Raw genomic sequence first — 72,089 nt, 5'->3', positions numbered from 1 at the left:
GGAAGAACTAAGGCGACTCAATTTGTGGAGGCGAAGTTGGGTTCAGAAGGCCTTAGCACGGGGCTAGAGGATGCAGAGGCGGGTACTCTTGAAGAATATGCCACAGTGTTGCCATTCAAGTTGGCATGAAGGAAGCGGTGCGCAGCGGAGATTGTGCTGGTAGGGGCAGAGGCCCAAGATCCAGACAATGTTGCACAAATTACAGTGAAGTCAGTGGACTTCGGGAGCTACTAGGCAATGGACTATCCTAGAGTGGTGCTTCATCTAGGTGTGACCCAAGAGTGGGTGGATGAAGGTCGATTGCCAAAGGAGCGAACAAAATCGAAGGTGGAAGAGACCCTACGATGTATTGGCAGAGGCCACACATGGAGGGTTCACAATTCGAGTTTATTCCACAAGGATCAGAATGCAATGGAGATGTCACCAGGAGGCGACATGGTGCAGCGGATCATGGTGGAACAGTTCGTGGCAATGCGATACACACGACTTAGTCTCGTGAGGGACTAGATCATATGGAGGTATGATCGGGAGCTACTGGAAGCTCCACTTCGGTGAACAACACGACGACAAGAAGGGCTATGGATTCAAGGAGTGAAGGCCATGGTACCGCAGAGGCGGGTCTTCCGTGTGTGCATCGAATTTTGCATCGGATGAAAATCTTGGTCATCAGCATATGGGGGCTGAGTTCCACCAAAGGGAAAAGTTCGAATGCAAGTACCAGTGAGTTCCATGGGAGGGACTTGATCATGCAGAGGTATGATCGAAGCAGCTGGATAGTTGGACTGCTCCAGAGCTCATATTCGCTTAAGGGAGCCCGGCAAGTCAGAGGACAAGGCTGAGTAAGCGAACGTTGCTACCAAGGAAGCTAAGGAGAAAGAATCGGTGCAAACCCTACAACATGATGGCAGAGGCCATGCATGGGAGTTGCAGTCTATCTTTCTATCGACCAAACGGACTGCTTGGAGAACACAGAGATGTTGAAACAGGGGGTCGAAAGGGGCGAGGAAGCGACGACGAGTCCAGAGGGACTTAGCTACCCAAAATCAAGCAATCAGTTAGAATGGAGGTGGACTCGAAGGAGTGTCACGGAGGCATATCTACTGATTGTGAAGAAAAGGGATGTAGATGTGAGGCGACGGATAGTAGAGCCATGGGCATGGCAGCGCCATGGTACCGTAGAGGCGGGACTTCCGTGAAAGTCATTGATCCCTTGCTCTCATGGAGGGAGAGCGCTTGGTCGTGAAAGGAGCCGAGGAGGTAGAGAATGTAGAGGCAATCTCCAAGTACCGAGACAAGGCTGAAGGGCAGAGGCCGAAGAACTTCGTAAGACCGGTGTAAATGTGCTTCTCATCAAGATAGCCGAAAGTGAAGGACTTCGGGTCATGCAAGAGTGCATAACCAAGGAACGAAGCAGGCAGTACGCGGTATTGTACCTTTGCTACTCAGAGGAGTAGGCGGCAGGGTTGATGGAGAAGACGGTACAATCCCAGAGGCGACCAAACCTATGAGAGAATTACTCCAAGTTGGGGTGAAAACTTCCTGCATTCCAGAAGTTCGATGGCATTGAGAAGGTGAATCACAGTAACTAACTCAACGCAAGGAGTGCAAACACTTCAAGTGCTTCAGAAGTGTGAGCAAAGAGCAGGCGAAGGCCAGTAACCAGCTCGATGCATGGAGTACAACCTCAGGGAGGCGGGCGAAGTCAAGTAACCTTTGCCTTCTCAACTCTTAAGAGAATGGGCGAAACCGAGTACCCCAATTCTCTTATCTATCCAGCAGAGGAGCTCTGCATAAGTTCAAAGACCCTTCGAAGATAATGGAAGACAATAGTTGTCAAATCCTCACCAACGGTGATCAGTGCTACTGAGAGTAGATTGTCCACTTCATTTCCCAACAAAATGCCAATCGAAAGCGGAAGTGATGCGAACCTACTTGGATGTGACAACTAAGTGAAAGAAGAGTCAATGAGCAAATTTTATGGAGAAAATACCCAAAACTTCAGAAGTTTACAAGACGATGCTCGTTAAAGCTCCAACAAGCATCCACCCAGTTCAGGCAGCATGAGAAATTTGAGAGACTGGCGTAGTAAGGATGGTCTTTTCCTTCATCTAGGGGATCCGCAGGAATCAACAAGGATCAACACAACTCAGCCAACCCCACACCAGAGTCAGAGTCATTGGTGAGTTAAAGTAGCATGGCGGATCAAAGGTTCGACTACTCAAAAATAGCAACGGAGAGCAACTAGGAGCCAAGAGGCGCATTGTAGCTGGAGCAGAAGATTGAAGACTCAACAAAGGCGAGGAGTTGCAGTGTCGACAAAGGCTTCAACGAGGACGTCGAAGGAATAAGTGGGGGAGAATGTCACGGACAAACTTTTAAACAAGGTGTTTGATGTAATGCTTATGTATGTCCATGTCTTTTGGCATGTTCATGCCTTGTACAGCATGTAGAGGGGCGACCGAAGGCTTAATAGTCCCATTTTAGTTAGGTTGGTGGCCTCTTTAGGCTTGTAAATAAAGGTTGTGTCACGTGGACACGTGTGAGAGATTTTTGGTCTATAATAGACCATTTTACCCTTTGTTGTGCAACTGTTCAGAACTTGTAAAGTTTGTTTGTAATTTGCATTGTCTATGAAGTGTTTTTCGGAGATGTTTGCTTATGGATCCTAATTGAAGCGTTCTCTCTAACCCGTTCTCTCTTTTGTTGGTCCTAAGGGACAATGGGAGGCTTCGGGGAGGCTGACCTTTGCGGATGGACACACAAGGGTGCCGCACGACTTAGGCAAAACTAGCTAAGTCCGTGACAGAACGTCCAGACTTCTGACGAACTCTCAAACTCCCAACATAATCACGTCCTTGACTCTGGGATTTCATTTTGCTTCATGCCTTGCTATCGTAGTTAATCTTGCATATGTAAAACATACTTCGATCTAGACAATTAATACTAAGCATTAATCAAGTTGTCTGGCATGTCATTGGTCCCTCGACGCTTCGTCCGATTCTTCAGCGCATCGTTTGACTCCGCAACTTCGATGTCCTTGGTGCAATATCTGCTCTTCTTGGCCCGATGCCCAAATCTACGGCCCGAAGCCTTATGTCGATACGTCAACCGATCCACCGGCCCGACGTCTAATCTTCTTACATGTTCCTCCAGCACAACATGATTTTTTCTGCTTTAATTGTCTCATTCTGATCGAAGCATCTTGCATCACTCAAAACATAGATTAAAACATAAACAAATATCGATTGGTTTCATCATCAAAATTCGAGATTCAACACTTTTTCTATCTATTTTACATTTAATAAAGTCAACATCAACATAAGTAACCAAATTAAAGTTTTTAGATTTTGGATACTATAATTCTATATTAGAAGTTCCTTTTAAGTATCTAAAAATCCTTTTAACTGCTTTATATTGAGATTGTTGAGGATTGGATTGAAATTTAGTACAAAGCCCAACACCAAACATTATATCAGATCTAGTTATTATGAGGTATAGTAAACTATCTATCATACCCCTGTAAGTCTTTTGATCAAAGCATTCTCCTTCATTCTCCATATCTAATTTTATAGAAGTGCACATTAGTGTGTTAATGGGCTTAGCACTATCCATATAAAATCATTTTAATAGATCCAAAGCATACTTAATTTGATTAACAAAAGTTCCATCACTTAGTTGTTTAATTTGCAATCCTAGGAAAAATATCAATTCACTCATTAAATTTATTTCGAATTCTTGGCTCATACTTTTGGAAAAAGATTCACACAGATTTATTTGTAGAACTAAAAATAATATTATTAATATAAATTTAAATAATAATTTTTTTAAAAAAAATTTAATAAATAATATGGTATCGACCTTACCTTTTAAAAATTTATTCTTAATAAAAAATAAGCTAAGTCTCTCAGACCAATTCCTTGGGGCTCGCTTCAATCCATAGAGAGCCTTAGATAGCTTAAAAAACATGGTTTGAAAAAAAAACATTCTCAAATCTCGGTGGTTTTTCAACATAAACTTGTTCATAAATAAAACCATTAAGAAAAACACTTTTGATATTCATTTGAAATAACTTAAAATTATTACAACATGTATAGATAAGGAGTATCCTTATGGCTTCAAGTCTTGTCATAAGAGCGAAGGTTTCCTTATAGTCGATACCTTCTTCTTCGTTGAAACCTTTAGTAACTAAGATAGCCCTATTTTGAACCATGATACCAAGTTTATCTTGCTTATTCATAAAAATTAATTTAGAGTTAATTACAAGATGATTACTAGGTCTAAGAACAAGTGTCCACACCTCATTTCTCTCAAATTGATTTAATTCTTTATGAATTGTAAAAATCTATGAGTCATCTTTTAGAGCATCATTAATACATTTAGGTTCAATTTGAGACAAAAAAGATAATATTTGCATAAAAATTCTTAAATGAAGAATGAGTTTGAACACCTTTTGATGTATCTCTAATGATTACTCCTTAGGATGTGTATCTACATACTTCCATTCCATGGGTAAGGATTCTTTGGAAGTAGATGCACCCAAGTTGCTTAGGAGAGGAGAATTATCATTCAAATTCAAAGTATCAAACTCAAAATCGTCATCAAAATTATTTTTCTTAAATTCAGGAGATTCATTAAAAATAATATGAATAGATTCCTCAATAACTAAAGTTTTTTTATTGAAAACTCGATAAGCTTTAGAAGTAGAGGAATATAAAAAAAAATGCCTTCATCGGATTTTGCATCAAATTTACCTAAGGAATCCTTTTCATTTAAAATAAAATATTTATACCCAAAAATTTTAAAATATAAAATGTTTGATCTTTTATTATTCCATAATTCATAAGGAGTTATAGATAGTAGTGGTCTTATAAGAACCCTGCTTAGGCCCAAAAATATTTGAGTAGGCTATGTTCATTAAGCATGGTTCTTGCCATCTCTTGTAAACTCATAGTTTTTATCTTAATAACTCCATTTTTTTATAGATTTCTTGGAGTAGAGAAATTATGATGGTACCCATTTAAATCATAAATATCTTGAAAATTATATTTTTTTAAGTTCACCACCATAATTACCATGAATAGAAGAAATCATAAAAGCTTTTTTATTTTGAACTTGTTTGTAAAATTTCATAAAATATTTAAAATAATCACTTTTATATGCCAAGAAGTATGTCCAAGTATATCAATTATAATAATCAATAATCATAAAAGTATATTTACTATCTCTTAGACTTGTGATATCAATTTGTCCAAATAAATCCATATGAGTTAATTGTATTGGTCTAGAGGTACTTATTTGATTTTTAGATTTAAAGCCACTCTTCGTTTGTTTACCTAGTTGGCATACATTATAAACTCTATCTTTGACAAATTTAATTTCATACATGCACGACCAAATCTCCTATGCCAAAGCCATGCATGCATCATCATTTAAAACTAAAAAATAAGTTTCATCTCAAAATCATTATGATCAATAGTATACACATTATTAGCCCTTAAGGCAATCATAGATATATTTTTATGTGGTATCTCTATAATGCAAGCATTAGATTCAAATTTAATATTATATTCCTTATCACACAATTGACAATACTTAACAAGTTGTGTTTTAAACCATCTACTAATAAAACGTCTTCAATCAAGAGGTTTGATTTGTAACTTATATTTCTTTTGCCAATAATTTTTCTTTTATTGTTGTCTCCGAATGTGACATATTTTTCATCTTGGCTAGTGAGCTTAGAGAAATGGGTTAGATCTCTGGTCATATGCCTGGAGTATCAACTATAAAGATATCATCTCTGTAAGGACTGAAATCGACACTAAGAGAGGGGGGGGGGGAGTATGAATTAATGCTTTCGTAAAACTTCTAACGATTCAAAATTTTTATTTGTTAAAACTTATATCGAAAATATGTTTAACTTAAAAATATTTGTAAGAGTAATAAGCATAGTAAGCAAGTAAATTAGTTAGCAATATGAATGAAAAACATAATAGAAATACAAACTGAGGTTTTTAGTGGTTCGAGACGTCACGACCTACATCCACTCCCGATTCCTCTTCTATCGAGGTCATTGGTGTTCACTAATGATCTTCTTTCAATTGGCGAAGATCAACTACTCTCTTATAACTCTTCCTCCTTTTCATAGGTTTAGGAGACAACCTTTACAAGCCTCACAACTCTCTTAGACTAAGCCCAAAACTTAAAGAGGAAGATACTTAGCATTTTTTCAACTCAGAATAACAACCCCTTTCTACTCTTTTTTCTTGTTAACCCAAGCAAGAAAGAATGGGGTATTTATAGACCCCAAACGGATTCAAATTTGGAGCCAAAAAGGGTCTCATCCAGAGTTTTCGGGGTACTGGCGGTACCACCGTAGTACTGGGTGGTACCACAACTTGACATAGTTTGGGAGATCATCACCCAATCTGGTGGTGCCATCGCATGACATTGGGCGATAGCATCGCCTAGTCTGGCGGTACCACCGCATGACAAAGAAGAGAAGGATACCATATATTCATGGTGTTGTTTCTCTTTATTTACATCAATGTGTCAATCATAATATGAAAGATATTAATATTAAAGATTATGAGAGATCAATTTGATGATAAAGTATACAAGTCATTAATACAAAAGAGTCATATGAAATAAATCTTAAGTCGTGAATACATAAACAACAAGAAATCAAGATAACAATCCATTTGAATGAATATCCAAAAAAAAAAATCATACAAGAAGAATTCATATAAAATCAAATTGTTTCTCATTCAATGATTTAGTAAAAATATCTGCTAATTGATATTTTGTATCAATCAAATCTAAAGATATATCATGATTATTAACATGATTTTTAATAAAATAATGTCTAATATCAATGTGTTTAGTCCTAGAGTATTGAATAGTATTCTTTGTTAAACAAATTACACTAGTATTATCATATTTTATAGGAATATTTTTAAATAAAGTCCATAATCTTTCAAGGTATTTTTCATCTAAATTACTTGTGCACAACATGCACCTACCGCTACATATTCAGCCTTGGTTATAGATAATGCAATAAAATTTTGTTTCTTGAAAGATCAAGAAACAAGTGCATGATCTAGAAGTTGACATGTTTCAAAGGTACTTTTTTCTATCTATTCTATATCCTGCAGAGACAGCATCAGCATAAGCAATCAAATTAAAGTTATTAGATTTAGGATACTATAATCCTAGAGATGATGTTCATTTTAAGTACCTAAAACTTCTTTTTACTATTTTAAAGTAAGATTATTTGGGATTAGATTGAAATGTTACACAAAGCCAAATACTAAACATTATATTAGGTCTAGTTGCTATGAGGTATAGTAAACTATCTATCATATCTCTATAAGTCTTTTAATCAAAGCAATCTATTTCATTGTTCATATCTAATTTGGTAGAAATGCTCATCGATGTGTTAATAGCCTTAGCACTATCCATGTGAAACCATTTTAATAGATCCAAAGTATATTTCATTTGATTAATAAAAATTCCATCATTTAGTTTCTTAATTTGTAATCCTAAGAAAAATATCAATTCACCCATTAAACTTATTTCAAATTCTTAGCTCATATTTTGACAAATGATTCATATAAATATTTATTTATAGAACCAAAAATAATATCATCAATATAAATTTAAATAATAAAAAAAAATTATTTTAAAATATTTAATAAATAATGTGGTATCGACCTTACCTTCTGAAAAATTATTTTAAATAATAAAAAAACTATGTCTCTCATACCAAGCCCTAAGGGTTTGCTTCAATCTATTGAAAGCCTTAGATAACTTATAAACATGGTTTGAAAAATGAATATTTTCAAATTCGGGTGGTTGCTCAACATAAACTTGTTCAAAAATAAAATCATTAAAAATAATACTTTTGACATCCATTTGAAATAACTTAAAATTTTTAAAATATGCATAGGTAAGGAATAACCTTTTGACTTCAAGTCTTGTCATAGGAGTGGAGGTTTCTTTATAGTCTATACCTTCTTTTTGATTGAAATATTTGGCCACTAATCTAGACTTGTTTCAAACCATGATACCTTGTTCATCTTGCTTATTTCTGAAGACTCATTTAGTGCCAATCATAAAATGATTACTAGGTCTAGGAACAAGCATCCAAACCTTATTTCTTTCAAATTAATTTAATTTTTCGTACATTGTCAAAACACATGAGTCATCATTGATAGCATCGTCAATGCATTTATGTTCAATTTGAGAAAAAAATAGTATTTATATTAAAAAAAATTAAATGAAGAATAAGTTTGAATATCTTTTGATGTATCTTCAATGATTAGCTCCTTAGGATGTGCATCTACATACTTTTATTCCTTGGATAAAGATTCTTTGCAAGTAGATGTATCTAAATTATTTTGGTGAGGAGAATTCTCATTCAAATTCAATATATTAAATTTAAAATTATTATTAAAATTATTTTTTAATTCAGGAGACTCATTAAAAATAACATGGATAGATTCTTCAATAATTAAAGTTCTTTTTATTGAAAACTTGATAAGCTTTAGAAATAAAGGAATATCAAAGAAAAATGCCTTCATTGAATTTTGTATCAAAATTTTTTAAGGCATCCTTTTCCTTTAAAATAAAATATTTATAATCAAAAACTTTAAAATATAAAATGTTGGGTCTTTTATTGTTCCACAATTCATAAGGAGTTTTAGATAGTAGTAGTCTTATGAGAACCTTGTTTATGACATAGCATACCATGTTAACAACTTTGACTCAAAAATATTTGGATAGAATATGTTCATTAAGCATGATTGTTGCTATCTCTTATAAACCTCTATTTTTTCTTTCAACAATTCTATTTTATTGTGGATTTTTTGGATTAAAGAAATTATGATCATACTTATTTGAATAATAAAATTCTTAAAAATCATGATTTTTAAATTCACTTTCACGATCACTACGAATAGAAGAAATCATAAAACCTTTTTTATTTTGAACTTGTTTGAAAGCCTTTATAAAATATTTAAAACAATCACTTTCATGTACTAAGAAGTATGTCCAAATATATCTACTATAATCATCAACAATTACAAAAACACATTTACTACCTCCTAAACTTGTGATATCAATTGGTCCAAATAAATTCATATGAATTAATCGTAACAATCTAGAAGTACTTATTTTATTTTTAGGTTTAAAGTCATTCTTTATTTGTTTACCTACCTGGCATACATCATAAACTTTATCTTTAATAAATTTAATTATAGGCATTCCTTTAACAAGTTCTTTAGTTGTAATTTATGATGTCATTCATACTTGCATGACCTAATCTCCAATGTCAAAGTCATGCATTATCGTTTAAAACTGAAATATATGTTTAATCATGAAAATTATTAAGATCAATAATATATACATTATTGCTTCTTAAGGCAATCATAGATTTATTTTTATGTGGTATCTCTATAATGCAAGCATTAGATTCAAATTTAATGTTATACCCCTTATCACACAATTGACTAATACTTAGCAAGTTATATTTTAAGCCATATACTAATAGAACATCTTCAATCAAAATATTTGATTTGTTACATATATTTCCTTTATTGATAATTTTTCCTTTGTTGTTGTCTCTGAATGTGATATATCCTCCGTCCTAACTAGTAAGTTTTAAGAAATATGTTGGATCTCTGGTCATATGCATTGAGTATTCATTATCAAGATACCATCTTCTGCTCCTAGTTTTCAATTGAAGACATATCTACAAGAAAAAAGAGTTTACTTTATGTACCTATTTAATTTCGGGCCCTTTATGGTTAGATCTACTTTTCTTGACTTTTAGCATTAAATCATTTATGGTTCCTTTAGGAACCCAAACTAATTTATGAGAGCTATATTTTTTAAATGAACATATATAAGTATATATGACCACATCTTCCATAAAAATTATATTTAACATTAGGGGGAATATGTAATGTGGGTCCTCTTATAAACGTGATTGGTATTTGTTGAGTCTTACTACTCACGAAATCGATTTCTTCCTTTCTATATAGATAACATTTGTTAGCAAGAATTATATTTAATTATTTATTTTTTATTTTAATTTTTTTAATATTTATTGTAATAATATATTTTTGTTTTTGAATGAGTCTAACTATTCAGATTTAGTACAAGATTTTAACAAGCAATTGTCATACTCATTTTTCAATTTATCAAATTCACTAGAGACAGATACATGATTCTTTTTTAGCAATTTATATTTCTTACCAATTATTTTAAGTTCATTATATAAATCATGAAATGCATTAAGTAATTCATCATAAGATAAGGATATTTCAGGTAAGTCATATACCTCATTGTTGAAAGCCATCAATGTATTGTTTTCTACTTCATCTTTATTGGTTTGCTCTTCGTCTTATGATACACTTGATTTATCTCATGTTGCCTTGAATGATTTCTTTTTCTTTGTTAGCTTCTTCTTTATGGACACTCATTTTTAAAGTACCTTGGCCTTTTTGTATTCATAACAAATTATTATATCATTTTTAAGTTTATTTTTATTCTTAGATTCTCGTTTTGTAGAATTAGTCTTGTTCTTTTTCATAAACTTTTTAAATCTTCTTGTAGAGAATACTATGTCATCATCGTCACTTGATTTTTTGCTCGAGTGGTCTTATTTGGTTCTAAGTGTAATATCTTTCATGTTCTTTGAAAGGTTATCCTCGTGTTTATCATATGTCTTGTAAGTCATTTTATAAGTCATTAATGATCCTATGAGTTCTTTAAGAAGAAAGTTGTTCAAGCCCTTTGCTTCTTGAATTGCAATGACCTTTGGATCCCTATTTTTTGGAAGAGATCGTAAAATTTTAATAATCAATTCAAGATTAGTATAATATTTACCAAGAGCTTTCAAGCCATTGATAATATCCATAAAATGGGTGTACATATCACAAATGGTTTTGCTTGACTTTATTCTAAATAATTCATAACTTTATACCAAAAGATTAATCTTAGATTCTTTCACTCTATTTATGCCTTCATGAGTAACTTCAAGTGTATGACAAATATCATGTGCAGTTTCTGCTGGTCATAAGTGCCTTGCAAATCAATCACATGAGTAATGACACGTGTGACATGATATGCATTCTTTCTTCTTATTATATTATTTGATATTTTATCATTTTATATTACTTGTTGCATGAATATATTGTGATGTCTATGGATTTGTGCAATGGAAATCGGATCATGATGAGATCATGATAATGAGACCGATTCGCCTTTAAATACAAACCATAAATAATCTCGGTTATAGGTTACTCGAGAGAGACATTGCGATAACAGAATAGACTAGTGTATTGTATACCTGTACATATGATGGAGGTGGCTAGTCTTATAGCTACTCATTGTTAGGATCAAGAGCACTAAGAGGGGGGGGTGAATTAGTGCAGCGGAAAACTTTCAACGATCAAAAAGGTGTTCGTACGATAAAAGCGATTTCGGTAGAAAAGCAGATTCGTAAATCTCTTTAACTTGTAATCAAGCAAGATTTAGTTAAAGGAAATCTATGAAGGCAGTTTGCAGTTATGATAAAAGTTAAAATGTAAGCGCAAACTGAAATAAGATGTTCGTACGATAAAACTGATTTACGTCTAAACGCCGATTCGGAAAATACTGAACTTTAAAACACAATCGTAAATGTGCAGAAGGCAGTAAGCTATTGAGGAGGTTTGCAGTAAGGATAAGATGCTCAAAGTAAATGCAAACCGAGATTTAGAGTGGTTCGGTCAATCTTGACCTACATCCACTTTTGGCTTCCTCCACCGATGAGGTCACTGACGTCTACTAGAGGCCTTCCTTCAATAGGCGAAGGCCAACCACCCTTTTACAGTTTTACTCCTTTTGACGGGCTTAGGAGACAACCCTTACAGAATTTTCTCTCCTCTCTTTAAAGATCAGAACTTGGAAGAAAAGAGGGAGAAGAACTTTTGGCCTTTACAACAATTTTGAGCTCTAAAAATCATAGAATAAGATCAGGATTTCGATGCGTTTTTGGTGCTCTTTCAGTGCTGAAAGGGTGAGGTATTTATAGGCCCCAACCTAGTTTGAATTTCGAGCTCAAAATTGTCAATTCCCGGAATTCCGGGATCTGGCGGTTGCACCTCCTAACTGAGGCGGTTGCATTGCCTGGCAGAGCTCGAAGACTGAGCCTCTGGGCAGTGCCACCTCCTGTCAGGGGCGGTTGCACCTCCTGCCAGAGCTCGAAGACCGAGCTCAGGCGGTGCCACCGCCTGACTGAGGCGGTTGCACCTCCTACCAAAGCTTGAAGACCGAGCTCAAGCGGTGCCACCGCCTGACTGAGGCGATTGCACCTCCTGCCAGAGCTCGAAGACCAAGCTCAGGTGGTGCCACCTCTTAGCTGGGGCGGTTCAACCGCTTGGCAGAAATCAGGGTCCGAATGGGTTGATCCATTCGGCCCAATTTGGGTTTTTCAGGGGCCCAATTACCCCAAGATTAAGTTAATGGGATCACCTCCCATTTCCAACTTAATCATTGTGCTAACTACGATATTTCCTAAGACATTTACTGCAGCTTGCTCCGGTGGGTCAATCGCTTCTTCCTGCGAGCTTCCGGCGAACTTCCGTCGATCATCCGATGAACCCTCGGTGATGCTCCTACGGACTTTCGGCAAACTCCTGGACTTGCGACGATCCACTTGGTGAGTTCCGACGAGCTTCTTTGGCAAGCTCATGGACTTCTCGGATTTGTTCCCGCAGAACCTCCAACGACTGTCCGAACTTCCGTCGAACTTTCGAACTCCCAACGTGATCATTGTCTTGATTTCGGCGCAACTCCTACTGCATATTGTACTTTCATCATAGTTAATCCTGCACACTTATCTCAACATATAGATTAGATAACAAATGACAATTGACTTCATCATCAAAATCTGAGATTCAACAATCTCCCCCTTTTTGATGATGATAATCAATTGATAATGGAGTTAACCTTAACTCCCCCTATCTATATGCCATACTTGAGATAAGTCATTCTTGAATTCAAAACCTTTGAATTCAAGAGACATATTGATAAGTTAAAATCATTTAAACTTATCAATACTCCCATTATGATTCCCATCATGATGTTTCTCTCTGAAGATGATGTCAAGGCTTGACATTCATTTTCAAATTTTACATTACAAGTTTGAATGATGGTAATAGTAGCAATTCATCATATTGTAAGATGTCAACATGTAAAACTGTGAAGTAAGATTTTGATATCATTACATGATGCACACATTTCAAATGTTTTAGCAATTATTGCATTTCATCACATGGTAAGATATCAATACGTAAAATTACGATGCAAGTTTTTTGTTTGATATCTTGACACGATACAAACAAGGCATACCATAGCATTAATACTCATATATTTCTCCCCCTTTGTCATCCACAAAAAGTGTGGTAATTGTGATACCAAGAGAATAAGCAAATTTTGAGCATAAGTGTGATAATTGTTCATGCCTTTACTAGGTTCATGTTATTTTCCAATAGTGAGTGATAGGAAATCAATTATACAAGCATATAAAGGAAAGCATGATATGTAGATTGCTTTGAGCACTTCTTCCTTTTTATTTGTTATAATCTTTTTGCATGAAGGAGGAAGGCTATTTGTGAGTTTACTTTGAGTGAAGTTAAAATCGATGAGAGATTAAATCATGCTTCATTTTTACAAGGATCAAGATTTGTATGTGAAACAAATCTTTGCAAGTAAAAACACTATCATCCATATTTCAAGATGGAATTTATAAGCAGGAATCATTTCATCAAATCCATTTCAGAAAAATATTTTTCATATAATAAGTGTTTGAGAAAATCCGATTGTTAGGATACCAATTATTAAGCGAATCCGAAAATGAAATTAACACTTTCATGCAGTCGGACAAGATTATGCTATAGATTTTCAAATACAATCATGAAGACAAAACACATAATTTTTGTTATGGAAATTTTTGTATTCAACACATAATTTCCAACATGTTATTTAGGCATGTAATGGCAATCAAGTGATTTGATCATTCAATAAAGTCCGAAAAATAATTTTAACTAGTTTATGTATTCGGATACATCAACATTCCTAATTCTCTTCTTATGAAATCAAATTGTTCTTCACTTAGAGGTTTTGTAAAAATATCAGCTAGTTGATGTTTAGTATCAATGAACTCTATGATTATATCATGATTAGTAACATGATCTCATATAAAGTGATGTCTAATATCAATATGTTTTGTTCTTGAATGTTGTATAGGATTCTTTGTTAAGCATATTGCACTTGTGTTATCACATTTAATGGGAATATGAACTTTATAATCTTCTAAGGTGTTTTTCATCCATACAACTTGTGCACAGCATGCACTTGCTGCAATATATTCAACTTCGGTTGTTGATAATGCAATCGAGTTTTGTTTATTAGATGACCAGGAAACAAGGGCATGTCCTAAAAATTGACATGTTCCTGATGTGCTTTTTCTATCTAGTCTACAGCCAGCAAAGTCCGCATCAGCATAAGCAATTAACTCAAGATTCTCTAATTTTGGGTACCATAATCCTAGATTTGTGGTACCATTAAGATATCTAAGTATTCTTTTAACTGCTTTGAGATGAGATATCTTAGGGTTTGATTGAAATCTAGCACAAAGTCCTACACTGAACATGATATCTGTTGAATCTCGGATTTTGATGATGAAGTCAATTGTCATTTGTTATCTAATCTATATGTTGAGATAAGTGTGCAGGATTAATTACGATGAAAGTGAGACATGCAGCAGGAGTTGCGCCAGAGTCAAGACAATGATCACATTGGGAGTTCGAGAGTTCGACAGAAGTTCAGACAATCGTCGGAGGTTCTACGGGAACAAATCCGAGAAGTCCATAAGCTTGCCAAAGAAGCTCGTCGGAACTCGCAAGTGAATTGTCGCAAGTCCAGGAGTTTGCCGGAAGTCCGCAGGAGCATCACCGAGGGTTCATCGGATGATCGACGGAAGTTCGTCGGAAGCTCGCTGGAAGAAGCGATTGACGCACCAGAGCAAGTTGCAGTAAATGTCTTAGGAAAAATCGTAGTTAGCACAATGATTAAGTTGGAAATGGGAGGTGATCCCATTAACTTAATCTTGGGGCAATTTGGTCCCCTGAAAAACCCAAATTGGGCCGAATGGTTCAACCCATGCGGACCCTGATTTCTACTGGGAGGTGCAACCGCCCCAGCCAGGAGGTGGCACCGCCTGGGCTAAGTCTCCGAGTGAGACTGGGCGGTGCAATCGCTCCAGCCAGGCGGTGGCACCGCTTGGGCTCAGTCTCCGAGCGAGACTGGGCGATGCAACCTCCCCTGACAGGAGGTGGCACCGCCTGGGCTCGGTCCCCAAGCACTGGCTGAGCAGTGCAACCGCCTCAGTCAGGAGGTTGCACCGCCTGAGCTCGGTCTTCGAGCTCTGGCAAGAGGTGCAACCGCCCCTGACAGGAGGTGGCACCACCCAAAGGCTCAGTCTTCGAGCTCTGCCAGGCGGTGCAACCGCTCCAGTCAGGAGGTGCAACCGCTTGATCCCGGAATTTCAGGAATTGACAGTTTTGAGCTCCAAATTTGAACTGGGTTGGGGCCTATAAATACCCCACCCATTCAGCACTGAAAGGGTATGAACTTACACCGAAATCTTGATCTTTTTCTGTGATTCCTAGAGCTCAAAATTGTTGTAAAGGCCAAAAGTTCTTCTCCCTCTGTTCTTCCAAGTTCTGAGTTGTAAAGAGAGGAGAGAAAATTCTGTAAGGGTTGTCTCCTAAGCCCGTCAAAAGAAGTGAATCTGTAAAAGGGTGGTTGGCCTTCGCCTATTGAAGGAAGGCCTCTAGTTGACGTCGGTGACCTCGTCGGTGGAGGAAGCCAAAAGTGGAGTAGGTCAAGATTGACCGAACCACTCTAAATCTCGGTTTGCATTTACTTTGAGCATATTATCTTTACTGCAAATCTCCTCTAAAGCTTACTGCTTTCTGCACATATACAATCGGGTTTCAAGCTTTGCACTTTCTGAATCAGCGTTTAGACGTAAATCTATTTTTTCGTACGATCATCATATTTCAGTTTGCGTTTATGTTTTGATTTCAATTATAACTGCAAACTACCTTTATATCCTTGCTTAAACTGCATCTCGCCTAATCAAGTGATTTACGAATCAGTATTTTGACGTAAATCAGCTTCTTCGTACGAACGTCGTATTTCAGTTTGCGCTTATATTATGGTTTTCATCATAACTGCAAACTGCCTTCATAGATTGATTTTAACGTCATCTCGTTTGATCTTAAGTTAAAGTAATCTTAGAATCGGCATTCACTCCGAAATCGCTTTTATCATTCGAACGTGTTTTATCATTGAATGATTTCCACTGCACTAATTCACCCCCCCCCCTCTTAGTGCTCTTGATCCTAACAATTGGTATCAGAGCGGGGTTAACTCTCTAACAGATTAAAACCCAAGAGAGATGGCATACGCCGGAAACCAAGAGGGCCATTCTATTACACGTCCACCCATGTTCAATGGGACGAACTACACCTATTGGAAGACCCGAATACGGATCTTTCTTATTTCTATGGATTTTAAACTTTGGAATCTTATCGAAAACGGATTTTCGAAGCCTTCTCTTCCAATGATCGATTGGAATGAATTGGAGAAGAAGGCTTTCGCTCTTAATGCAAAGGCTATGAATGCCTGATTTTGTACACTTGATAAAAACGAGTTTAACCGTGTTTCGACTTATGAAACCGTATTTGATATTTGGCACACATCGAAGTGACTCACAAAGGCACAAGTAGAGTGAAAGAGTCAAAAATCAATCTTCTGTTACATTCTTTCGAACTTTTCCGGATGAAACCGAGTGAAACCATTGGCGACATGTTTACCCGTTTCACGGATGTCGTCAATGGTCTAAAAGGACTCGGAAAAAGTTTTTCAGATTTTGAGCTCGTAAATAAGATTCTGAGATCTCTACCTAAGAGTTGGGATCCTAAAGTCACTGCTATTCAAGAGGCAAAAGATCTAAGCAACTTCCCTCTTGAAGAACTAATCGGGTCATTAATGACCTACGAGATGACTTACAAAGCTCATGAAGAGCAAGAAGACATCCTTCCAAAGAACAGGAAGGATATGACACTTAAAACTTCAAAAGACCACTTGAGAGAAAACTCAAGTGATGAGGACTGTGATGATGACTTGGCACTTCTAACAAAAAAATTTAAAAAATTCATTAAAAGAAACAAGTTTAAGAATGACGCAAAAAATAAACTTGAACCCAAGAAGGACCAAGTTATTTGCTATGAGTGCAAAAAGCCGGGACACTACAAGAGTGATTGTCCCCAAGCCAAAAAGAGAACATCAAAGAAGAAGACGCTCAAAGCAACGTGGGATGACTCGAGCGCGTCCGAAGAAGAGGAGTCCAACACCAAGCAAGTTGCTCACTACGCCTTAATGGCCATCGGAGAGGAGGTAACGAATTTAATAGATGCAGAGTTAATATTTGATGAATTATTAAATGCCTTCCATGACTTATTTAATGAATGCAAGATTATTAGTAGAAAATACAAATTGCTAAAAAAGGAGCATGACAGTCTTACTTGTAATTTTGATAAGTTAAAAGCTGAATATCGTGATAGTTTAGGCTCATGTATAAATTGTCATGATCTAAAAACTCTCCAAAAGGAAAACTTGCTACTTAAGGACACCTTGAAGAAATTCGAGATTGGTAGCAAGTCATTGAACATGATCCTTGCAAACAAGGGTCACGTTCCTAAAAGAAGTGGAATTGGATTTGTGAGAAGTCCTCACCAAAATCCAACCACCTTCATAAAAGGCCCCATCTTACATGTTCGACACCAAAGCAAATGTAACTTTTGTTACAAACTTGGACACAAAATGCATTATTGTCCATTCAAGAAAATTAGTCCGAATAAATTAATTTGGGTTCCTAAAGGAACCATGACAAATTCTATGCAACATGATAAACAACGTAGATCTATTTTTGAGGCACCCAAAAGCAAATGGGTACCTAAAAATCATCCTTTCCTGTAAAGACATAAAAAATAATAAGCTGGAGCAAGAAATAATATTCTGCTCCTTGGATTCTCGATATTCATGACCCAAGATCCAAAAAGAACTCGCAATGCTCTCTAGCCTAAATAACAGATGGAGATTAGAAATTTAAAATCACAAATGCGATTTAGATACAATCCTATTTGATTTTTCAGAATTAGAAACGCATGATTCTCAATTCACAAATCCTCTGGATTTTCGAACTCATCAATTTCATCCGTTCATAACTTTCGAATCCAACTCTACATCATGAACTGACTAAGTTTGTCATGAACTTGCAAGGCTTACCAACTTGAACAAACTGTCACAAACATGTGTACGATATTGAGAGTATGCATGTCAAAAGATCTATCTTGGTCGTGCAAAAGTTCTTATCTTAAAATGAAAACTCTTACGTAATTACGTAAGTAAAGCTGATTACTCTGAATGAAAATTCTTCTCAAGACAAAAACTCTCAAATCAGATCACATTGTGATCAGAACAAGTGCTCACTACCTGCAGGCGGTGGCACCACCCCAGCTGGAGGTAGCACCTCCGGCTGTCACGTGTTGCAAGCGGTTGCACCGCCCCAGCCAGAGGTGCAACCGCCCGCAACTCTGCCCTTTTTAACCCAAGCTAGGGCTGGCGGTGAAACCGACCCCAACTCACTCCCTTCCCTTCTTTACTCTTCCAAAGCTCCTCCATCCCCATTTCTCCCCTCATAGCATCCCAAATATCCCTCATTTCGGAGCAAAACATCAACAATCCTTCCCTCTCTTGAAGATCTTACTAAGGTATTCTCTAAGAAGCCCTTAAATTCTGTTTTTGATTCATTTACTCTTGCTCATCACTATTCTTCTAAACAGCAGTAGTTATGGGATCTAGAAGATCCTCAAGGGATAAAGGAAAGAGGAGATTAGTGGAAGATTTTGATGTCACCCTTTTCGATTCAAAATACCATGCTGAAAAGTTTTCCTCTTTCGAACTTAGGAGTGTCAATAAGGGAAAATATATAGATTTAAATGAACTAAGAGACTTAGAGACAATCCAATGATTTGCAAACTTAGATCTACTCCCTATTTTGCAAATTAATGAACCCATCTATCCAAGACTTGTTAGATTGTTTTACAATGAAAGTGATTTTGATGATGAAGTCAATTGTCATTTGTTATCTAATCTATATGTTGAGATAAGTGTGCAGGATTAACTACGATGAAAGTGAGACATGCAGCAAGAGTTGCGCCGGAGTCAAGACAATGATCACGTTGGGAGTTCGAGAGTTCGATGGAAGTTCGGACAGTCGTCGGAGGTTCTACGGGAACAAATCCGAGAAGTCCATAAGCTTGCCAAAGAAGCTCGTCGGAACTCGCCAAGTGAATCGTTGCAAGTCTAGGAGTTTGCCGGAAGTCCGCAGGAGCATCACCGAGGGTTCATTGGATGATCGACGGAAGTTCGCCGGAAGCTCGCTGGAAGAAGCGATTGACGCACCGGAGCAAGTTGCAGTAAATGTCTTAGGAAAAATCGTAGTTAGCATAATGATGAAGTTGGAAATGGGAGGTGATCCCATTAACTTAATCTTGGGGCAATTGGGCCCCTGAAAAACCCAAATTGGGCCGAATGGATCAACCCATTCGGACCCTGATTTCTGCTAGGCGATTGAACCGCCCAAAGCAGGAGGTAGCACTGCCTGGGCTTAGTCTCCAAGTGAAACTGGGAGGTGCAACTGCTCCAGCCAGGTGGTGGCACCGCCTGGGGCTCAGTCTCCGAGCAAGACTGGGCGGTGCAACCTCCCATGACAGGATGTGGCACCGCCTGAGCTCGGTCTTCGAGCTCTGCCAGGCAGTGCAACCGCCTCAGTCAGGAGGTGCAACCGCCCCTGACAGGAGGTAGCACCGCCCAGAGGCTCAGTCTTCGAGCTCTGCCAGGCGGTGCAACCACTCCAGTCAGGAGGTGCAACCGCCTGATCCCGGAATTCCGGGAATTGATAGTTTTGAGCTCCAAATTTGAACTGGGTTGGGGCCTATAAATACCCCACCCATTCAGCACTGAAAGGGTATGAACTTACACCGAAATCTTGATCTTTTTTCTGTGATTCCTGGAGCTCAAAATTGTTGTAAAGGCCAAAAGTTCTTCTCCCTCTGTTCTTCCAAGTTCTGAGTTGTAAAGAGAGGAGAGAAAATTTTGTAAGGGTTGTCTCCTAAGCCCGTCAAAAGGAGTGAATCTATAAAAGGGTGGTTGGCTTTCGCCTATTGAAGGAAGGCCTCTAGTTGATGTCGGTGACCTCGTCGGTGGAGGAAGCCAAAAGTGGAGTAGGTCAAGATTGACCGAACCACTCTAAATCTCGGTTTGCATTTACTTTGAGCATATTATCTTTACTGCAAACCTCCTCTAAAGCTTACTGTTTTCTGTGCATATACAATCGGGTTTCAAGCTTTGCACTTTCCGAATCAGCGTTTAGACGTAAATCTATTTTTTCGTACGATCATCATATTTCAATTTGCGTTTACGTTTTGATTTCAATTATAACTGCAAACTGCCTTTATATCCTTGCTTAAATTGCATCTTGCCTAATCAAGTGATTTACGAATCAGCATTTAGACGTAAATCAGCTTCTTCGTACGAACGTCGTATTTCTGTTTGCGCTTATATTATGGTTTTCATCATAACTGCAAACTGCCTTCATAGATTGATTTTAATGTCATCTCGCTTGATCTTAAGTTAAAGTAATCTTAGAATTGGCATTTACTCCGAAATCGCTTTTATCATTCGAATGTGTTTTATCATTGAAAGATTTCCGCTGCACTAATTCACCCCCCCCCCCCCCCCCTCTTAGTGCTCTTGATCCTAACAATATCTAGTCTAGTTGTAGTGAGGTAAAGTAAACTTCCTATCATGCCCCTAAAAGTTTTTTGATCGAAGCTTTCTCCACTTTCATCAATTTCTAACTTAGTGGAGGTGCTCATAGGAGTGTTAATAGCTTTTGAGCTATTCATATTAAACCTTTTTAGTAAATTCATAGCATATTTAATTTTGACTAATAAAGATGTCATTGCTTAGTTGTTTGATTTGTAAGCCTAAGAAGAATGTTAATTCTCCCATTAAACTCATTTCGAATTCAAGACTCATAGTTTTAGCAAAAGATTCACAAAGAGATTCATTCGTAGAACCAAAGATAATATCATCAATATAAATCTGAACAATGAGAAAATTATTTTCAAAATTCTTGATGAACAATGTAGTATCAACCTTGCCTTTTGTGAAATTATTTTCAATAAGAAAAGAACTAAGTCTCTCATACCAAGCCCTCGGAGCTTGTTTTAAACCATAGAGAGCTTTAGTTAATCTAAACACATGATTAGGGAGGCTATTATTTTCAAATCTAGGAGGTTGTCCAACATAGACTTCTTCGGAAATAAAGCCATTAAGAAAAGCACTTTTAACATCTATTTGAAACAACTTAAAATTATTACTACTAGCGTAGGCAAGGAGCATCCTTATGGCTTCTAATCGAGCCACAGGAGCGAAGGTTTCTTCGTAATCGATACCTTCTTCTTGGTTGAAACCTTTGGCCACTAATCTAGCCTTATTTCTAACCACGATACCATATTCATCTTGCTTGTTTCTAAAAACCCAGTTAGTACCAATAACTAAATGGTCAGTTGGCCTAGGAACAAGCTTCCACACCTCATTTCTCTCAAATTTATTTAATTCATCTTGCATTGCGATAATCCATGAATCATCTTTCATGGCTTCGTCAACACATTTGGGTTCAATTTGGGAGAGAAAAGCGGTGTTGGCACCAAAATTTTTAAGAGAAGAACGTGTTTGAACCCCCGTTGATGTGTCTCCTAAGATTAGCTCCTTAGGATGAGCATCTACATACTTCCAATCCTTGGGTAAGGATGTTTCGGAAGTGGATGCATCCAAGTTGCTAGTTGGAGATGGGGTTTTATTTAAATTCAAGGAATCAAAATTAATATCATCATCAAAATCGGTTTTCCTGATTTCGGAAATCTCATTGAAAACAACATGAATGGATTCTTCAATAATTAAAGTTCTTTTATTGAAGATACGAAAAGCTTTAAAAATCAAAGAATAACCAAGAAAGATTCCTTCATCGGATTTAGCATCAAATTTTCTTAAGTTATCTTTTTCATTCAAGATAAAACACTTACACCCAAAGACTTTAAATATGAAACATTGGGATTTTTGTTGTTCCATAACTTATAGGGAGTTTTGGTGAGTAAGGGTCTTACTAGAACTCTATTCAAAATATAGCATGTAGTGTTTACGTCTTCGGCCCAAAAATATTTGGTAGGCTATGTTCATTCAACATGGTTCTTGCCATTTCTTGTAAATTTTGATTTTTTCTTTCTACAACTCCATTTTGTTTAGGATTTCTAGGAGTAGAGAAATTATGGTTGTATCCAATGAGTTCATAAAATTCTTGAAAATCATGGTTTTGAAATTCACCACCGTGATCACTTCTAATTGACGAAATCATAGAACCCTTCTCATTTTGAACAAGTTTACAAAACTTGGTAAAATATCTAAAGCATTCATTTTTCTGTTTTAAGAAGTAAGTCCATGTGTATCTGCTATAGTCATCCACAATGACGAAGGCGTATTTGCTACCTCCTAGGCTTGATGTAGAGATTGGTCCGAACAAGTCCATATGGATCAATTGTAAGGGCCTAGAGGTGCTTATTTGATTCTTAGATTTGAAACTACCCTTAATTTGTTTACCTAATTGGCAAGCATCACATACATTATCTTTGATGAACTTGATATGAGGAATTCCTCTTACAAGTTCTTTAGATGATATTTGAGTGATTAGTTTCATGCTAGCATGACCTAATCTTCTATGCCATAGCCAAGCATCCTCATTCAAAACCGAAAAACACATTTTATTACACAAATCATTGATGTCAATAGTGTATATGTTATTTTGTTTTAATGCAATCATAGACGTGTTTTTGTGTGGATTTTCAATGATGCAAGCATTAGATTCGAATCTGACAATATATCCTTTATCACATAATTGACTAATGCTCAAGAGGTTATGTTTTAAACCATCAACTAACAAAACATCTTCAATAAAGAAGTTGGATTTGTTACCTATGGTTCCTTTGCCAATGATTTTACCCTTGTTGTTATCTACGAAGGTGACATAGCCTTCGTCTATGCTAGTGAGCTTAGAGAATTGAGATGGATCTTCGGTCATATGCCTTGAGCATCCACTATCAAGGTACCATCTCTTGCTCCTAGCTTGCGATGGTATAGGTTTCTCCTCCCCGATGACTATTAAGGCATAATGAGCAACTTGCTCGGTATTGGACTCCTCTTCTTTGGACGCGCTCGAGTCATCCCACGTTGCTTTGAGCGCCTTCTTCTTTGATGTTCTATTTTTGACTTGGGGACAATCACTCTTGTAGTGTCCCAACTTTTTGCACTCATAGCAAATAACTTGGTCATTCTTGGGTTTAAATTTATTTTTTGTTTCATTCTTAAACTTGTTTCTTTTAATAAATTTTTTAAATTTTCTTGTTAGAAGTGCCAAGTCATCGTCACAGTCCTCATCACTTGAGTTTTCTCTCAAGTGGTCTTCTGAAGTTCTAAGTGTCATATCCTTCCTGTTCTTTGGAAGGATGTCTTCTTGCTCTTCATGAGCTTTGCAAGTCATCTCGTAGGTCATTAACGACCCGATTAGTTCTTCAAGAGGGAAGTTGTTTAGATCTTTCGCCTCTTGAATAGCAGTGACTTTAGGATCCCAACTCTTAGGAATGGATCTTAGAATCTTATTTACGAGCTCAAAATCCGAAAAACTTTTTCCGAGTCCTTTTAGACCGTTGACGATATCCGTGAAATGGGTAAACATGTCGCCAATAGTCTCACTCGATTTCATCCGGAAAAGTTCGAAAGAATGTATCAAAAGATTGATTTTTGACTCTTTCACTCTACTTGTGCCTTCATGAGTTACTTCGAGTGTGTGCCAAATATCAAATGCGGTTTCACAAACCGAAACACGGTTGAACTCGTTTTTATCAAGCGCATAAAATAAGGCATTCATAGCCTTTGCATTAAGAGCGAAAGCCTTCTTCTCCAATTCATTCCAATCGATCATTGGAAGAGAAGACTTCGAAAATCCATTTTCGACAAGATTCCAAAGTTCAAAATCCATAGAAATAAGAAAGATCCTCATTCGGGTCTTCCAATAGGTGTAGTCCGTCCCATTGAACAAAGGTGGACGTGTAATAGAATGACCCTCTTGGTTTCCGACGTATGTCATTTCTCTTGGGTTTTAATCCGTTTGAGAGTTAACCTCGCTCTGATATCAATTGTTAGGATCAAGAGCACTAAGAGGGGGGGATGAATTAGTGCAGCGAAAAATTTTCAACGATTAAAAAGGTGTTCGTACGATAAAAGCGACTTCGGTAGAAAAGCCAATTCGTAAATTTCTTTAACTTGTAATCAAGCGAGATGTAGTTAAAGGAAATCTATGAAGGCAGTTTGCAGTTATGATGAAAGTTAAAATGTAAGCGCAAACTGAAATATGATGTTCGTACGGTAAAACTGATTTACGTCTAAACGCCGATTTGGAAAATACTGAACTTTAAAACACGACCATAAATGTGCAGAAGGCAGTAAGCTATTGAGGAGGTTTGCAGTAAGGATAAGATGCTCAAAGTAAATGCAAACCGAGATTTAGAGTGGTTCGGTCAATCATGACCTACATCCACTTTTGGCTTCCTCCACCGACGAGGTCACCAACGTCTACTAGAGGCCTTCGTTCAATAGGCGAAGGCCAACCACCCTTTTACAGTTTCACTCCTTTTGACGGGCTTAGGAGACAACCCTTACAGAATTTTCTCTCCTCTCTTTAAAGATCAGAACTTGGAAGAAAAGAGCGAGAAGAACTTTTGGCCTTTACAATAATTTTGAGCTCTAAAAATCACAAAATAAGATCAGGATTTCGTTGTGTTTTTGGTGCTCTTTCAGTGCTGAAAGGGTGGGGTATTTATAGGCCCCAACCCAGTTTGAATTTCGAGCTCAAAACTGTCAATTCTCAGAATTCCGGGATATGGCAGTTGCACCTCCTGATTGAGGCAGTTGCACTGCTTGGCAGAGCTCGAAGACTGAGCCTCTGGGCAGTGCCACCTCTTGTCAAGGGCGGTTGCACCTCCTGCCAGAGCTAGAAGACCGAGCTCAGGCAGTTCCACCGCCTGACAGAGGCGGTTGCACCTCCTGCCAGAGCTCGAAGACCGAGCTCAGGCGGTGCCACCGCCTAACTGAGGCGGTTGCACCTCCTGCCAGAGCTCGAAGACCGAGCTCAGGCGGTGCCACCGCCTAACTAAGGCGGTTGCACCTCCTGCCAGAGCTCGAAGACCGAGCTCAGGCGGTGCCACCTCCTGGCTGGGGCGGTTCAACCGCCTGGCAGAAATCAGGGTCCGAATGGGTTGATCCATTCGGCCCAATTTGGGTTTTTCAGGGGCTCAATTGCCCCAAGATTAAGTTAATGGGATCACCTCCCATTTCCAACTTAATCATTATGCTAACTATGATATTTCCTAAGACATTTAGTACAACTTGCTCCGGTGCGTCAATCGCTTCTACCGCGAGCTTCTGGCGAACTTCCATCGATCATCCGATGAACCCTCGACGATGCTCCTACGGACTTCCGGCAAACTCCTGGACTTGCGACGATCCACTTGGCGAGTTCCGATGAGCTTCTTTGGCAAGCTCATGGACTTCTCGGATTTGTTCCCATAGAACCTCCGACGACTGTCCAAACTTCCGTCGAACTCTCGAACTCCCAACGTGATCATTGTCTTGATTTCGGCGCAACTCCTGCTGCATATCTTACTTTCATCGTAGTTAATCCTGCACACTTATCTCAACATATAGATTAGATAACAAATGACAATTGACTTCATCATCAAAATCTGAGATTCAACACTCATGTGGGGGAGACTAGGGGATATAGTGCAGGTGCTTATTGGAGAATCAGTTCACTGATTGATCCGCACATGGAATGTTGGATGGTTGATGATGCCTGATTATCAAACAACGATTCCGTAGTTCCAATAGTGTATCTGGTCCTTAGATTTGAGACACCAAGGTTGTCCTGTATGAGTACTCCACTCTTTGATACCAGACTTATAGGTTTGGAAGTTCCAAATATAGCACAACTGGTCATCGGGAGTGGTAGCCAACCTTACGAGGGCTATTGAGTATCGATAAAGGATCATCCGCTCTTGGTATCATGAGAGGAATATCCCATGTGTTCTTGCTTAAACAAATCCCTAACCATAGTCGTTTGGATTAAGAGAGAAAGAGTTCTCTGGGAGAATCCGATTAGAGCGAGACTCGAGTAGAAACCATATGGGTCTGATAGCACCACGTCCGGTATACAATATCTGAGATATTAGATGGATGAGGGACTATAGATGCACAGTAACTAATGATAGACAGGTCCAATGGATTGGATTCCCCTATATCGTTTGGGAACTACGACGTAGTGGCATAATACATCCGTAGTCGATGAGTCGAGTGAATTATTATGGAGATAATAATTCACCGAGCTAGAAAGAGTTCTGATAGGTATGACTCATGGCTAGCTCGATATTAGGCCTAGAGGGTTACACATATATGATAGACATTACGATGAGTAAAGGTTCGGAATGAGATATATGTTGGAGCCCCTAACTTATTGGATATCCAATAAGCCCCTGAATTATTGGATCCTATGAATGAGATCCAATAAGAGCCAATAAGAGATTATTGGATAGCGATCCACTAATCTAAGAGACTTTGGTAGTTGGATGAAGATTTAATACCCAATAGGGCAAGATCTATATTAGAACCCTTGTAGATTCTAAGCTTGGGGTTGATCTCTTTAGGAGATCGAACTCCTTGGAACTCTATAGGAGTTCCTTCCTCTAAATTGCTGCTCAAAGGCTATAGAAAAGATTCATCTATTGCTTTTTAAAAGAGGATGAATAGATAGCTATTTATAGGGCTTCTAAACCCTAACTCCTAATATGACTCATACTCAAGGCTTCTATTCCTTTACAACTCCTAATGCTTCTCTAAGAATAACTCATAATATGACTCCTACTTAAGACTCATATTCCTTTACAACTCCTAATGCTTCTCTAAGAAATAACCTCTTAACCCTAGCTGACTTCTTCACCTCTTTAATAGGAGTCGGCTAGGTAGGTTAACATGAATGTCCCTCTCAATTAGGACTCTCCTAGCTAGAGTCCTAACAGTCGATTAGGGTTAAGTTGATAGGGGGCCTCTATAAATAAGAGGGAACCAAAAACCCATAGCTAAAGATTTCTTGGTTGCCATCTCCTAATCTCCTCCCCCTTCTCCTACTCAAATAATAGGTGTAGAGTTTTGGGTAGCAATTGGAGGAGCATCTTTGTAGCCCTGCTGTGTGGATCACCACTAGAGAGAAGGGTGCTTTACCTCCTTCATCATCTCCTATAGTTATGTAAGGATTTAGGAATATATGATCTCCCTAGGTAAAACACAATCTTTCATATATGCAGTTTTCGATTTTACGAATTTTGCGCACCAATCTTCGCACGACGATGAACATATCATTGGAAAATTTGAGATTTTTTGTTTTTTTGTTCTTCCGCTATGCATATGATGTCACCCCTAAATTTCCCCACAATGGTATCATAGCTAGGTTGTTCGTGTGAAAGATTGATTTTAAATTGCGTGTGTTGTATTTTAGAAAAGCTTTGGATATCAAAATTATTGACATAAAAGTGAGAAAGGGTAGCAACTATTATTGCCCTTGCTACCCTCGCAAATGATAATGCTGCCATCTACATGTCGGCGCTTGCGGCCTGCTTATAGTAGGCTTGCAACCGGCGGTCGGCAACCTACGAGGGCCGATAGCCCGTGGGTGTTGCCTGTGGGCAACCAGCCTACAAGGGCACCCACCTGCAATGGCCTCCAGCTCGTAGGGGTGCCCACCTACAGTGGCGCTCGTGAGCTGTCCGCAAGCACGGGCGGTGCCCCCTCCCCTGTTGAATCTCGGATTTTGATGATGAAACTAATTGATTGTGTTTAAATGTTTGACTACATTTTGAGTGATACAGGTCTACTCGATCAGGATTAGACAATTAACGCAGGAGGAATTGACGTTGCGTCGGAGGAGATCACGTCAGGATATTGGATGGCAGAAGGCTTCGGGCGTCGGGCATCGGGCCAAGAGCGGAATTGCGCCAAGGATATCGGCATTGTGGAGTTCAACCGCCGATTGGGCAACAAGCCGCAAGAGAGGACGATGCGCCGAAGAATCGGACGAAACGCCAACCAATGACGTGCCGAGCAACAGAATGTCAATTCGCTTTATAATAATTGTCTAGATCGGAGTAGAGTTTTGGTTTGTGTGTGCAGGATTAACTACGATAACCAAAAAAACACAAAGCGAGAATACCGGAGTCAAGCTCGATGGACGTTTAAGAGACCGAAGAATCATCGGAGATGCTGCCGGAACCATCCGAGAAGAAATCGGGAACGTGTTGGAAGTTCGCCGAAGAAATCGTCGGAGGCTCGCGGAGATCACCAAGAAGGCTCGGCTACTCGTTAAAGTCATCATAAAGATTGGGAGCTTGCAGGGAGTCCGTCGGAAGAGTTCGTCGGAAAAGCTCGCCGGAACAAGACTCGACGTTCGCGGTTAAAAAACTTGCTTAGGATGTTTTTTTTATGTAGTTCACCTGTAATTAGGATTAGGATTAAGAGATAATCCTATATCCTGGTTAGGGGCCAACTGGGGCCAAAATCAGATTTGGTTTGGGCGAAAAATAAGCCAAACCAATGAATCGGAAAGTCAGGCGGTGGAACCGCCTGGCTGGGCGGTGGCACCGCCCAGCACCCGAGTGCTGGGCGGTGACACCTCCTTGGCTGGGCGGTGGCACCGCCCAGCACCCGAACGCTGGGCGGTGGCACCGCCTGGCTGGGCGGTGGAACCGCCAGCACCGGGAACCCTAAGAGAATTCAAATTTTGGAGCCCAAAATTTGAATCCTCTTGAGGCCTATAAATACCCCTCAAATCTCAGCTGAGGTTACAACTTTTGAGAAGCATTTTGATTGAGAGAAAAGTCTTAGAAAGTCTTAGCAAGCCTTGTTTTCAATTTGCTAGAGAGTTCTCCTCCTTCTTTCTTATTGAAAATTTGTAAGAGGTTGAGCTGCTTGTAAAAGGTTGTAAGAGGGGTGTTTACCCTTCCATTTCAAGAGACTTGCTAGTGGAAGGTGGGAGCCTCATCGAAGAGGGGCCTCGCAAGTGGAGTAGGTCATTTGACCGAACCACTCTAAAAATCGGCGTAATCTCTGGTTTGCTTTTTATTATTGTCATTTACATTACTGCAAATCTTCTTACTGCTTTAGTTCCTTATTACTCTTGCTGCGCAACTTTAAGAATACGCCTTCAAGTTAAATTTCTCAAGTTTCATTCTTAACGTACGAAAGATTTTGTTAAAATCGAAGTTTTAATCCGCTGCACTAATTCACCCCCCCCTCTTAGTGCCGCTCCGATCCTAACAAGTGGTATCAGAGCCACGTTTTTCTACCTTGGTTTAACACCCAAATAGAAATGGCTCTTTACGGCTTTCAAGAGGGTCACTCTCTCATTTGTCCTCCCTTTTTCAATGGGACGGACTACACTTGTTGGAAAACTCGAATGAGAGTTTTCTTACTTTCTTTGGATTTGAATTTATGGGACATAGTCGAAAATGGATTTGAAATGTCTTTTCTCCCAATGAACCATTGGAATGATTTGGAGAAGAAGATGTTTTCTTTAAATGCAAAGGCTATGAATGCCTTATATTGTGCACTTGACAAAAGTGAATTTAATCGCGTTTCGATGTGTGACTCGGCTTTTGATATTTGGAGAACTCTAGAGGTCACTCATGAAGGCACTAGCCGAGTGAAAGAGTCCAAAATCAATATTCTTGTGCATTCTTACGAACTTTTCCGGATGAAACCAAGTGAGTCCATCGGAGACATGTACACCCGGTTCACGGATGTCATCAATGGACTCAAAGCTCTTGGTAAAAGTTTTTCTAATTTTGAACTAGTCACTAAAATCTTAAGATCCCTTCCAAAAAGTTGGGATCCAAAAGTTACGGCCATTCAAGAGGCCAAGGACCTTAAAACATTCCCTCTCGAAGAACTTATTGGGTCTCTAATGACCTACGAAATGAACAATGTGACAAAAAAGAAACTCGAGAACAACCTTCCAAATGATAGGAAGGATTTGGGACATAGAACACATGAATACCACTCGAGCATAAGCTCAAGTGATGATGAACTTAAACTACAAATGAAACAAAAATTAAAAAGCAAAAAGAATGGAACTACTTGCTTTGAACGCAAGAAGAACAAAAGTTGGGATGAATTGAGCTCTTCCGAAGACGAGGAGAAAATCAAGAAAGGCGAGGTGGCAAACTATGCCTCACCCTCTTACAACAATGAGGTAATCAAAATCCCACTAATTTATTTTGATATTACATAATACTTTCTTGAGTTATTTTTAATTTTGTTTAGGATTAATTTTCTTGAAAATTGCATGTGTTATGTTAATGCAGTAAAATGTTAGATATAAATCTAATTCTTATACACCTAGTAAGATTAATCTTATATATGTGCTTGAGAAGCAAGAATTTGTACTTTGACGATTTCCATATTGATTTTCAATGACGATGCATGACTTTTGAATGGAAGGTTTTATGATTTTTTTTATGAACCTTATCTTTGGTTTTCAAACATGATGTATAGTTTTGACATATGAACAAAATTTGAGCATGCTAAGATAAAGTTAATCATATAAATTAAAACTAAAGAAGTTTTAGTTATCTATAAGAATCATTCAAAATTATGTTCAATAAAAATGCAAAATGATGGAATGAAAATATTAAATGTTTTAATACCATTTTATGCATGAGATTTTAAAAGTTATACATAATGATCTTGATGGTTGTTATGAAGAAATTTGTTTTTCGATCCTAAATGATTGATGATATATATATATTTTTTGGCACAAAAAGGACAAAGGCATACTTATATGAAACAACTAAATAGATAAAAGTATTTTTCTTGAAAATTCTTGGTTTGATGAATCTATTTTATCATCTTTTTATGAATATCTTGAAAATGATTTTGATTTGATGATTTGAATTTGAATGAGCTTTATCTTGATTTTTCGAGATTTATAACTTGAGATTTACTCTATAAAAATCAAGATCTTGTATCCTCAATGTTCCTTTTTAGCATCTATTATCCAAATGAATTATGATTGGTATCATTGCTATATTTCTTCTTATCGTGCACTAAAGAGAAAATTTTTCTAAATGAATCGTGATATTTCGGAACCACAATTCTTTTTATGATTCATAATGAATTGAGAAATTTTATATGCTTGAATTAATATCTTATTCTAAGATTGAATGAATTTTATCTATATCATGATCTCCTAAGATTTTTTCTTGATTATTTAAGAGGAGATTTTTCAAAACAAAACGTGTCTTCTATTATTATCTTTTCATGATATGATTTTCATGCAATTCCTTGTACTCATGAAATATTTATCTCATCACCCAATAACTCTTCTTGATATTCCTTATGTGATGAAACAAAATAATGCATGAAATTCAAATAAGAAGTTAATGATCATGCATGATAGGATGTAATGAATTTTGACATTTAGATACTATCATTTGAATAGCTATGATCATGTTGCCAAAATGATTTATCATGAATGCTTGAATATCATGTATGATATGCCGATATTGATGATTGATTTATTTGTATCATGCATGAAAAATAAAAGATATAGTTTTGAAATTGTGCATGTTCGAATTTGAAAATATGATGATGCATAATGATTAAATTGTGCAATGAAAATATTAAACATTTTGAAACCATGTTTTAGTGTCATGCATAATGATCATGCTTAATAAATTTCGAAATTATGGATGATGAATCTTTTACGATTTATGGATCATTGATTTTTACCATAATCAAAGTACCTTATTGATTTTTGTTGTAATAAATCTTACTCTTTCGGTTTTAAACATGATAAATGTTTTTATTTGGTATAAATGAAACAAAATCATATGTTTTGAAATAATCGAAAAGAGGATAACATTCTTGAAAATTATTTTGCTCAATCTTATTGATTTTGATGAATCCATTTGTATCATCTTTGTGAATCTCTTGGATTTTGATAATGATTTTGATGATTTAAATTTGAATAATTTTTTATTGAAATCATGATCTTGATCTCTTGAAATTCATAACATGAAATCCTGCATGAAATACAAATGGGGATAAGTTTTTGGTAGGATATAATTTGACAAATTGATACCATCATGATATGAAACATTTATGATTTGCAATGATATATGCAATACTTGTGCTTTCTAATTATGATGTGATGTATTACATATGATGTAAATCATGATTTAAAATACTATGAGTTGTTGCTAAAATGATGTATTATAAATATTGATTTAATGTTTTGTATCATGAATACTCTAAATGATGAATATTTGATATCATGATCAAAATGTTGACAAATAGTTAAAAATTTTAGTATCATGTATGATATCCTTATAATGGTGATCGATTTATTCAATATCATGCATAAATGAATATAAGGTTTTTGAAAATGTGCATATTCTAATTTGAAAATATGATGATGCACAATTAAGATTGATACTTACCTTTGTCATAATTGATGTAATGGGTCTTCCCTTCTTTTTGACAATGACAAAGGGGGAGATAGCTTGCTTGCACAAGTCAAGAAGATACAAAAACTTGATTACTTGCTTGCCTATCTTAAGTAGCAAAGATTGCTAACTTGCTTATTTCAAGAAGCAAAAGTTGTCTTCTTGAACATCATTATCTTGCCCATCTCAAGAAGCAAGTGTTGAATTGCCATGATTGAACTTAAGAATCTTGCTATACTTTTGTGCTTATATGTTGTGATGAAAATCTAGCTTTATGTTGCAAAAACTTGCATATCTTTTAAAATAGCTAGAGCTACTTCTCCTTTTTGTTGATGACATAGGGGGAGAAGTATATTGATGACTTCATGCATTGAATTAAATATTATATATTTGCATGATAGTTTAAATGTTTTTCATAACATGTGATGAATGTTACTTGGATTTGGGATAATCCAAGTGTTCTATCAATGGCATATTGATAGGGGGAGTTTAGTTAAACTCCGGGGAGTTAAGGTTAACTCCGTTAGTCATCAATTAGTTGTCATCATCAAAAAGGGGGAGATTGTTGAATCTCGGATTTTGATGATGAAACTAATTGATTGTGTTTAAATGTTTGACTACATTTTGAGTGATACAGGTCTACTCGATCAGGATTAGACAATTAACGCAGGAGGAATTGACGTTGCGTCGGAGGAGATCACGTCAGGATATTGGATGGCAGAAGGCTTCGGGCGTCGGGCATCGGGCCAAGAGCGGAATTGCGCCAAGGATATCGGCATTGTGGAGTTCAACCGCCGATTGGGCAACAAGCCGCAAGAGAGGACGATGCGCCGAAGAATCGGACGAAGCGCCAACCAATGACGTGCCGAGCAACAGAATGTCAATTCGCTTTATAATAATTGTCTAGATCGGAGTAGAGTTTTGGTTTGTGTGTGCAGGATTAACTACGATAACCAAAAAAACACAAAGCGAGAATACCGGAGTCAAGCTCGATGGACGTTTAAGAGACCGAAGAATCATCGGAGATGCTGCCGGAACCATCCGAGAAGAAATCGGGAACGTGTTGGAAGTTCGCCGAAGAAATCGTCGGAGGCTCGCGGAGATCACCAAGAAGGCTCGGCTACTCGTTAAAGTCATCATAAAGATTGGGAGCTTGCAGGGAGTCCGTCGGAAGAGTTCGTCGGAAAAGCTCGCCGGAACAAGACTCGACGTTCGCGGTTAAAAAACTTGCTTAGGATGTTTTTTTTATGTAGTTCACCTGTAATTAGGATTAGGATTAAGAGATAATCCTATATCCTGGTTAGGGGCCAACTGGGGCCAAAATCAGATTTGGTTTGGGCGAAAAATAAGCCAAACCAATGAATCGGAAAGTCAGGCGGTGGAACCGCCTGGCTGGGCGGTGGCACCGCCCAGCACCCGAGTGCTGGGCGGTGACACCTCCTTGGCTGGGCGGTGGCACCGCCCAGCACCCGAACGCTGGGCGGTGGCACCGCCTGGCTGGGCGGTGGAACCGCCAGCACCGGGAACCCTAAGAGAATTCAAATTTTGGAGCCCAAAATTTGAATCCTCTTGAGGCCTATAAATACCCCTCAAATCTCAGCTGAGGTTACAACTTTTGAGAAGCATTTTGATTGAGAGAAAAGTCTTAGAAAGTCTTAGCAAGCCTTGTTTTCAATTTGCTAGAGAGTTCTCCTCCTTCTTTCTTATTGAAAATTTGTAAGAGGTTGAGCTGCTTGTAAAAGGTTGTAAGAGGGGTGTTTACCCTTCCATTTCAAGAGACTTGCTAGTGGAAGGTGGGAGCCTCATCGAAGAGGGGCCTCGCAAGTGGAGTAGGTCATTTGACCGAACCACTCTAAAAATCGGCGTAATCTCTGGTTTGCTTTTTATTATTGTCATTTACATTACTGCAAATCTTCTTACTGCTTTAGTTCCTTATTACTCTTGCTGCGCAACTTTAAGAATACGCCTTCAAGTTAAATTTCTCAAGTTTCATTCTTAACGTACGAAAGATTTTGTTAAAATCGAAGTTTTAATCCGCTGCACTAATTCACCCCCCCCTCTTAGTGCCGCTCCGATCCTAACATCCCCATGCAATGGCGATTGCCGATGGTGTGGCGACGGCCACAACGCAACAACAAGGAAAGAGGGTTAGGGTTTTCTGAGCAAAAGATAGTTTTGCCCCTTATAATTTCAAAAATTTAGAGTTTTGTCTTTTCTATCCAAATTACCAAAATACCCCTCATAATTTAAAATTTTTTTTCATGTCTCAAATTTAAAAAATATTAATTAATTAAAAAATTTAATTAATTATTATTATTATTAACTAGTAGTCTTACATGATAATGATGTGTACATGTGATGTATGATGTAGACGGATGATCGTGAACTATGTGATGTGTGTACATATAATGTGATTAATATTATTATTGAGACTTGCGAGTCTCTATTTTTCTCGTTTATTATCAGGCCTATACTTAAGTTGGAATCACACGAGGAGACGCAACGAGATCGTGGAAGCGATAATGAGACCCACGAGACGGACGATCGCGATGCATGGAGATGCATCGAGATGCTGACGGAACAGACAAGGACGAGATGGACAATCACATGGTATGGAGATTCACTACTGCATATATATATCTTGACGTGAGTGATTAGGCCCATTGGCTCGGGCCTGATCACATTAGGCTGTGGTCCTTGATCATCTAGTATGATTCCTTATACACCTAGTAGATATGTATATATATTTGCATGCGATATAGATATATATTAAATATGTATGTGTGTGACATGTTATATTAGGAGACTAAATCAAAATCTCCTCTCTCGATAATATTATGTCCGTAAATGTGAGGCAATTAGATTAACCAACATGGTCTTCCATCGTTATAGGTAGGGATCGATTCTCGATGTAGGTTGAGTTTGTCGAGTCCCTCGAGGCTCACTTTTATCACGATTCGCTATTTTGCCTATAATATAGAGATGTCATCGGTGGCCTGAGGACATGGTATGCTTGGTTGAGTCTCTCGAGGGTATATCATCGAATCAGACTCATCTTGTAACGATGTTATTAACTTAACTAAGCATCATGGTTGGACGAGTCCCTCGAGACCATAGTGGTTCGGAGGCCAAATAGGATGGAAATCACAAGGAGTTGTGATCGGTAAGAGTTGCCTATCTTTATGGGCTTAGCGTGATTGGTTGAGTCCCTCGAGATTACATTAAGATACCGATTGGATCCCGATCCCCACTAGAGATCCGTCGGGGGTCTCCGATTCACATACTGGAGCGAGTTATGTGTTTCATGAGAAAATAGTGAGAGTAGATTAAGATAGAAGTTCATATCTTATTTGTTTATTTTTCTACAAAGTATGCATGTTATTTATTTTTGCTACATGTTAATTTTAAAAAAAATATCACTTTCAAATCCCTTATATGGCATACTTGATGTCAACTGCCTCATTGGTCCGAATTATATGGATTGGCTCTGCAACTTGAGAATTGTTCTCATGATGGAGAAAATTGTATACATCCTTGATACAGTGATGCCTACGCTTGAGGAAGGGGCAAGCTAGGATGAGATCGCTTGCCACGTGATGTACATAGATGACTCCACTCTTGCTCAGTGTTACATATTGGGCTCTATGACTCCTGAGTTACAGAGACAACATGAAAAAATGGATGCTAGATTCATTCTTCTATATGTTTGTAAATTGTTTGAGGAACAGGGAATGACTCAACGATATGAGATATCCAAGAGCTTCTTCTGTGCTAGGATGACTAAGGGGACATTGGTTCCAAACCATATCCTAAAGATGATTGAGTGGATAGAGAAACTAACAGGTCTAGGAATGATCTTAGAGGATAACCTATGTGTGGATCTTATGCTTCAGTCCCTACCAGATTCCTTTTCATAGTTCATAATGAATTTTAATATAAACAAGCTTAAGGTGACTCTCCCTAAGCTCCTCAATATGTTGAGGGAGGAAGAGAGCAATATCAAGAAAGAGAAGCCAATTCTCTATACTAGTGAGACCAGAAAGAAAAGGAATACAAAAAAGTCCCTGAAGAAGGACAAGGGCAAAGGTAGACCAGGTAAAGCAAAGGTTGCTAAAAAGGACCCGACAAACGACAAAGGCTAGTGTTTCCACTGTGGCAAAGATTAGCACTGGAAGAGGAACTACAAAGAGTACCTTGCAAAGAGGGCGAAATAAAAGCTTGGAGAAGCTTCAGGTACATTCCTGATCAGTTTTCATTTATCAGACTCTTATGATAACACATGAGTATTGGATACTAGTAGTATTTATCATATTTGTAATTCATTGCAAGTTCTGACAAGACCTAGGAGATTGGAGAGAGGCAATTTTCACTTAGCCCAACACAACCCAAGCTTGAGCCCAATTTGCCCCTAATTGAGTTGGCTCAATTCCAACCCAATTACGCCTAAAACCTACTTCGAACTAGATAATTATTACAAAGCTAATCAAATGTTGTCCGATATGTCATTAGTTCATCGACGCTTCGTCTGATTCTTCGGTGCATCGTCCTCTCTTGCGGCCTATTGCCCAATCGGCCAATTGACCTCTGCAACTCCAATTTCCTTAGTGCAATTTCTGCTCTTCGTGGTCCGATGCCCAAACCCATGACTCGAAGCCTTCTACCGATACATCGACTGATCCTCCGGCTCGATGTTCAATCTTCTGACATGTTTTACTTTAGCCCAACATAATTCTTCCTACTTTAATTATCTCTCCCTGATCGAAGCTTCCTACGTAACTCAAAATGCATATCAGATAAACACTATCAATTGGTTTCATCATCAAAATCCGAGATTTAACAAAGACCCCCCAACTTACCTTTTGAATAGAGTTCCCACTAAGTCGGTAGTGTCTATACTATATAAGATATGAAAAGGGAAGAAGCTTGATCTTAAAGTTGTTAAGATTTGGGGCTATCATACTTACGCTAAAAGACAACCCCAATAAGTTGGAATCGAGGACGGAGTGATGCAAGTTTATGAGATACCCCAAGGAAACTTGGGTGTATTATTTCTATCATTCCGAGGACCAAATAGTCTTTGTAACCAAGAGAGCGGTGTTCCTTGAGAAGGAACACATTCTTGGAAGAGATAGTGGGAGTGTGATAGAGTTGAGTGAGGTTGGAGAACCTAACTCAAGCACCACTCCATAGTCCGAGTCTGTTTAGGCACCTAGCACACAAGTTTCGACTTTACGTAGGTCCGACAAAGTATCTCATCCTCTTGAGAGATATGTGAGATATATTAGAGGAGAGGATATTAAGGATATTGATCCTCAGACCTACGAGGAGGCTATTATGAGTATAGACTCTGGGAAGTGGCAAGAAACCATGAATTCTGAGATGGATTCTATGTACTCCAACAAAGTTTAAAACCTAGTTAATGCACCCGAGGGTATTGTACCCATCGGTTGCAAGTGAATATTCAAGAAGAAGATCAGAGTAGATAGAAAGGTAGAGACATATAAAGCAAGGTTAGTGGCTAATGGGTATCGTTAAAGGTAAGGTGTTGACTATGATGAAACCTTCACACCCGTAGCCATACTAAAATCCATCCGAATTCTATTAACTATTGCAGCACACTATGATTATGAGATCTGGTAGATGGATATGAAAACTGCATTCCTTAATGGCAACCTTGAGGAGGAGATGGATAAGTTACAGCTTGAGGGATTCGTGTCCAAGGACTGTCTATATAGGGTATGTAGGTTGCTTAGGTCCATTTATGGACTGAAGCTAGCTTTCCAAAGTTAGAACATAAGATTTGATGAGATGATCAGATCTTATGACTTTGTTAAGAACGAAGATGAGCCTTGTATGTACAGGAAGGTAAGTGGGAGCGCTATTACCTTTTTGGTATTATATGTGGATGACATCTTGATCATTGGGAATGATGTAGGAATGCTATCCATAGTCAGAGTTTAGTAATATAGACACTTTTCCATGAAGGACTTAGGGGAAGCATCCTATATCTTAGGGATTCTGATCTATAGAGATAGATCTAAGAGGATGCTTGGCTTGTCCTAGTCCAGGTATATAGACATCATTATCAAAAGGTTTAGTATGGGATATCACTTTCTAAGAGTATATCCCCAAAGACTCTTGAAGAAAGGACGAATATGAATAGGATACTTAATGCCTCAGCGATAGGGTCTATCATATATATCATGCTATGTACCAGGCCTGATATAGCACATGCTCTGAGTGTCACGAGTAGGTATTAAGCGGATCCAAGCTTGTAGCATTGGAAAGTAATAAAGTGTATCATTAAGTACTGGAGAAGGATTGAGGATCTTTTACTAGTATATGGAGGTAGTAGCCTTAGGGTTGTAGGTTACATGAACTCGACTTTCCAATCCGATGTCAATGATAGAAAGTCTAATTCAGGGAATGTGTTCACCTTGAATGGAGGAGCAGTATGCTGGAAGAGTTCTAAGTAAGATACTACTGCTGACTTGACCATAGAGGTGGAGTACATTGTTGCAGTAGAGTAACAAAGGAGGGAGTTTGGATGAAAAAGTTTATCATATATTTTGGGAGTCTGTGTTGGGCAATGAGGAGTCTATTCTCTTATATTGCGATAACAATGGGGCGAATGCTTAGGAACTCGAGTCTCATCAGAAGTGTTCTAAGGAGGTTTCAACTTATTAACGAGATCGTGTGGTCCGAGGAGATGTAGCGGTGGAAAGAGTTCAATCCGAAGATAACATTGTAGAACCACTGACAAAGTCGTTGTCTCATATTGTCTTTGAGCGTCATAGGGGTCTGATGGGGATCAGACACATATATGATTAGCTTTAGGTCAAGTAAGAGATTGCTGGTTATAGGTGTCCTGTAAGCTAATCACATGAGTGATGACACGTGAGACATGATATGCATTCTTTCTGCTTATTATATAATTTGACATTTTATCACTTTATATTGCATGTTGCATGAATATATTATGATATTCATGGATCTATTCAATGAGAATCATATCATGATGAGATCACGATAATGAGACTGATTCACCTTTAAACACAAACCTTAAATAATCCTAGTCATAGGATACTCAAGAGGGACATCAAGATAACCGAATAGACTAGTATATTGTATACTCGTACATATGATGGAGGCAACTGATCTTATAGCTGCTTATGTGGGGACACTGGGGATATAGTACATGTGCTTATTAGAGAATTTGATCACTGATTGATCCGCTCACGAAATGCTTCATGGTTGATAATGTGTTATTATCAAACAATGATTCCATAGTCCCACTGGTGTATTTGGTCCTTAGACTAAAGATATCAAGAATATCCTGTATGAGTATTCCACTATTTGATACCATACTTATAGGTCTGGAAGTTTTAGATCTAGCATAGCCAATCATCGAGAGTGGTAGCCAACCTTATGAGGGCTATTAAGTGTCGATAGAGGATTATCCACTCTCAGTGTCATGAGAGAAATATCTCATATATTCTTGTTCAAACAAATCTCTAGCTAGGGTCATTCGGATTGAGAGAGAAAAAGTTCTCCGAGAGAATCTGATTAGAGCGAGACTCAAGTAGAAACTATCTGAGTCTGATAGCACCATGTCTAGTATATGGTCTCTAGGATATTTGATGGATGAGAGACTATAGATACATGATACCCGAGGATAGACAAGTCCAATAGATTGGATTCCTCTGTATCATTTGGGGATTATGGTATTGTGGCCTAGTACGTTCGTAGTCGATGAGTCAAGTGAATTATTATGGAGATAATAATTCACTGAGCTAGAAGGAGTTCTGACAAGTATAACTCATGACCAACTCGATATTAGACCTAGAGAGTCACACGTATGGTAGGCGTTGCGATGAGTAGAGGTTCAGAGATAAGATATCCGTTGGAGCCCCTATCTTATTGGATATTCAATAAGCTCTTGGATTATTGGATCTTATGAATGAGATCCAATAAGAGCAAATAAGAGATTATTAGATAGAGATCTACTAATCTAAGTATCTTAGGTAGTTGGATGGAGATCCAATACCTAATAGAGCAAGATTCATTAGGGTTAAGTTGATAGGAGGCCTTTATAAATAGGAGGGAACCAAACACCCATAGACTAGAGATTTCTTGGTTGCCACCTCCTAATCTCCTCCTCCCTTCTCCTCCTCAAATAGCAGGTGTGGAGTTTTAGGTAGTGATTGGAGGAGCGTCGTCGTAGCCCTACTGTGTGGATCACCGTTAGAGAGGAGGGTGCTTTAACTCCATCATCCTCTCCTACAGAATTATAGGGATTCAGAGATATACGATCTCCCTAGGTAAAACACAATATTTCATATACGTAGTTTTTGGTTTTACGGATTTTGCGCACCAATCTTCGCACGACGACAAACACATCATTGGAAAATTTAGGGATTTTTTTTTTCTATTCTTCCGCTGCACATGTGATGCCACTTATAGATTTCCCTATAGTTTCAAATGTAGAAACACAATTAAACTCAAGTTAGTAATACTAAGGAAAAGCATAAAGAGAAATGCAAACCAGATTTATAGTGGTTTGGTCATCCTAACCTACGTCCGCTCCTGATTCCTTTTCTGTCGAGGTCACCGACTTTCACTATCGATTTTACACATCTATTTTACAAGAAAATCTCACACCTCCCTTAGAATAACCTCTAAACTTAAGGAAAAAGAGACTTGACACTTTTCAAAAGAGTTTACATACTTAAAATCTCAAGTTTTTATGCCTTCACTAAGCAAGCATGAGTGGGGTATTTATATGCTAGGATCAAGAGCGGCACTAAGAGGGAGGGTGAATTAGTGCAGTGAAAAATTCTTGATTTCGTATAAAGTTCATCTTGATTCAAATCGTTTCAGAAAGATATTGAACTTAAAACTTTCGTAAGAATGTAAGGAGAAGCTCAAGGAGATTTGCAGTAAAGTAATTGCACAAAAGAAAAAGCAAACCAGAATTTAGAGTGATTCGGTCAATGAGACCTACATTCACTTCAGATTCTTCCTCCGTCGAGGTTACCAGCATCCACTAAAGGCCTTCTTTCAATAGGCGAAGACCAACCACCTTTTACAACTCTTTCTCCTTTTGTCAAGTTTAGGAGACAACCCATACAAGTCTCACTCCTCTTTCTTGGATGGTTATAAGGCTAAGAGAGGGAGGATGAGAACTCTTCTCACTTTTACAACACTTTTCACACCCCAAACACTTATAATTTTTCACACATATAATGACACTTTGTTACCCTTTCATGCAGAAAAGGGTGGGGTATTTATAGGCCCCAATGGCTTCAAAAATGGAGCCAAAAAGTATCTCATCCCGGATTTCCGGGGTGCTGGTGGTACCACTGCCTAACACCTGACACTGGGTCGTACTACCGCCTGACAGAGCTCAAAAACCAAGCTCTAGCGGTACCACCGCTTGATACAGGTGGTACCACGACTAGCAGTATTAACTGCCAGCAGTACCACCGCCCAGACCACTTGGGAGACTGATTTCAGGGGTTGAATGTGCTGTTCAATCTGGCCCAATTCATCCCTATTAAGGGCCTAGTTGGCCCCTAACTAAGTTAGTGGGATTACCTCCCAATCCTAACTTAATTTATGGTCTAACTACAATAACCAAAATATAATCAAAGCACTTTTATTTCGGTACGTCAATTGCTCTTCCGACGATCTTCCGGCGAACTTCCAAGGAACTACCGGCAATATTCTAGCGGACTCCCGGCAGGCTCCTAAACTTTACGATAATCTTCTTGGTGAGTTATGGTAAGCTTCTTTAGCAAGCTCCTGGACTTCTTGGTTGGTTCCGACAGAACTTCCGACGAATGTCTGTACTTCCGACGAACTCTTGAACTCCCAATGAGATCTTGATCTTGACTCTGACACAACACCTGCTTTGTATCTTACTGCCATCGTAGTTAATCCTGCACACTTTTCTCAACATATAGATTAGATCAAACAATTTACAATCGATTTCATCATCAAAATCCAAGATTCAACAATCTCCTCCTTTTTTATGATGACAATCAATTGATGATGGAGTTATCCTTAACTCCCCCTATCTATATACCATACTTTAAGAAAAGTTATTCTTGAATTGAAGGCCTTTGAATTCAAGTATTAAACTGATAAGTTAAGTTCATTTAAACTTATCAGCATGCACATCATGATTCCTATCATGATTTAAATGTCACGTATTTATCAGAAAATGATGTCAAGGCATGACATCCATTTTCAAATCTAATGATAGACAATTATCGTTTTCAAGTATGATACAAATTTTAAATATAAAACATAGCAATATGACAAAGATAGCAATCCATTAGTCCATGGCAAGATATCAATTGTAAAATAGCAAGCTAAGCTCAAGATATCTTGTTATAATAAAAGACATTTATCTACAATACATACGAAGTACATTTTGATATGTTTCAAGCATTTGCGATATGTTGCAATGTCTATAATGATTCCAATAATATTTCAAGCATACACAACACATATAAGTATTTATGATAAGCATTTATGATAGGATACATGGCATATAATTACAATGCCAATTTTGTCATCAGTTTAACATATCATTTCTCCCCCTTTGTTATCAACAAAAAGGAGAACAATTCAGTAATGCAAGTGTGGTAAAATTCAAGCATGGTTCACACTAACTTATTCAATTGATATTGCATCATTGCATGATAACATTCAAAAACATCAAAAGTTATCAACATTAAAGTGATAGATTCCATCAACTTCTCCCCCTTTGTCATCAAAACATTTGCATGAAGGAGAGGAAGGAAAGTAAGGAGGAAATCCATTAAGAACCAAATTTGTGAAATGATTTGAACTAAGTCAAAAACAAGTTTCATTAAATTATGCTTCAATTTTGACAAAAATAAAGGATTCATGAAAAAGGATCAAAATATTCATGTGAAATTAAATCCTCATTCTTGCAAGTGATCATCTCGTACTTAAAAATTCATAAAACTTCTTTCATGAGAAGAGTAAGGAAGAATTTATATGAAAGAAGCATCATATGAAAGAGAATTTCCATGAATAAACTTTCATAAATCAAATCCATTTCTCATTAAAAATTTGATATTTAGTAGATTCATATTTCGGATTTCATGAAAGCCTTATTTATGAAATAGTTTCATGAGAGTTTTAAAGAATCGACAAGGTTTGAAAAAGATATACATCAAATTCATGCATTTGGACAACTTAACATTCCTAACTCCCTTCTTATAAAATCAAATTATTCTTTATTTAAAGGGTTTGTAAAGATATCGGTCAATTGATGTTTTATATCAATGAATTCTAAAATTACATCATGATTGTTAACATGATCTCATATAAAATGATGCCTAATATCAACATGATTAGTTCTAGAATGTTGAATGAGATTTTTTGTTAACATATTGTTGTATTATCACATTTTACGGGAATGTTCTTGAGGTGAATCTTATAATCCTCTAAAATATTTTTCATCCACATAACTTGTGCACAACATACACTCACAATATGTATTCGGCTTCAGTTGTAGATAGTGCAACCGAGTTTTGTTTCTTGGAAGACCAAGAGACAAGTGCATGACCTAAGAATTGACATGTTCCTAATGTGCTTTTTATATCTAATCTACATCCAGCAAAATCCGCATCAGCATAAGTAATCAATTTGAAGTTTTTCGAATTTGGGTATCATAATCCTAGATTAGTGGTTCCTTTAAGATATCTAAAAATTCTTTTAACTGCTTTAAGATGAGATAGGATTAGATTGAAACCTAGCATAAAGTCCTATGTTAAACATGAGATCCAGTCTAATTACAGTGAGGTATAGTAAACTACCTATCATGCCCCTATAAGCTTTTTGATCAAAGCTTTCTCCACTTTCGTCAATGCCTAATTTAGTGGAGGTACTCATAGGAGTATTGATAGCCTTTGAACTATCTATTTTAAATCGTTTTAACAAGTCTAATGCATACTTTGTTTGACTAAGAAAAATATCATTATTAAGTTGTTTGATTTATAAACCTAAAAAGAAGGTTAGTTCCCCATCAAACTCATTTCAAATTCTAGACTCATACTCTTTACAAATGATTTGCATAAAGACTCATTAGTAGACCCAAAAATAATATCATCAACATAAATTTAAATAATAAGAAAAATATTTTTAAAATTTTTAATAAATAATGTGGTATCGACCTTGCCTTTAGAGAAATTATTTTGAATAAGAAATGAGCTAAGTCTCTCATACTAAGCCTTTGGGGCTTGTTTCAATTGCTAGTCAAAGGTGCCCAGCAAGCCAATCACGTGAGTGATGGCATGTGTGACTTGATACAGAATCTTTTTGCTTATTATATTTTGGCGTATATCACTTTATAACTATTGCATAAATGCATATATATATATATATATATATATATATATATATATATATATATATATATATTGTGATGTCCTTGGATTTGTGCAATTGGAATCGGATCGTGATGAGATCACGATAATGAGATCGATTCACCTTTAAACACATATCCTAAATAATCCCGGTCATAGGTTACTCGAGAGGGACATCGTGATAACCGGACAGACTGGTATGCTGTATACCCGTCCATATGATGGATGTAGTTGGTCTCATAGCTGCTCGTGTAGGGACACTAGGGATACAGTACAGGTGCTTATTGGAGAATGAGTTCACTGATTGATCCGCTTACGGAATGTTGGATGGTTGATGATGCCTTATTGTCAAACAGCGATTCCGTAGTCCTAGTGGTGTATATGGTCCTTAGACTTGAGACGCCAAGGATGTCTTGTATGAGTGCTCCACTCTTTGATACCAGACTTATAGGTTTGGTTGTCCCAGATCTAGTACAGTTGGTCATTCGGAGTGGTAGTCGACCTTACGAGGGCTATTGAGTGTCGATAGAGGATCATCCACTCTCGGCGTCATGAGAGGAATATCCCATGTGTTCTTGCTCAGACAAATCCCTGGCCAGGGTCATTTGGGTTGAGAGAGAAAGAGTTCTCCGGGAGAATCCGATTAGAGCGAGACTCGAGTAGAAACCGTATAGGTCTGACAGCACCATGCTCGATATACGATCTCTGGGATATTAGATGGATGAGGGACTATAGGTACACAGTAACTGAGGACAGACAGGTCCAATGGATTGGATTCCCCTGTATCGTCTGGGGACTACGACGTAGTGGCCTAGTACGTCCGTAGTCGATGAGTCGAGTGAATTATTACAGAGATAATAATTCACTGAGTTAGAAGGAGTTATGACAGGTATGACTCACGGCCAGCTTGATATTGGGCCTAGAGGGTCACACACATATGGTAGGCATTACGATGAGTAGAGGTTCGGATATGAGATATCCGACGGAGCCCTTGTCTTATTGGATGCAGATCTAATACCCACTAGGGGAGGACCCATTAGGGTTTGACAGGGGACCTCTATAAATAGGAGGGATTCAGAGCCTCATAGGCTAGAGTCTTTGCTTGCCTTTCCTATTCTCCTCTCCCTCTCCACCTCAGAGCAGGCCTGGAGTTTTAAGGAGCGTCGTCGCAACCTTGCTGTGTGGATCACCGGTAGAGAGGAGGACGCTTGACCTCCTTCACCCTCTCCTAAGGATCTGCAAGGAAACAGGGATATACGATCTCCCTAGGTAACACAATCTACTCTATACGCAGTTTTAAGTTTCGTGGATTTTGCGCACCAATCTTCGCACGACGACGAACATCTCTTTAGGAATCGGGGATTTTGTTTTCTTGTTCTTCCGCTGCGCATGTGATGTCACCCCCAAGATTTCCCAATAGTGATATCAGAGCCCAGGTTGTTCATGCGAATGATTGGTTTTGAACTGCGTGTGTTGTATTTAGGAAGAATTTTGACGTCAAAATCGTTGACGCAAAAACAAGGAAGGGCAGCAATAGTTGCTACCCTCCATCTGCGTACGTGCAGCGCAGCCGAAGGCGGGCAGCACAGGGGCTGCGTTTACAGCAGCCGGCCGGTGGCCTGCTTGCAGCAGGCTTGCGTCCGACGGGGCTGGTAGCCCGCGGGCAGAGGCGCCTGCGGCCGCTTCTCCCGCGAGGTGAGGCGCCGTAGGGCAGTCTGAACTCGGGCCCAATTGGCCCCTACTTGGGTTATAGGATTAACACCTAATCCTAACCCTAATTAATGTGCTAACTATGAATTTAAAGACATTTTATAAGCTATTACAAAGTCCGTAAGTCAAGACTTCTTCCGGTGAGCTTCCGGCGAACTTCCGGCGGTCTTCCGATAAACTCTCGGAAACCATTCTGTGGACTCCCGGCAAGCTCCTAGACTTCACGATTTGATCTTGGTGAGTTCCGATGAGCTTCTTTGGCAAGCTTCGATCTTTCTTAGCGAGCTCCGCGAACTTCCAACGAACCTTTTGGCGAGCTTTCGAAAAACCCTTCGGCAAGCTCCCTACTCATTCTCGGCTAGTTCCGGCAGCATTCCCGATGAACCTTCGGACTTCCGTCGAACTCTCGAACTCGCAATAAATCCTTCGCGCTTGACTCCGACACTTTGTTTCGCTTTATGTCTTCATCGTTATCGTAGTTAATCCTGCACACACAAGTAAAAACTCTACTCCGATCTAGACAATTATTACAACGTGAATTGACATTTTTCAGTGCATCGTCCTCTCTTGCGGCTTGTTGCCCAATCGACGGTTGACCTCCACAACCCTGATATCCTTGGCGCAATTCCGCTCTTGGCCCGATGCCCGACGTCCGAAGCCTTCTGCCATCCAATATCCTAACGTGATCTCCTCCGGCGCAACGTCAATTCCACCTGCGTTAACTGTCTAATCCTGATCGAGTAGACCTGCATCACTCAAAATGCAGTTTAAATTATAATCACATATCAAGTGGTTTCATCATCAAAATACGAGATTCAATAGTCGAGTCCCTCGAGACTCACCTATATCGTGATTCGCTATCTTGCTTACGACATAGAGATGTCACCGGTGACCTGAGGGCATGGTATGCTTGGTCGAGTCCCTCGAGGGTATATCATCAAATCAGACTCATCTTGTAACGAAGGTGTTGACTTAACCGAGCATCATGGTTAGTCGAGTCCCTTGAGGCCATGGTGATTCAGAGGCCGAACAGGACGGGAATCACAAGGAGTTGTGATCGGCAAGAGTTGCCTACCTTTTTAGCTTAGTGTGATTGGTCGAGTCCCTCGAGGTTACACTAAGACGCTGATTGGATCCTGATCCCCACTAGAAGTCTGTTGGAGACTTCCGTTTCACGTGCTGAGGGTGTCGCGTGACTCGTTAGTAAAATAGTGTGTGCGTATTAAGATAGAAGTCCATATCTTGATAGTTTATTTCTTGCAAAATCTGCATGTTATTCATTTCTGCTACATCTTTATTTTCAGAAAATATCGCTTTCAAATCCCTTACGTGGCATATTTGATGTAAACCGCCTCACTGGTCCAAATTATATGGATTGGCTCCGTAACTTGAGAATTGTTCTCACAGCGGAGAAAATCGTGTACGTCCTTGATACTGTGATGCCTACGCCCGAAGAAGGGGCAAGCGAGGATGAGATCGCTCGCTACGTGAAGTACATTGATGACTCCACTCTTGCTCAGTGCTATATGTTGGGCTCTATGACTCTTGAGTTACATAGACAACATGAAAAGATGGATGCCAGATCCATTCTCCTACATGTCCGCAAATTGTTTGAAGAACAGGGAAGGACTCAGCGATATGAGATATCTAAGAGCCTCTTCCGCGCTAGTATGACTGAGGGGACACCGGTTCAGAATCATGTCCTAAAGATGATTGAGTGGATAGAGAAACTCACAAGTCTAGGAATGGTCCTAGAGGATAACTTGTGTGCGGACATTGTGCTTCAGTCCCTACCAGATTCCTTTTCACAGTTCATAATGAATTTTAATATGAACAAGCTTGAGGTGACTCTCCCAAAGCTCCTCAATATGTTGAGGGAGGCAGAGAGTACTATTAAGAAAGAGAAGCCAGTTCTCTACACTAGTGAGACCAAAAGGAAAAGGAAAGCAGAAAGGTCCCTTAAGAAGGGAAAGGGCAAGGGCAAACCAGGTAAAGCAAAGGTTGCTAAGAAAGACCCAACAAAGGACAAAGGCCAGTGCTTCCATTGTAGTAAAGATGGGCACTGGAAGAGGAACTACAAAGAGTACCTTGCAGAAAGGGCGAAATAGAAGCTTGGAGAAGCTTCAGGTACATTCATGATCAATCTCCAATTGGCAGATTTTTGTGATAGTGCATTGGTATTGGATACCAGTATTGCTTATTACATCTACAATTTATTGTAAATTCTAGCAAAGCCGAGGGGAGATTGACGAGAGGAATATTGCATAAAGGTTTGTTTATACAAGACACTACTCTACATATCATGAATGTAAGTGTCTAAAAGGAAACGAGATGAGTTGAACAGTGCATACTTGTGGCATTGTAGGCTAGGTCACATCCATGAAAGAAGGATTCAAAAGTTACTAAATGATGGATATCTAGATCCATTCGACTATGTGTCATATGCAACTTGTGAGCCTTGCATTCGTGGAAAACTGACCAACTCTCCATTTAGTGGAACTGGAGAGAGAGCCACTGAGTTGTTGGAACTCATACATAGTGATGTATATGGACCCATGTCAACTCATGCCATTGGAGGTTACTCCTACTTCATTACATTTACTGATGATTTCTCAGGATATGTGTACTTAATGAAGTATAAGTCCGAGGCCTTTGAGAAATTCAGAGAGTATAAGAATGAGGTGGAGAACCAGACTAGAAAGAATATCAAAACTCTTCGATCAGATCGAGGAGGTGAGTACTTAAGTACAGAGTTTACTCAGTTCCTCAAGGACCATGGGATATTATCCCAATGGACACCTCCTTATACACCTCAGCTCAATGGTGTCTCTGAAAGGAGAAATCGTACGTTATTAGATATGGTACGGTCCATGATGAGTTTCGCTAACCTACCCATCTTATTCTAGGGATATGCCCTAGAGATCGCAGCTTACCTTCTGAACAGAGTTCCAATTAAGTCGGTAGTGTCTACACCATATGAGATATGGAAAGGGAAGAAGCCTGATCTTAAGGTTGTTAAGATTTGGGGCTGCCCTGCCCATGTTAAAAGACATAACCCTGATAAGTTAGAATCAAGGACAGAGCGATGTAAATTTGTGGGATACCCCAAGGAAACTTGTGGGTATTATTTCTATCATCTCGAGGACCAAAAGGTCTTTGTAGCTAAGAGAGCAGTGTTCCTTGAGAAGAAACACATTCTTGGCGGAGACAGTGGGAGAATGATAGAGTTGAGTGAGGTTGGAGAACCAAGCTCAAGCACCACTCTACAACCCGAGTTTGTTCAGGTACCTAATACACAAGTTTCAACTTTACGCTGGTCTGATAGAGTATCCCATCCTCCTGAGAGATATGTGGGACATATTAGAGGAGAGGATGTTGAGGATATTGATCCTCAGACCTACGAGGAGGCTATTATGAGTATAGACTCCGGGAAGTGGCAAGAAGCCATGAATTCTAAGATGGATTCTATGTACTCCAATAAGGTTTGAAACCTAGTTGATGCGCCCGAAGGTATTGTACCCATCGGTTGCAAGTGGATCTTTAAGAAAAAGATCGGAGTAGATGGAAAGGTAGAGACCTATAAAGCAAGGCTAGTGGCTAAGGGGTATCGTCAAAGGCAAGGTGTTGACTACGACGAAACCTTCTCACCCGTAGCAATTCTAAAATCCATCAGAATTCTATTGGCTATTATAGCACACCATGATTATGAGATATGGCAAATGGATGTGAAAACCGCATTCCTCAATGGGAACCTTGAGGAGGAGATGTATATGATGCAACCTGAGGAATTCATGTCCAAGAACTGCCCAGATAAGGTGTGTAGGTTGCTTAGATCCATTTATGGACTAAAGCAAGCTTCCCGAAGTTGAAACATAAGATTTGATGAGGCAATCAGATCTTATAACTTCGTTAAGAACGAAGATGAGCCTTGTGCATACAAAAAGGTAAGTGGGAGCGTTATCACCTTTTTGGTGTTATATGTGGATGACATCCTAATCATTGGGAATGATGTAGGAATGCTATCCATAGTAAAGGCTTGGTTATCTAGACACTTCTCCATGAAGGACTTAGGGGAAGCATCCTATATCTTGGGGATTAGAATCTATAGAGATAGATCCAAGAGGATGCTTAGCCTGTCCCAGTCCAGGTACATAGAAACCATTGTCAAAAGGTTTGGCATGGAAAATTCCAAGAGAGGTCTCATACCGATGAGACATGGGATATCGCTTTCTACGAGTATGTCCCCAAATACTCCAAAAGAAAGGGCGAACATGAATATGATACCTTATGCCTCAGCAATAGGGTCTATTATGTGTGCCATTCTATGTACTAGGCCTGATATAGCGCATGCTCTGAGTGTCACGAGCAGGTATCAGGCGGATCCAAGCTTGGAGCACTGGAAAGCAGTAAAGTGTATCCTTAAGTACTTGAGAAGGACTAAGGATCTTTTACTATGGAGGTAATAGCCTTAAGGTTGAAGGCTACACTGACTCAAGTTTTCAGTCTGATATCGATGATAGCAAGTCAAATTTAGGGTATGTGTACACCTTGAATGGAGGAGCAGTGTGCTGGAAGAGTTCCATGAAAGATACCACTATTGACTCGACCACAGAGGCGGAGTATATTGCTGCATTAGATGCAGCAAAGGAGGGAGTCTAGGTGAAGATGTTCATCACATATTTGGGAGTCGTGCCGGATAGCGAAAAGCCGACTTCCTTATATTTTGACAACTATGGGGCGATTACTCAAATAAAGGAATCCGGGTCTCATCAGAAATCTAAGCATGTTCTGAGGAGGTTCCACCTTATCAGAGAGATCGTAACCCGAGAAGATGTAGCAGTGGAAAGAGTTCCATCCGAAGATAACATTGTAGATCCACTGACAAAGCCGTTGTCTCATTTTGTCTTTGAGCGTCATAGGGGTCTGATGGGGATAAAACACATAGGTGATTGGCTTTAGGTCAAGTGGGAGATTGCTAGTCATAGGTGCCCAGCAAGCCAATCACGTGAGTGATGTCACGTGTGACTTGATACAGATTCTTTTTGCTTATTATATTTTGGCGTATATCACTTTATAACTATTGCATAAATGCATATATATATATATATATATATATATATATATATATATATATATATATATATATATATATATATATTGTGATGTCCTTGGATTTGTGCAATGGGAATCGGATCGTGATGAGATCACGATAATGAGATCGATTCACCTTTAAACACATATCCTAAATAATCCCAGTCATAGGTTACTCGAGCGGGACATCGTGATAACCGGACAGACTGGTGTGCTGTATACCCGTCCATATGATGGATGCAGTTGGTCTCATAGCTGCTCGTGTAGGGACACTAGGGATACAGTACAGGTGCTCATTGGAGAATGAGTTCACTGATTGATCCGCTTACGGAATGTTGGATGGTTGATGATGCCTTATTCTCAAACAGCGATTCTGTAGTCCTAGTGGTGTATATGGTCCTTAGACTTGAGACACCAAGGATGTCTTGTATGAGTGCTCCACTCTTTGATACCAGACTTATAGGTTTGGCTATCCCAGATCTAGTACAGCTGGTCATTGGGAGTAGTAGTCGACCTTACGAGGGCTATTGAGTGTCGATAGAGGATCATCCACTCTTGGCGTCATGAGAGGAATATCCCTTGTGTTCTTGCTCAGACAAATCCCTGGCCAGGGTCATTCGGGTTGAGAGAGAAAGAGTTCTCTGGGAGAATCCGATTATAGCGAGACTCGAGTAGAAACCGTATGGGTCTGACAGCACCATGCTCGATATACGGTCTCTGGGATATTAGATGGATGAGGGACTATAGGTACACGGTAACTGAGGACAGACAGGTCCAATGGATTGAATTCCCCTGTATCGTCTGGGGACTACGGCGTAGTGGCCTAGTACGTCTATAGTCGATGAGTCGAGTGAATTATTACAAAGATAATAATTCACTGAGTTAGAAGGAGTTCTGACAAGTATGACTAATGGCCAGCTCGATATTGGGCCTAGAGGGTCACACACATATGGTAGGCATTACGATGAGTAGAGGTTCGGATATGAGATATCCGACGGAGCCCTTGTCTTATTGGATGGAGATCCAATACCTACTAGGGGAGGACCCATTAGGGTTTGACATGGGACCTCTATAAATAGGAGGGATTCAGAGCCTCATAGACTAGAGTCTTTGCTTGCCTTTCCTATTCTCCTCTCCCTCTCCACCTCAGAGCAGGCCTGGAGTTTTGAGGAGCGTCGTCACAACCCTGCTGTGTAGATCACCGCTAGAGAGGAGGACGCTTGACCTCCTTTACCCTCTCCTAAGGATCTATAAGGAAACAGGGATATACGATCTCCCTAGGTAACACAATCTACTCTATACGCAGTTTTAAGTTTCGCGGATTTTGCGCACCAATCTTCGCACGACGACAAACATCTCTTTGGGAATCGGGAATTTTGTTTTCTTGTTCTTCCGCTGCGCATGTGATGTCGCCCCCAAGATTTCCCAACATCAATCTATAGAGAGATTTAGTCAATTTAAATACATGATTAAAAAATTTATCATTCTCAAATTCGGGAGGTTGTTCAACATAAACTTCTTCAGAAATAAAGCCATTAAGAAAAGCACTTTTAACATCCATTTGAAATAACTTAAAATTATTACTAGTAGCATAGGCAAGGAGCATCCTTATGTCTTTTAATCGTGCCACATGAGTGAAGGTTTCTTCATAATCGATACCTTCTTCTTGATTGAAATCCTTAGCCACTAATCTAGCCTTGTTTCTAACCATGATACCAAATTCATCTTGCTTATTTCTAAAGACCCATTTAGTACCAATAACTAAATGGTCTCGGAACAAGCTTCCACACCTCATTTCTCTCAAATTGATTCAACTCTGCTTGCATTGCAATAAGCCATGAATCATCTTTTAAGGCCTCGTTAATGCATTTAGGTTCAATTTGGGAGAGAAAAGTGACGTTTGCACAAAAATTCTTAAGATAAGAACGAGTTTAAACCCCTTTTGATATGTCTCCTATGGTTAGCTCCTTAGGATGAGCATCAACATACTTCCATTCCTTGGGTAAGGATGTTTCGAAAGAAGATGCATCCAATTTGCTAGATGGAGAAAGTGTTTCATTTAAATTCAAAGAATCAAAATTAAGATCATCATCAAAATCATGTTTTTTTAACTCCGGAAACTTCATTAAAAACAACATGAATAGATTCTTCTATAACCAAAGTTATTTTGTTAAAAATATGAAATGCTTTAGAAATAGAAGAATAGCCAAGAAAAATTCCTTTCTTATATTTTGCATCAAACTTTCCTAAGGCATCTTTTTCATTCAAGATAAAATATTTACACCCGAAAACTTTAAAATATGAAACATTGGGTTTTTTATTGTTCCACAACACATAAGGAGTTTCGGAGAGTAATGGTCTTACTAGAACCTTATTCATGACATAGCATGATGTATTTACAACTTTGGCCCAAAAATATTTGGGAAGGCTATGTTCATTTAATATGGTTCTAGCCATTTCTTGTAAGTTTCTATTTTTTCTTTCTACTACTCCATTTTGTTAAGGATTTATATGAGTAGTGAAATTGTGGTTATATCCATTAGATTCACAAAATTCTTAAAAATAGAATTGATAAAATCATAAAACCTTTTTTATTTTGAACAAGTTTACAAAACTTAAAAAAATGCCTAAAGCAATCATTTTTGTGTGCCAAAAAGTAAGTCCATGTGTATCTACTATAATCATCCATGATGACAAATGCGTATTTGCTACCTCCTAGGCTTGATGTAGCAATTGACCCGAACAAGTCCATATGGATCAATTGCAATAGTCTAGAGGTGCTTATTTGGTTCTTTGGTTTGAAGCTATCTTTTATTTGTTTTCCTAGTTGACATGCATTACATACATTATCTTTGACGAACTTAATGTGAGAAATTCCTCTTACAAGTTTTTTAGATAAAATTTGAGAGATTAGTTTCATGCTAGCATGACCTAATCTCCTATGCCAAAGCCAAGCATCATCATTTAAAACTGAAAAGCATATTTCATTGCAAAGATCATCAATGTTGATAGTGTATACATTATTTTATTTTAGGGCAATCATAGATGTGTTTTTGTGTGGTTTTTTCTATAATACAAGCATTCGATTCAAATCTAACAATATATCCTTTATCACATAATTTATTAATACTCAAAAGGTTATGCTTTAAGCCATCAACCAACAACACGTCTCTAATAAAAAGGTTGGATTTGTTACTTATGGTCCCTTTGCTAATGATTTTACCCTTGTTGTTGTCTTCGAATGTGACATGTCCTTCGTTTAGGCTAGTGAGCTTAGAGAATTGAGATGGATCTCCAGTCATATGCCTTGAGCATCCACTATCAAGGTACCATCTCTTACTTTAGCTTACGATGATACATTTTTCTATAAAAAAAAGATGATTTTTAGATACCCATTTGACCTTGGGTGCCTCAAAAATCGATCTACATAGTTTATCATATTGCATTGAGTTATTTGAGGTTCTTTTAGGAACCCAAATCAATTTATGTGGACTATATCTCTTAAGTGGACATTTATAGGCAACATGTCTAGTGTAAGGTAATACATACAAGGTAGGGCCTTTAACAAAGATGGTCGGATTTGGGTGAGAGCTACTCACAAATCCGATTTCGTCTCTCTTATGAACGTGATCCTTATTGGCAAGGATCATATTCAAGAACTTGCTACTAACCTCAAAATTTTCTAATGTTTCCTTATGTAGTAAGTTTTCCTTTTGAAGTATTTCTAGTTCATTTTGCTCAACTTTTAATCTATCAAAATCACTAACAAGAGAAGCATGCTCTTTTTTCAATAATTTATATTTTTTACTAATTAATTTATATTCATTAAATAAATCATGAAAAGCATTTAATAGTTCATCGAAGGATAAATTTACATTAAATGAACTACTCACCTCATCTCTAATAGCCATTAGCACATAGTGAGCAACTTGCTCAGTATTGGTTGGCTCCTCTTCTTCGGATGCACTTGAGTTATCCCAAGTTGCTTTCAGAGCCTTCTTCTTCTTTGGTTGCTTCCTCTTTGCTTGGGGACATTCATTCTTGAAGTGTCCCGGCTTCTTGTATTAATAGCATATCACTTATTTTTTCTTGGGTTCAATTTTATATTTAGTATTATTTTTAAATTTATTTCTTTTTATGAATTTTTTGAACTTTCTTGTCAAGATTGCCTAGTCTTCATCAAAGTCCTCACCATTTAAATTTTCTTTCAAGTGGTCTTCTTGAGTTCTTAGTGTCATATCCTTCCTATTCTTTGGAAGGTTATTTTCAAGCTCTTCATGAGCATTACAAGTCATCTCATAGGTCATTAGTGACATGATTAGTTCTTCAAGAGGAAAGTTATTTAAATCTTTTGCCTCTTGAATGGTCGTTACTTTAGGGTCCCAACTCTTTGGAAGGGATCTTAAAATTTTATTAACAAGTTCAATATCCAAGAAACCTTTACCAAGTTCTTTTAGACCATTGACGACATCCGTAAATCGGGTGTACATATCTCCAAAGGTCTCACTCGGTTTCATCCGAAACAACTCATAAGTGTGCACTAAAAGATTAATTTTCGACTCCTTTACTCTACTAGTGTCTTCTTGAGTAACTTCGAGTGTATGCCAAATATCAAAGGTCGTTTCACAAATTGACACTTGATTGAACTCGTTTTTATCCAAAGCATAAAACAAGAGATTCATAGCCTTGGCATTTAGAGTGAAAGTCTTTTTCTCCGATTCATTTCAATCATTTATTAGAAAAGAAGACTTTTGTAACCTATTTTCTACAATATTCCATAATTCAAAATCCATTGAAATTAGGAAGATCCTCATTCTAGTCTTTCAATATGTGTAATCCGTCCTATTAAACATGGATGGATGTGTAATTGAATGACCCTTATGGTTGTTGGCAAATATCATCTCTTTTGGGTTTTAAACCAAATGAGAGTGAACCAAGTTCTAATACTAATTGTTAGGATCAAGAGCGACACTAAGAGAAAGGGGGGGGGGGGCTAGGGTGGTTAAATTAGTGTAGTGAAAAATTCTTCGATTTCATATAAAGTTTGTCTCGATTCAAATCGTTTCGAAAAGATGTTGAACTTAAAACTTTCATAAGAACGTAAGGAGAAGCTCAAGGAGATTTGCAGTAAAGTAAATTGCACAAAAGGAAAAGCAAATCAAAATTTAGAGTAGTTCGGTCAATGAGACCTACATCCACTTTGGATTCCTCCTCCGTCGAGGTCACCGGGGTCCACTAAAGGCCTTCCTTCAATAAGCGAAGACCAAGCACCTTTTACAACTCTTTCTCTTTTTACTGGGTTTAGGAGACAACCCTTACAAGTCTCACTCCTCTTTCTTGGATAGTTACAAGGCTAAGAGAGGAAGGAGGAGAACTATTCTCACTTTTACAACACTTTTCACACCCCAAACACAGAAATTTTCACACATATAATATCACTTTGTTACCCTTTCATACAGAAAAGGGTGGAGTATTTATAGGCCCCAATAGCTTCAAAAATAGAGTAAAAAATTATCTCATCTTAGATTTTTAAGGTACTGGTGGTACTACCACCATTACTGGGTGGTACCATCATCCGACACCTGACGCTAGGCGGTACCACCGCCTGATAGAGCTCGGAGACCTAGCTCTGGTAGTACCACTACTAGTAACATAAACTACCAACGGTACCACCGCCCAGAACACCTAGGAGATTGGGTCTCCTAGGCAGTGCCACTGTCGGCCATGATTTTGTTAGGAAAAGAGTCAGTACTAAGATGAGGGGGTGAATTAGTGCAGCGGTAAAATTACGTCAGTTCAAAAAATCTTTATACGATAAAAATCGATTTCGACGAAAACCGATTCGGAGAGAGGTTAACTTGAAAGCATATGAAAGATGTGTAGTGGATGTAAAGCAAGTTAAGAGATTTACAGTAAAGTAAATTGCTCAAATATAGAAATGCAAACTAGAGAAGAACACGTTGATTTTATAGTGGTTTGGTCGTCATGACCTACATTCACTCCACCAATTCCTCTTCCGTCGAGGCCACTGATATCCATTATCGATCTTCCTTTATAAGCGAAGATCAACCTCCTTCTTACAGCCCTTTCTCCTTTTATCGGGTTTAGGAGATAACCCTTACACTCCCACTCACTCTTCTCTCAAACTATGCTAACACTTAGAACTTTGAGAGGAGTTTCACACGAGATTATAACAGAGTTTCTTTCCTTTTTACTCTCAATACTTGTGTATCTTAACCAAGGATGAGAGAGGTATTTATAGGCCTCAAGTTGATTCAAACTTGGAGCTTAAAAACATCTCATCCCGAGTTTCCTGGGTTCGAGCGGTACCACCACTAGTGTCAGTCTGACACTGACACTGCACTGGGCGGTACCACCGCCCAGTCTAGCGCTACCACTGCCTATTATTGGGCCACTGGGCGATACCATCGCCTGACATAGTCTAGAAGACTGTGTCACGATGGTGCTATCTCTTGGGTCATTGTTTGGGCCTTTCATTGGGCCCAACACAGTCCTTACCTTACATGGGCCCAACTGGCCCATAGTTGGGTTGGCTCAAATCCAATTCTAATTACATGCTAACTATGAAATCTAAGGCATACTTGAGCTAAACAAGTCCCTAGGTCTTGGTTTCTTCCGGCAAGCTTCCGGTGATCTTTTGGTGAACTTCCGACGATATCCCGGCAATGTTCCAACGGATTTCCGGCAAGCTCCTAGACTTCACGATGATCTTCTTGGCGAGTTCTGATGAGCTTTTTTTGGCAAGCTCTTGGACTTCTCGGCTGGTTCTTGCAGAACTTTTGATGAACATTTGGACTTCCGACGAACTCTCGAACTCCCAATGAAATCGCGTCCTTGACTCCGGGACTTCATTTTGCTTCATGCCTTACTATCATAGTTAATCCTACACATGTAAAAATACATTTCGATCTAGACAATTATTACTAAGCTTGAATCATGTTGTTTGGCATGTCATTGGTCCATCGACGCTTCATCTGATTCTTCGACGCATCGTCCTCTCTTGCAGCCTATTACCCAATCGGCCAGTTGACTCCGCAACTCTAATATCCTTGGTGTAATATCAGCTATTCTTGGCTCGATGCCCAAATCCATGGCTCGATGCCCGAATCCATGGCCCGAAGCCATCTATCGATACGTCGACTGATCCTCCAGCTCGACGTCCAATCTTCTAACATATTCCACCGGCCCAACATGATTCTTGCTGCTTTAATTGTCTCATCCTGATCGAAGCATCCCATGTCACTCAAAAAGCAGATCAAATCATAAACACTTATCAATTGGTTTCATCATCAAAATCCGAGATTCAGTAATCTCTCCCTTTTTGATGATGATAATCAATTGATGACGGCGATCTTCCGGTGAACTTCCGACGATATCCCGGCAATGTTCCAACGGACTTCCGGCAAGCTCCTGGACTTCACGAGGATCATCTTGGCGAGTTCTGATGAGCTTTTTTGGCAAGCTCTTGGACTTCTCGGTTGGTTCCTGCAGAACTTTTGATGAACGTCTGGACTTCCGACGAATTCTCGAACTCCCAATGAAATCGCGTCCTTGACTCATAAAAATGATACAAATAGATTCATCAAAATCAATTTCATGGTTCACAAAATTCATAACATAAATTGATTCATTATTTTAATTCCAATGATAATATATTTTCCTTTTTATGTGTTTCATTTTAAGTGATTGATTTCATATTAGCATGCCTTTTTCATTTATATCAAATAAAAAACATGCATTATTTTTAAAACCAAAAAAGTCGCTTTCATTATGGTAAAAATCGATAATCCATAAATCATAAGAATCATCATGCATAATTTAGAAAGATAAACTTATTAAGCATTATTTCAAATCATCTTCAATCAAAATCATCATGACAAAAAAAAAAACACATTAAACACAGGATTAATCATTAGATTTAAATCTAACATTTAGTTGTATTTTCATCATTAAAACATCAAGCATGATTTCATAAGGCATTCAAAATCATTTTGTTTGTTTATCATGAAACATGCATTTGTCATTATCATTTTCAAAATTACTAGCATGATAAGCATGATTCCTAATTTTTTATATTTTCATTACATTATTAAACATATAATTTTTAAGAAAAATAATTATTCTAAACTAAATTATAAATAGCTTATGAAAAGCATTATGTAATTTCAAAGTAAACTAAGGGAATTTTGATTATCTCATCGTCGAAAGCCATTAAGGCATAATTTGCCACCTCATCTTTGTTGAGTTTCTCCTCATCTTTGGATGAGCTTGATTCGTCCCAAAGAGCTTCTTCTTGTATTCACAGCAAGTAGTTGTATTCTTTTTAAGTTTATTTTTGTTTTTTAACTTTTATTTCATGAACCTTTTAAATTTCATAGTGAGGAGTTCATGTTCACCATTACTTAAGCTTATGCTCGAGTGGTCTTTGATTGTTCTTAGTCTAAATTCCTTCCTGTTCTTTGGAAGGTAGTTCTCAAGTTCTTTGCATGCATTGCACGTCATTTTATAGGTCATTAGAGACCCTATAAGTTCTTTGATCAAAAAAAGTATTTAAAGTTTTTGATTCTTGTATAGCTGTTATTTTCGAATCCTAATTCTTAGAAAGCGATCGTAAAATCTTGTTAATGAGTTTAAAATTAGAAAAGCATTTACCAAGAGCTTTTAAACTATTGACGACATCCGTAAAACGGGTGTATATGTTTCTAATGGTTTCACTTGGCTTCATTCGAAATAGTTCAAAATCGTGCATTAAAAGATTTATTTTAGAATCTTTTATTCTATTAGTGCCTTCGTGTGTGATTTCAAGAGTGTACCATATATCGAAAGTTATTTTGCAAGTATAAACCTAATTAAACTTATTTTTGTCTAAGGCACAAAATAGAGCGTTCATAGCTCTAGCATTTAAAGAAAATGTCTTCTTCTCCAAATCATTCCAATGGTTCATTGGAAGAGAAGACCTTCAAAAACAGTTTACAACAATATTTCATAAATTTAAATCCAAGGAAAGCAAGAAAACTCTCATTTGAGTTTTCCAATATGTGTAGTCCGTCCTATTGAATCTCATATTTTGATGATGAAACCACTTGATATGTATTTATGATTTAATCTACATTTTGAGTGACACAAGATGCTTTAATCAGGATGAGACAATTAAAGCAGAAAAATCATGTTGTGCCGGAGGAACATGTCAGAAGATTGGACGTCGGGCCGGTGGATCGGTCGACGTATCGATAGAAGGCTTCGGGTCGTGGATTCGGGCATCGGGCCAAGAAGAGCGGGTATTGCGCCAAAGATATCAGAGTTGCGGAGTCAACTGGCCGATTGGACAATAGGCCGCAAGAGAGGATGATGCGTCGAAGAATCGGACGAAGCGTCAAGGGATCAATGACATGCCAAACAACTTGATTAATTGTTTAAGAGTAATTGTCTAGATCGAACTTTTGCTTTACTTATGCAGGATTAACTATGATAGCTTGAAGACATAAAGCAAGTTTACTGGAGTCAAGTTTGATGGGTGTTCAAGAATCTGAAGATTCGTCGAAGATGCTACCGGAACCAACTGAGAAGAAATCGGGGACTTGTCAAAGTTTTCGGAAGTCCGCCAAAGAGATCATCGGAGGTTCGCGGAGATCACCGAGAAGGCTCGGCTACTCGCTGAACTCGCCACAAGATCGGGAGCCTACTGGGAGTCTACCGGAAGAAATCCGAGGGTGTATCGGAAGTCCGTTGGAAGATCGCTGGAAAGCTCGCCGGAAGGAGACTCGACATTTGCCGGTTGAAAACTTGCTTAAGACTATGTTTTCAGTTACGTAGTTTCCATGTAATTAGGGTTAGGATTAAGGGATAATCCTATATCCTGGTTAGGGACCAACTAGGCCCGATATTACCTAGTTTAGGTTAGATTTGAAGCCCATCTAGTGACCCGTAGGACCGGGTGGTGGAACCGCCGGACTGGGCGATGGCACCGCCCAAAACTCGAGAATCGGGCGGTGGCACCATCCAGCACCCGAGAGGTCCGACAGTGGCACCACCGGACTGGGTGTTGGCACCACCAGTACATTGTCAATGTCAGACACTAACAGGCGGTGGCACCGCCATTGACAAGCGGTGGCACCGCCAGCATCGGGAACCCAAGAGAATTCAAAATTTGGAGCCCAAATTTGAATCCTCTTAGGGTTTATAAATGCCTCTCAATTCTCAACAGATAACATAACCTTTGAGAAGTTAGAGATTGAGATAAAGCCTTAGCAAGTCTTATTTTCAATTGCTTGAGTGTTCACCTCCTTTTTTCTCATTGAAAATTTGTAAGAGTGTGAACCACTTGTAAAAGGTTGTAAGAGGGGCATTTGTCCTTCCCCTTCAAAGTGATTTGTTAATGGAAGTTGGGAGCCTCATTGAAGAAGGCTTCGTAAGTGGATGTAGGTCATTTTGACCGAGCCACATTAAATTGGTGTTCCTTGAATGTGTGAGTATTTACTTTTCTGAAACCATTATTTACATAGTAGCAAGCTTCTGGTTTTCATCTTCTCACTTTACTTGAGTTATTTTCACCAAGTCATTCATTGTTGAATCGAAATCTCTATGCATTTACGAAATCGTTCTCAAACTTATGAGTTTTAATCTACTGCACTAATTCACCCCCCCCTCTTAGTACCTCTCCGATCCTAACAATTGGTATCAGAGCCACGGTTTTCTACTTTGGTTTAACACCCAAATAGAAATAGCTCTTTACGGCTTTCAAGAGGGTCACTCATTCATCCTCCCTTTTTCAATTGGACGGACTACACTTATTAGAAAACTCGAATGAGAGTTTTCTTACTTTCGTTGACTCTCGAGCTTTGGAATATCATCAAAAATAGATTTCAAAAATCTTCTCTTCCAATGAGCGAATGGGATGAATTGAAGAAGAAAGTTTTTGCTTTAAACGCAAAGGTTATGAATGCCTTATATTGTGCACTTGAAAAAAATGAATTTAATCGTGTTTCGATTTGTGATTCGGCTTTTGATATTTGGAGAACTCTTGAGGTCACTCATGAAGGCACTAGCCAAGTGAAAGAGTCCAAAATCAATATTCTTGTGCACTCTTACGAACTTTTCCGAATGAAACCAAGTGAGTCCATCGGAGACATGTACACCCGTTTCACGGATGTCATCAATGGACTCAAAACTCTTGGTAAAAGATTTTTTAACTTTGAATTAGTAACTAAAATCTTAAGATCCCTTCCAAAAAGTTGAAATCCAAAAGTTACGGTCATTCAAGAGGCCAAGGACCTTAAGACATTTCCTCTTGAAGAACTAATTGGGTCTTTAATGACCTACGAAATGAACAATGTGATAAAAAGGGAACTCGAGAATAACCTTCCAAATGATAGGAAGGATTTGGGACATAGAACAAATGAAGACCACTCGAGCATAATCTCAAGTGATGATGAACTTAAACTACAAATGAAACAAAAATTAAAAAGCAAAAAGAACGGAACTACTTGCTTTGAACGCAAGAAGAATAAAAATTGGGATGAATTGAGCTCCTCCGAAGATGAGGAGAAAATCAAGAAAGGCAAGGTGGCAAACTACGCCTCAACGACATTCAATGATGAGGTAATTGAAACCCCCTTAATTTATTTTGAAATTACTTGATGTTTTCCATGATGCATTTTATTTTTTTTGAATAATTATTTTTCTTAAAAATTGTATGTTTTATGTTAATGAAATAAAATGTTAGATTTAAATCTAATGATCATATGTATGTTTTTCTTAAGAAGAAAAAATGTGTATGTTGATGATTTTCGATTTTGATTGAAACCATGCTTGATGTCTTAATGAAAATATTAAAAAGTTTAATATCATGCTTAATGATGATGCATGGCTTTTGTATGGAAAACTAAGCATGAAAAGATAGATTCACCTAAAAAGAAAAATGCATGACTACAACAAATAACAAAATGATTTTAGTTGAAAATACCTTATGCTCAATGAAACCATGATTGATGAATATCCTCTATGTTTAATGATTTCTTTGCCTTGTATGTCCTATCATGATGAATATTTTGAAAATAAATGAAATCATGTTTATCATTCTAGTATTTTTGAAAATAATCATGAAATATGATATCATGCCTAATAAATTTATTTTTATTTTTTTTGAAACTATGCATGATGATGTTGAGTTTTGGGTAATTAATAGTTTATTGATTTGATGATTTTCATAATGATCTTTTACGATTTATGGATTATCAATTTATACCGTGATAAAAGTGGATTTAAAAATAATACATATTTTGATTTGATATAAATAAAATAGGCATACTTGACGATTGATGATTGTATACTTTAAAAATGACAATTGACGATTCACGATAATAAGAGTGGCTATTACACATAAATGAAATAGTGTCATGCTTGACGATTGTATACTTAATGATGCATAAAGTTATAATGAAAATATTAAAATTTTGATACCATGATTTGATGATTTTATGCATGAGATTTTAAAGTTATACACGATAATCTTTATGGTTTATTGATCTTGATGATTTTTATGAAGAAATTTATTTTTCGATCCTAAACGTTGATGCATGTTTTTATTTGACATAAATGAAAAAGGCATGCTTATAAGAAATCAATCACTTAAAAAGTATCATATAAAAAGAAAAATATATTATTGGGTTTAAAATCATGAATCTATTTATGAATTTTGTGAACCTTGAAATTGATTTTGATGGTTTGAATCTAATGGGTTTTATCGAAATCACAATCTTGATCTCTTGAAATTTATAACATAAATTCCTTTATGAATCAAGATTTCTTACTCTTTACTCTCTTACATTTTAAGAAATTTTTCAATATGAATCATAAGAGTTCTTATGCATGAATTGAAATCTTTTTCTCCTATGTTTTTTTTTTTTTGATAAGTTTTTTTTCTCCTATGTTTCCTTTTGTGATTTACTAAAGAGAATATCTTTTTTTTAATTCTTGACTTAAAATTTTATTTGAAAATCTCTTATTATTTGATCTCCTAAGATCTCTCTTTGAATATTTAAAGAGAAGAATTTTTTAGATGAATCATGATTTTGATGATTGAATATTTAATATGCTTGAATTAATATCTTATTTTCCTACAAAATTGAATGAATTTTATCTATATCATGATCTCTTAAGATTTTCCTTTGATTATTTAAGAGGAGATTTTTTCAAAAGAAAACATGTCTTTTGGTATTATCTTTTCATGATATGATTTTTATGCAATTCCTTATATTTATGAAATATTTATCTAATCACCCAATAACTCTTCTCGATATTCCTTATGTGATGATATAAATACATGATATATTCATTAATTTGATTTGGTGTATACAAATAAGAAATTTCAATCATGCATAGTAGGATGTAATTTGACAAAATTGGTACCATCATGAAAAAAATGATGATTTGGAATTATGTATGTAATGATGATTTTACATTTTATATACATGATGATTTGGAATTATACATATAATACTTTAACTTATAATAATAATGCATGTAAAGATGAAATATTCATGATAAAATAATTGTTTTGATATTCATGACTTGATCCTTCATTTGTTTATGAGATGGTTGAAATCTTTGTACCTTTGAATTCTTCCCTTCTCCTTTTGATTTTTGAATTCATGCATGTTATATGTTGAAGATTTGAAAATGAATGTTGATTTTTCTCTTGAATGTAACTTGTGATATTCTTTATGAATTATCATCTTGATTTCTCGATATTCGATACATGAAATTTTATTGTGAATCAATATCTTATTCTTTGAACTCCCATGTTTCTTCTTATTGTTTACTAAAGAAGAAAATTTCCGAAATGAATCATGATTTTTTTTTGGAATTATAATGATTCATAAAGAATTAAGAGATTAAAAAATCTATCTATGTTTTTCTTTTTATGAATCTCTTGAAAATTATTTTGATTTAATGATTTGAATTTGAATAAGACTTATCTTGATTTTTCAAAATTTATAACTTAAGACTTCTTATGTAAGAATCAAGGTAAACATTTGATCTCCTATATTTCTTTTTGATAAAATAAAGAAGATATGTTGAAATAAATCATGTCTTTTGTATTCAAATGGTCTTATCTTTGATGATATGATTTCTTTGTATCTATGATATAAATGCCTTAATATGATTGAATCACTGTTATAAAAGAAAAATAAAATTGTCAGCTTGCTAATTGCAAAAATATATGCTAGCTTGAATGATAAATCATGGGATTGTCTATAGTGCAAATTTATTGTTATCATGATGTGTAGATTGAATAATGATTAGAATATTGATGTAATTATAAATGATGATTTGGTATTATGCATAAAATACTTTTGATATTATTTTGATGCATACAAATGAAAAGTTATGAACATGCATGGTAGAATGCAATTTGATAAATTAATACCATCATGATTTGAAACATTTATAATTTAAAATTATTCATGCAATTACTTTTTATTGTGGTGATATATGCATGTAATGTGTATCATGAATGCTCTAAATGATGAATACTTGTTATCATGATCAAAATATTGATAAATGCTATGATTTATTACCAAAATGACGTATCATGTATGATATGTCCATAGTAATTAATTTATTTGTATAATGCATGAAGTAAGTATACAAATGTAAAGTTTTAAAGTTATGCATATGTTAATTTGAAAACATAATGATGCACAAATAAGATTGATACTTACCTTTGTCATAATTGATGTAAAGGGTCTTCCCTTCTTTTTGACAATGACAAAGGGGGAGATAGCTGTTGAATCTCATATTTTGATAATAAAACCAATTGATAATTATGTTTATGTTTAACTGCATTTTGAGTGATGCAGGTCTACTCGATCAGGATTAGACAGTTAACGCAGGAGGAATTGACGTTGCGCTGGAGGAGATCACATCAAGATATTGGACGGTAGAAGGCTTCGGACGTCGGGCATCGGGCCAAGGAGAGCGAAATTATGCCAAGGATATCATGGTTGCGGAGGTCAACCGCCGATTGGGCAACAAGTTACAAGATAGGACGATGCACCGAAGAATCGGACGAAGCGCCAACCAATGACGTGCCGGGCAACAGAATGTCAATTCGCGTTGTAATAATTGTCTAGATCGGAGTAGAGTTTTAGCTTGTGTGTGCAGGATTAACTACAATAACGATGAAGATATAAAGTAAAACAAAGTGTCGGAGTCAAGCACGAAGGATTCATTGCGAATTCAAGAGTTCGACGGAAGTCCGAAGGTTCGTCGGGAATGCTGCCGGAACTAGCCGAGAATGAGTAGGGAGCTCGCCGAAGGGTTTTTCGGAAGCTCGCCGAAAGGTTCGTTGGAAGTTCGCGGAGCTCGCCGAGAAAGATCGGAGCTTGCCGAAGAAGCTAATTGGAACTCGTCAAGATCAAATCGTGAAGTCTAGGAGCTTACTGGGAGTCCGCATAATGGTTTCCGAGAGTTTATCGGAAAACCGTCGGAAGTTCGCCGGAAGCTCGCTGGAAAAAGTCTTGACTTACGGACTTTGTAATAGCTTAGAAAATGTCTTTAAATTTATAGTTAGCACATTAATTAGGGTTAGGATTAGGTGTTAATCTTATAACCCAAGTAGGGGCCAATTGGGCCCGAATTCGGACTGGTTTGGGCCAAGTTTAGAGCCCAACCAGTGAGCTGAATTAGCCTAAGCGGTGGCACCGCTTGACTGGGCGGTGGCACCGCCCAGCACTGTCAATGTCTGATAGTGACAGGCGGTGGCACCGTCACTGACAGGCGGTGGCACCGCCAGCATCGGGAACATAAGAGAATTCAAATTTTTGGAGCCCAAATTTGAACTCTCTTGAGGCCTATAAATACCCCTTAAGTCTCAGTTGAGAAAACAACTTTTTGAGCAGCAATTGTTTGAGAGAAAGGTCTTAGAAAAGTCTTTGCTAGTCTTGTTTTCAATTTGCTAGTGTTCACCTCCTTCTTTCTTGCTAAAAATCTGTAAGAGACTGAACCGCTTGTAAAAGGTTGTAAGAGGGGTATTTGCCCTTCCATTTCAAGAGATTTGCTAGTGGAAGGTGGGAGCCTCATCGAAGAGGGCCCTCGCAAGTGGATGTAGGTCATTTGACCGAACCACTGTAAAATCGGCGTGATTTCTGGTTTGCATTTACTTATTATCAATTACATTACTGTAAACCATTTGCACTTTAATGCTCTACTTCTTTGTCTCCGTCTTACTTATCTCTTCAAGTTAAAATGCAATCGAAACAGTTTCAAACGAAAACGTTACTTTTATCGTACGAAGTTTTCGAAAGTGTTTAAATCGTAAAAAATTTATCACACTTTACCGCTGCACTAATTCACCCCCCCCCCCCCCCCCTCTTAGTGCCGCTCCGATCCTAACAATTGGTATCAGAGCCCGGTATTTCTCATTTCGGATTTACACCCGAGAGAAATGGCTCTTCATGGCTTTCAAGAGGGTTTATCGGTTTTTCGTCCACCGTTGTTTAACGGATTGGACTACACTTATTGGAAAACTCGAATGAGAGTTTTCTTGATTTCTATGAATTTGTATTTATGGAATATCATTGAAACAGTTTTCTTTAAACGCAAAGGCTATGAATGCCTTATTTTGCGCTTTGGATAAAAATGAGTTCAATCGGATTTCTACGTGCGAAACGGCTTTCGATATTTGGCGAACACCTAAAATCACGCACGAGGGAACTAGTAGAGTCAAAGACTCAAAAGTTAACATTTTATTACATGATTTTGAGCTTTTTCAAATGCAACCAAGCGAGACTATAGGCGACATGTACACCCGTTTCATGGATGTCGTCAATAATCTAAGAGTTCTTGGTAAATCTTTTTTGAATTTTGATCTCGTAAGTAAGATCTTAAGATCCCTTCCAAAAAGGTGGGATTCTAAAATAACCACAATACAAGAAACAAAAGATTTAAATATTTTTCCACTTGAAGAACTAATTGGTTTGTTGATGACATATGAAATGGTGCACAATGCACATGATAAACAAAATCACCTTCCAAAGAATAGGAAGGATTTGGAACTCCGGACAAATGGATACCACTTGAGCAATGACTCAAGTGATGAGGACAATGATGAACTTGAATTTCGAATACTAAATCTTAATAAGTTTATTAAACAAAAATCTAAAATAAACAATGAACTTGAACGGAGGAAGAGGCCAAAGAAGAGGAAGGCAACCAAGGATGAATCAAGAACTTCCAAAGGTGAAACGACGAATTAGGCTTTGACGGGCTTCGACTACAAGGTAAGTAACTCAACTCTCTTGAATTATTTTGAAATTACTTGATGTTTTCCATGATGCATTTTCTCTTTTCTTTTGAATAATTATTTTTCTTGAAAATTGTATGTTTTATGTTAATAGAATAAAATGTTAGATTTAAATAATCATATATATGTGCTTGAGAAGCAAGAATGTGTATTTTGATGATTTCCATATTAACCTTCAATGATGGTGCATGGTTTTTATATGGAAGGCTTGATGATTTTTTTTTAAACCTTGTCTTTGGTTTTCAAACATGATGTATGTTTTTGACATAAGAACAAAACTTGAGCATGTTAATATAAAGTCAATCACATAAATTAAAACTAAAGAAGTTTTAGTTATCTATAAGAATCATTCAAAATTATGTTTAATGAAACCATTGCATAATGATGTAATGAAAATATTAAACATTTTGAAACCATGTTTTAGTGTCATGCATAATGATCATGCTTAATAAATTTCGAAATTATGCATATGAATCTTGTGATTTATGGATTATTGATTTTTACCATAATGAAAGTGTCTTATTAATCTTTGTTGTAATAAATCTTACACTTTCGGTTTTAAACATTATACATGTTTTTATTTGGTATAAGTGAAATAAAATCATATGAATTGAAACAACTAAAAAGAGGAAAATATTTTATCCTTGAAAAATTATTTTTCTCTATCCTATTGATCTTGATGTTTATTATGATAAATCTATGTATACCATTTTGAATCTCTTGAAAGTAATGTTGATATTTTGATGATTTTGATGATTTAAATTTGAAATGAGTTTTATCAAAATCATGATATTGATTTCTTGGAATAACATGAGATTACCTTTGATGATCATTTTGATTCATGAAATTTTGGATTCATGACTTGGTCTTACATTTGTTTATGAGATGGTTGAAATCTTTGTACGTTTGAATTCTTCCCTTCTCCTTTCAATTTATGCATGTTATATGTTAAAGATTTAAAACCATGTTTTGGTATCATGCATATCTAAGAAATATTGATGTGATAAATTGAATAAGTTAAAAATGAATTATGATTTTTCTCTTGAATATAACTTGTGATATTTTTTTTATATAAATCATCATTTTGATTTCTCGACATTCGATACATGAGATTTTATTATAAATCAAAATTTCTCATTAATCTATCTTCTACGATTTTACTTGATATTCTCTTGAGAGGAGATTTTCTAAATGAATCATGATTTTTCCTTTTGAGTTCTTGGAGTTATTACTTGATTTTTCTTTTAAAACAAGATCTCTTCTTTGTACTCCTATGATTTTTCTTGATATTTTATTTAAAGAAGATATTTACTATATGAATCATGTCTTTTGGTATTCAAATGATTTTATCCTTCATGACATGATTTCTTTGTATTTATGGCTTGCATGGCTTGAAATGTTTTGGTATGATGCATGCAATGATGAAATATTCATAAAGTTAAAATGATGTATGCAATACTTATGATAATGATGTACATGATGTATTTATTGCATATGATGTGTATCATGAATGCTTTAAATGATGAATGTTTGGTATCATGATCAACATGTTGATAAATGCTTGAAAATTTTAATGTTTGAGTATCATGTATGATATGCTTATTAATGATGATTGATTTATTTTTCGGTATCGTGCATGAAAAATAAGGTTATTGAAATTGTGTATGTTTTAATTTGAATATATAATGATGCACAAATAAGAATGATACTTACCTTTGTCATAATATGAAAATTGATATAAGGGTCTTCCCTTCTTTTTGACAATGACAAAGGGGGAGCAAGAATTTCTAGCGTGGACATCATGAAAAGAGGCAAACTAACTAGCTTGCACAATTTAAGATGAAAGCAAAAATTGCACTTCTCAAAAGAGAAGATGCAAATGTAACATTTGCCAAATTGTTTACTTGCCTCATGTAAAACATTATCATTTGCTAGTTTGGCATTTTTGCTAGCTTGTATGTTGCAAAACTTGATCACTTTTTCAAACATTTTGCTAGCTTACACTTTGCAAAGAAAGTAAAAATGGCACTTCTAGAAGAAAGAGCTTATTATTTTGAACATCACAAGCTTGCCTATCTTAAGAAACAAAAATTGCAAAAGTGCTATCTTGCCTATCTCAAGAAGCAAAACTTGCAAATTGCACATTGCAATAGGAAGCAAGAATTATGAGCTTACACAAGAAAGCTATCTTGCATTTGCTTTCGAAATTTTTGCTAGCTTGTATATTGTGAAACTTACATATCGTAAAAATTGCTAGCTTGTAGTCTAAAGAGAAGCAAAAAGTTGCTATCTCAAAAGAAGCAAATGTGCTATCTTTCCTATCTTAAGAGGCAAAAATGCTAACTTGCACATCTAGCAAAACTTGACAAATTTGCATATTTCAAGAAGCAAGAGTTGCTTTCTTGAACATCCCAATATTGCTAGCTTGCATGATGTAGAACTTACTAACTTGAACATTACCAAAAGTGCTATCTTGTATGCTGTAAAACATGCATATCTAAAACTTGATAGCTTGAATGTCCTAATCATGATGCATTACTTGCTAAATTTTCTAGCTTCAAAACTGCATGATGATAAAACTTAATATTATGTTTTTCATGCAATGAGTTGAACTTATATTACAAACACAAAGAATAGTTGTACTTCTCCTTTTTGTTAATGACAAAGGGGGAGAAGTATGTTGATGACATGATATGCATAAGTCTATGCATGAGT

The sequence above is a fragment of the Musa acuminata genome, chromosome BXJ2-5 (assembly GCF_036884655.1).
Source record: "Musa acuminata AAA Group cultivar baxijiao chromosome BXJ2-5, Cavendish_Baxijiao_AAA, whole genome shotgun sequence".
NCBI lineage: Eukaryota > Viridiplantae > Streptophyta > Magnoliopsida > Zingiberales > Musaceae > Musa > Musa acuminata.
This window is presented reverse-complemented; position numbering follows the sequence as displayed.